General features: G+C 43.1%; 1 protein-coding gene and 1 long non-coding RNA gene across 2 annotated transcripts; both read right to left on the bottom strand.

Annotated features, from left to right (window-relative positions):
• Nucleotides 1-6,139: 6,139 nt before the first annotated feature.
• On the bottom strand, nucleotides 6,140-48,612 carry spmap2 (sperm microtubule associated protein 2). The gene is made up of 8 exons (XM_076293176.1): nucleotides 48,551-48,612; nucleotides 48,390-48,448; nucleotides 48,107-48,173; nucleotides 47,066-47,192; nucleotides 46,383-46,508; nucleotides 39,899-40,043; nucleotides 39,252-39,349; nucleotides 6,140-6,283 (listed from the first exon to the last, which is right to left on the bottom strand). The coding sequence occupies exons 1-8, from the start codon at nucleotides 48,610-48,612 to the stop codon at nucleotides 6,140-6,142; spliced, it is 828 nt and encodes a 275-aa protein (XP_076149291.1).
• Nucleotides 48,613-54,003: 5,391 nt separating this feature from the next.
• LOC143135132 (uncharacterized) lies at nucleotides 54,004-54,481 on the bottom strand. Its single transcript, XR_012988807.1, has 2 exons — nucleotides 54,289-54,481; nucleotides 54,004-54,091 (listed from the first exon to the last, which is right to left on the bottom strand). It is a non-coding gene; the product is annotated as an uncharacterized LOC143135132 (long non-coding RNA).
• Nucleotides 54,482-72,089: the final 17,608 nt, after the last annotated feature.

Raw genomic sequence — 72,089 nt, forward strand, 5'->3', positions numbered from 1 at the left:
ATGCGATGTGGTTGAAAATTTGGGTGCACCTAACTTTTATGCTGGTGCACCTAAGAAAAAAAGTTAGGCGCACCAGTGCAACCAGTGCAAAAAGTTAGTCTGGAGCCCTGCGTCCCTCGCGTCCACCAAGGTGAAAACCCTAGCTTTGGGGAGCTTGTAGAGTATGTCCTCGAGAGTGGACATTATGTAGTGTGACCGCAGCAGAGCCTGGTTGAGGTGCTTTGGATCAATGCATATTCGCAGCTTGTCTGGTTTCTTGATGATCACCATGTTGCTGATCCAGTCAGTCGGCTCTGTGACCGAAGTGATGTGGCCCTCCGCCTCGTATTTCTCCAGCTGAGCTTTCACTGCCGCCCTCATGGCGACTGGGACGTTGCGGGGGGCACTCTGAACTGGCTGAACCGCCGCATTTAGCTGAAAGTGCACCACCCCTGGGACGGATTCTACTGGAGCAGTGAAGACGTCCTGATACCTCTCAATGAGAGCCTCCCTTTTCAAAAACCCAGCATGGGTGCTACTGTCCACTGCGTTCAGGCTTGCTGGGATGGTGAACTGCATAAGTCCGAGGCACTCGCATGTAGACCCCTAAAGCAGGGGCTGCTGACTGGTTTCGACTATCTCAAACTGTAGGGCGTGTTTGCGGCCTCGCACAACACACTCCGTCACAAACAGACCCATGGAGGTCATCAACTGACCTGAGTAGAGCTTGAGCTTGGTGCTGCTTGGCATGAGTTTAACTTGTGGTGCGATTCGCATCTTGTCTCTCAGGCTCATGACGTCACAGGTGGCTCCCGAGTCTAGCTGATATTTTTGCTTAATGCCATTCAATAAAAGCGCAGCAAACCACTTTTTCCCTTTGGGCCCAACGGCCCCAATGCTTTCTGTTGAGAAGAGATCATCTCCACTACCGTCTGTTTCCTGGGATGCTATTGGATTCTCCATGGAGTGAACATGAGCAGGTGCCTCCAATCCCCTGGTTTTCATGCACACACGAGCAAAGTGGTTAGCTGTACCACAGGCTTTGCACACTTTCCCATTAGCAGGACAATGCTCTCGCCCTCTCTGATGATGCACACCACAGTATCTGCATGCAGAGACACTGCCTGTGGCTGTAGCTGCGCTGTATTTCTTCTGCTGCTTCCCGGTAGCATAGGGAATTTTCTTTGATGGCTGTCTGAAGGCTGCATTGACGCTATCTGTATGTGGCCTTTCTTGTTCCATGGACCTCAATGTCATGTCCGTCAACTCTGCAGCTCGGCATATTTCTATGGCTGTAGTCAGTGTCAGACCTTTCTCTCTCAACAACCGTCTACGCGTGCCCTCATTGGTAATGCCAAGTACTACTTTATCCCTAATCAACTCGTCCCTGAGAGCCCCATAGTCACAGGTTGCTGCCTTTTCCCTCAAACGGGTAACAAAATTGTCAATGGACTCACCATCCTCCTGTTTGCAACAGCCGAGAACATATCGCTCATATATTACGTTCTTGGCCTGTTTGATGTACTCCCCTAATTTATCGGGATCGGGTAGTTGTATGCCATCTCGTCCACAAATCTTCGTTATCCACGGAGCCGAAACTAGCTCGTTAGCCTGTAGCGCTAGCTAGTAATACTGTGCTAAACTAGTGAAAACAAAAAAACGAAATATGCGTGTGCACTCACGGCATAATTGTGCTGATGCACCATCCATTAGTTGTCAATTCGTCGCTTTTATTGAAAGTTATCCCACTTCTGACACCATGTTGCAGGAACGACGACACAAGAGTGCTGGTGTACTTGACTATTCATGTTAATCCTCCGGGGTAGTAGTGCATACACAACCACTAGGTGTAGTAAAACATAAACAACCACTAGGTGGCAGTACATCCTGTAACATGTGAGAGAGTATAGTAGTGTATGTGAGAGACCTTGGTAGTGTATGTGAGAGAGTATAGTAGTGTATGTGAGAGAGTGTATAGTAGTGTATGCGAGAGAGTATACTAGTGTATGCAAGAGAGTATAGTAGTGTATGCGAGAGAGTTTAGTAGTGTATGCGAGAGACTATAATAGTGTATGCGAGAGAGTTTAGTAGTGTATGCGAGAAGGTATAGTAGTGAATGCAAGAGAGTATAGTAGTGAATGCAAGAGAGTATAGTAGTGAATGTGAGAGAGTATAGTGGTGTATGTGAGAGAGTATAGTGGTGTGTGTGAGAGAGTTTGCATGAAACGGAAGGGAGTTTGCATGAAACGGAAGTAGTTTGATTTCTCAGTTCCTGATTGGTTTGTCAATGTCACTTCTCTCTAGCTAGCCAATTAAAATCAAGGAAGGGGCGGGACCTACACTGTCAACAATGTTCGTGTAGACCTAGTGGTCGAGGAAAACTACTACTGCAAACCGAATGCAAATTAGGCTACAAAGACATGAGGGGTGCCTATTCTATTGTAATTGCCTAGGCTACCAGCTCCTTTTGTCTGGCGAAGTCATATTTTAGTGAACTGAGATCTGAAAGATTGCTGCCATTGCAGTTAGCTAGTTAGCTAGCATTCCAGCAACATTCCAAAAAGGACGTGCATTACAGTTTGGCTGGCAGACGTTTTGGTAACCTTGTCTGCTGTTGTCAGTGACTCGTGAGCCTGTGTCCACATCGCTATTTTTGCACTGGCAGCCAAAAATTCTAGAACAGAGCTCCAGACAGCGCTCCTTTCATAGTGTTGCGGGTCAAGTGTTTATTGTTACTAGGTTACCAAACTATCTACCAGTCGTTGCTGCCTGGCTTAATGCTAACTAACTAGCTAACTGAAATAGCAATCTTTCAGGACTCAGTTCACTAAAATATGACTTCGCCAGACAAAAGGAGCTGGCATTACAATAGAATATGTCACCCCTTGTGTCTTTGTAATTTGCATTCGGTTTGCAGTAGTAGTTTAATATTTAGTCACATAGGACTTGGCTGATTTTTTCCTCCACCACTAACGTTATGCGAACTGTGTTGACAGTGCTAGGTCCCGCAGCAATTTTTCAGGACTCAGTTCACTAAAATATGACTTCGCCAGACAAAAGGAGCTGGTAGCCTAGGCAATTACAATAGAATAGGCACCCCTCATGTCTTTGTAGCCTAATTTGCATTTGGTTTGCAGTAGTAGTTTAATATTTAGTCACATAGGACTTGGCTGATTTTTTCCTCGACCACTAGGTCTACACGAACATTGTTGACAGTGTAGGTCCCGCCCCTTCCTTGATTTTAATAGAGTGGTGAAGTCCCGCCCCTTCCGTTTGCCTCCATGGGACCTATCTTTCAAAAAAATTTGAACGGCAGTCTATGGCGAAAAATAAATTATTATCTGGTCCCGGTTGACTTGTGCCTTGAATTACCCATATGATGTTTGTCAATTTTAAAGACAATTTTTCATGTAAAGACATTTGCAGTTTGTTTCGTAACTATTGAATTACAACATTGTGAAAGATCGTAATTCCAACGACTACAAACCCATAAGTCGCGCTAGTGACGTTAGCTCATTCACAGCCACACTAGATTGTACAAGCATACCAGCAACAGGTCTTAATTGGGCTTTCCTTGCCGAAGAAAATACCATGAGTCAGAGGATTAAACACATCAGGTAAGTTGTATTCGTCCATAGACTGTACATTACATACTGTTAAGTGACATAGCAGGCAGCAAGATGTAACCGTTAACTAGCATAACAGCTCTTATCGTTTCATTACGTTGGTGACGTACATCGTTCGAGACGAGAGATGTAGTCCACTGAGTGGATTCGCACAAAACCAACATAACTTTTGAAGTCTATCGAACAACAGTACTTTCTTGACGTGAAAAATTATCTTTTAAATTCACACACATCATATGTGAAATTTGTGGCACAATTCAAACTGGACCAAAAAATAATTGTTATCTCTCCATTAACTCCCATTCATAATTTTTTAAAGATAGGTCCCATGGACCGGAAGTAGAAGGGGCGGGACTTCACCACTCTATTGGCTAGCTAGAGAGAAGTGACATTGACAAACCAATCAGGAACTGATAAATCAAACTCCTTCCGTTTCATGCAAACTCCCTTCCGTTTCATGCAAACTCTTTCACACACACCACTATACTCTCTCACATATACTACTATACTCTCTCGCATACACCACTATACTCTCTCACATTCACTACTATACTCTCTTGCATTCACTACTATACCTTCTCGCATACGCTACTAAACTCTCTCGCATACACTACTAAACTCTCTTGCATACACTAGTATACTCTCTCGCATACACTACTAAAACTCTCTCTCGCATACACTACTATACTCTCTCGCATACACTACTAAACTCTCTCTCACATACACTACTATACTCTCTCACATACACTACCAAACTCTCTCACATACACTACTATACTCTCTCACATACACTACTATAGTCTCTCACATATACGACTATACTCTCTCACATACACTACTATACTCTCTTGCATTCACTACTATACCTTCTCGCATACACTACTAAACTCTCTCGCATACACTATTATACTCTCTCGCATACACTACTATACTCTCTCGCATACACTACTAAACTCTCTCTCACATATACTACTAAACTCTCTCACATACACTACTATACTCTTTACTCTCTCACATACACTACTATACTCTGTCACATTCACTACTATACTCCTTCACATACACTACTATACTCTCTCACATACACGACTATACCCTCTCATATATACATGTAAAATGACTATAATAGTGAGTTTGCATGAGTATAGTGGTGTATGTGCAAGATTATGATAGTGTGTGTAAGAATTAAGGCCTAGACGGCCCCTCATACAAAAGCACTATTACTCATCATTCAGTTCGGTTCTAAGTAAATCAGTCCCAAACTTGTGCGCATATGAGCATATTAGGCTACTCATGGGAGTAGTGGCAATATTCCTAAAGGAATACGAATATCCTGTTTGTTGAAACACAAAAGCAGAACATTCACATTCCTTTAGGATCATTGAGCATTTTCTATCTATTGCTGGTTCTGGTTGTGCAACATATCAATTCCTTGTTTAACAACATAACTCTTTCTGCCCCTACTTGCGTGCACGTGCTTTGTATAGACCTCTGAAGTTCGCCTACAAAAAAGCTGCCATCTTTGACATCCGGTATCTGGCGATTTTTCCTATGGGAAAATAACATGGGGATTTTGAATTATCGCCCCTATTAAACTCTTCCGGGGATGAAAAAGTCTGAAATGCAGACGTTTTCCTGAACACACTTTTGTCCTCTGCCTTCGAGTGAATACTGTGATCTCCGGTATGTGAAGGCGGCACACTTAGACTTTTGCTACCCCAGAGCTAACTTGCAATGCAACTTGCCATAGGGAGTTAGTTTCAATTAACAACCGGAACTCCTTATTTGGGCAAAGATGGCCGTTTTGGTTCTTTTTTGTAGGCGAACTTCAGAGATCTATTGTTGCCTGTGTCCTGAGTCTGGTCTTCGTGCGTTGGGTTGAATTGCACGGCGCGACCCTGCACACAGCCGGATCATATAGTCTAATACAAACTTTTTTCTCTCGTGGCATGGTATCAAGAAAGATAAATGTGCAAAAGGTTATGCAGATTAAATACATTTTGCTTTTAAAGCAATTTTTATAAAATGTGATTTCAGCAGCTTATAATTTAGGGCAAATTAACAGGATATGGCCAACTATCTTATCATAAAGGTCTGGTTATCTGTGTGTCTGTTTATTTCTAACTATCTTAGCATAAAGGTCTGGCTATTTATATGTTTCTAACTATCTTAGCATAAAGGTCTGGTTATTTGTATGTTTCTACTGTCTATTTCCACAGCATTTGTGTTTGTGTATGATATCTGAGTCACTATGTGTTCCAAGGTAGAGGAAGTAAAGATAATCTACAATCCTACTCACAAAGTTCCTTTGAAAGTCTTCAAAGGTGTTAGACAAAAGTCCTTCCTATGCATTCCTCTAACTTGCCCTTTTTCTTAAAAATGACAGCCCTCTATTCCAAGGATGCTTAAATCTGTAAAGGATGACAGACTGAGCAACACCTAAATGTTCTTCTTTTATTGCAACATAATTACTGCATATTAACAGCTGAAATAGTGCAGTAAGGGACAAGAGCTCTCTCTCTCTCTCTCTCTCTCTATGTTTTCCTGCATTTGCGGGCCAGTGGAAGGCTGAGTTCCTGGGTGCGAGGGGAGGCGGAAGCGGCTCTGGCGGCTGGGCTCACGGTGTAGGGGTTGTAGCCTTCGAACAGACCACGCCGGGGCTTAGGCTGGGACAGCTCCTGCACACACACACAGAAAAAGAGAGAGGGAGAGACATGCACGCATGACATGGTCGATTTAATGTCGATTTTAAATGCTCTTAGACACTTGATTACATTGCTGCTTAAATTCGGGCACCAATTTATGCATTGCTGTGCTTGTAATACAATGTAAAGTTTTGTTTACGAGCTGGTTTACTAAAGAGGCTAATGTAGCTAACAATAACAATAGCTACTCCCCCCCTCATGGCTCTAGAAAAATGCACAGCATTTGTTGAAATTAAAATTGTAAGTGTAATGAAGCTGGAATATGAATGCAAGTGTAAATCATCCCCAAGCTTGCTCTCGTGTTCTAGGCAAGCACCCAGCACTACCGAGACAGCTGCTGCCCTGGTGGCATCCATGTTTTTTCCCACAAAGACAAACGCTGGTTACGAATGTAACCGTGGTTCTATGAATAGTGGAAGACCGTCAGAGGCGGAAACAGAGTGGAAATATCATGCACTTGTGCATTGGCTATGAGAACTTATTGATTGGTTGTCATCTCGTGACCTCATGACGCCCTAATATATATATTGATACGTCATGATCTTTCTCAATGGTCATTCTCTCAATTCCGAGTGACCAAGAACTCTGGCGGTCTTCCACTATTCATAGAACCACGGTTACATTTGTAACCAGCGTTCTATTTCATACTTCCAGACCGCCAGACGCGGAAACAGAGTGGAAGACTTATACCACCAAGTCACGAGGAATAAAACACCTCAGTCCTGAAAACGTACATGACGATGACCAAATAGCCGCAGAACATACATCGGCAAGAGTTATCCCCCCAATGCAGCCCAAGAGGTTGCAATAGCACGCGTTGAGTGACACCTCACAGAAACAGGCGCTGGTCTATCAGCAGAACGGTAAGCACTGCTGATGGCCTCTGAAACCCAATGTGCCAGTCTCTGTTTTGACAGGGCAGTTCTGTCAGGCCCCAAAACGGACGCACAGTTGGGGAGACATACTGCTGTAAAGCATGCACTGAACAATGAGGCGACAACGACCTCAGTCAACAGCCATCAGACACACAGATCCCAGATGCACCCCTCCCCTCCCCTCCCCTTACACCCCCCATCATCAGAGGAAAACAAGTGAGCGCTAAACTAAAGAAACTGAACACAAGTAAGGCAGCGGGGCCTAACAGACTGTGTCCAAGGCTACTCAAGGCCTGTGCTGCTGAGCTGGGGGAGCCACTGAAGCACATCTTCAATCTAAGTCTACGCCTTGGACAAGTTCCAACACTGTGGAAGACATCATGGGCTGTATTTTGGGTCACCAGCGCATGGCGTAATACTCGTTATTCACCCGCGGAAAGTTGAATTAGGTATTTTGCACGTTTATTTTTTAAGCATTGCGCCCAGGGGTGTGGCAATTAACAACCTAGGGAGGGGACTCGCGCATTGTCTAAAAATCAATATCATACACCACCTAAACCTGGTCAGAAGTCAATGGCGAGTTGTTCATATGCTATTTTAAGAGCGCATGTCAACAGTCATATTGGCAGGTGCACGCACCATCCTTCTATCATTCATGAACGCACACCAGCGCACGTCCATGCAAAGCATTAAATTGCACGATTACAATGGGAAACATAATTAGAATAAAGATATTACGAAATACTGTACATCTCATGATGAGTAGTTATTCACCATCATTTGCAAATTGGTAATGACGGTTAAAAGTGATTAGGGGAGAGGCGAGAGACATGTATGGAGCACAGCTGAAGAGCACTGTCACGAGATATAAGCAACTCCTGCAGGATAAATGTTGTTTTATTCAGTCATTTGAGCAACATTAGGGTAAGTGTTGCTTTTTCCAGCCTATGTTTTCGATGGTAACCCATTGTCAGTCAATAGTGAAAGTAACTGCATATAACTGTCTTGTCGTTGACTGACTCCTTGGTGAAGTTAGTTTCACTTTGCCAATGAGTTCAAATAATAGACGAGTGCAAATGCGTGAAGGCTATGCTAGGTTTTAGTAAAGCATGGTTTAAGAATGACTATTCCATACGGTCTCGCAAGCAGCCTCCTTCAAATGCGCCGTTGAATGCCAAAATACCGATGCATTTATTTGACATATTGCGCGTTGCGCCGTTAAAGGGAATGACAGATGTCATTCTCATTGGTTTAAAATGATGTTACGCCCCAAACACACCCATATGACTGATTAAAAGACCTAGGAACACCTTGTTACGCCATGCGCTCCACTTTTGAGAACGAAACCCCTCCCAATGTGAACTGGACATCCTACTAAATTTGAATAGACTTTTGACGAGTGACGATGCACTTTAGAATGTCATGATAGGGCCCCATGTCTCACCCCTGTCCCTAAAAAGCCACATCCTAGTGAGCTTAATGACTACAGACCTGTCGCTCTAACATCACATGTGATGAAGACAATGGAGTGACTCATCTTAGGTATGCTCAGACCCCAGGTACGCCATGCACTAGAACCGTTACAGTTTGCATACCAGGAGAAAGTGGGCGTGGACGATGCCATCACTTATCTTCTACACAGGACACATTCTCACCTGGACAAGGGGAAAAGTGCTGTGAGAATCATGTTCTTTGATTTCTCAAGTGCTTTTAACACCATCCAACCCCTCAGACTGGGAGACAAGTTCTTGCAGATGGGTGTGGACGCTCACCTGGTAACCTGGATCACAGATTACCTGACGGAGCGACCACAGTTCGTCAGACTGAAGAACTGTCTCTCTGACACTGTGATCAGCAGCACCGGAGCGTCACAGGGAACTGTGCTCTCTCCAGTCCTGTTCACCTTGTACACATCTGACTTCTGCTACAACACTGAGTCATGCCACATGCAGAAGTTTTCTGACGATACTGCAATTGTAAGGTGTATCAGGAACGGGCAGGAGGAGGAGTATAGGAGCCTGGTGGAGGACTTTGTGCAATGGTGCTGTAGTGAGAAATTCCAGAGTGTATGTACTTTAACATTCATTTTAATTATCACCCCAGCCTTTGATCATGCCAAACCTTTTGTCAACCAAACTGCTCTTGTGACCTTTGTCAATCAAATGCTCACATGACCCATTGTAACCACATGAGGACACATAACGACAATTAATCATTTGATGATGAGTCCTTTCCTCTTGACACAATCAAAGAAGGTGGGCTACGCTTTAAATGCAGAGAGAAGACACTGCTCTGGAGGTTCAGTCGGCCACCGCCATAAGCGGTGAACTATGCTGGCCTCCGAGCTCATATGCTGGCCTCTGAGCTTGTAGTTCTAACACCATTGTTAACCAATAAATGTTTCACCATGTTTTCAGTATTCAAATCTGCCTCTGTCTGCTTGCACTCAATTTTTCTTACAACAGTGCAAACTCAATCATCTCCAACTCAACACTTTAAAGACCAAGGAGATGGTGGTGGATTTCCGCAGGTCTAAGCCCACTCTGCTACCAGTCTCCATTGATGGGGTCAATGTCGAGGTGGTAAGCACCTATAAGTACCTGGGTCTCCACCTGGACAATAAACTGGACTGGTCAGCCAACACTGACGCACTCTACAAGAAAGGGCAGAGCAGGCTGTACTTCCTGAGGAGGCTGCGCTCCTTCAATGTGTGCAGCAAGCTCCTCAGGATGTTCTACCAGTCTGTTGTTGCCAGCATCCTCTTCTATGCAGTGGTATGTTGGGGAGGAAGCACAAAGAAGAAGGATGCTGGGCGACTTGACAGGCTGGTAAGGAAAGCTGGCTCTGTAGTGGGAGCTGAACTGGAGTGCATCACTTCAATATCTGACAAAAGGACCCTGAACAAACTGATCAACATCTTGGACAATGAGTGTCATCCACTCCACAGCACTATTGTTAAGCAGAAGAGCCTGATCAGCTGGAGACTTCGCTCACTGCCTTGCACAACAGACAGACTGAGGAAGTCATTCATCTCCAGGGCCTTTGAACTGTTCAATGCATCACTTAAGGGAAGAGGAGAAATAGACTTCTATGCATTATCTGTCTGCCTCTTCACCACCTCCATGTCTTGAACTGTCTGTCCACTAGCCACTTTACCATTGCAGACCTGCCAACCTTGAAGAATTTTTTTGAGTAGCACCTCGAGCCGAGAAAACAAAAATTGCTCACGTCGGCCTTCATGCATGCAGCCAAAAACAGACATAGCCATACTCACAAGACACATTTTGGATAGCGACCCATCTTTAATGTTGAATATCTATCTAAACGGGATCCAATGTGTTCCTGAAAGTGCAAAATGAATCCTTTACAGTGGCTCTATAATGTTGACAATCTGTTTTAGAGCCTAACAATCCTGACCTATGAAAACCACTTGTGTTGATAGGCACTGATGTGGGTATTGTCCATTTTCTTTTATGTGGGGCCTATTCGATCATGCCTGGTATTATACCTCTTTTCAATCCATTAATATTAAAGATTTATTTTGTAAAGAAATACATCTATCCCATGAAACATCAGCCCATGTTATGCCAACATATCTAATTAACTTGGATGTAGGCTACAGTAGATAGAGGCTTATGGACATCTGCTGTTGTCAGTGTGTAGTCTATCCCTTTACTCACAATAACCTACATGTTTTGTTTATTTGTAAAAAAAAAAAAAATTCATTGTTCAAGTATTACATGCTGACTAATGCAAACTACTGATTGCTTTTAAAGAATTTTACTTGCACGTGCACTCAAGTTTCTTTCAGATTGCAGTGTCTTTCTGCCATCTGTGAGGCTGCAATGATTAGGCCTACATTATCCCAACTACAGTGATAGGTGCGCGATCTCCGTCTATAAGCCTATTATTTGTTCTCACTTGTTTTCACGCTAATGATCAAGAAGAAGGATCCATATGCCTCAAAGAAAAAAACAAATTGAACACTCATTAATGAGCAGCTCAAAATATTTTGCCTTGGTCCACTTTCAGACTCGTTGCTAATGGCTGCATTTTGCCTTGGAAAGGTTTGCGCTCCATTAGCGCCTTAGTTATGAAAACTTTAACCATCAGCGACACATTGAAAATATGCTAACTGAAACAACTTGTGAACAAGTAATAACTTTCCAAGACACAGTCAAACTATTAGGCCTAGGTAAATTTTCAATCGCACTCAGTGGAATATTTTTAGTTTCACAGCAAAACGGCAGCTAGGGGGACGTGAATTTGCGAGTGAACACTTGTTAAACTCACCTCATCAAGTCTTTCATTTAACCCACCGTTGGCGGAAGAAAAAATAACATAAAGAGAGGCCACTAAGCTTTGCCTGTCATTCTCACTTGTCACTTTCTCTCTGTATCTCATCCTCGCATGAATTAGCGGGAGATTCACATGCTCAAGGAGCTTTCCGGAGAAGTTGGATGTCTGCTCGTTTTGCATAGTTTTAAGTAAAATATCGTAGCGGCGTATTTTGATCTCAAAATGCGTGGTTGCTACACAAAATGCGTATAGGTTGGCAGGTCTGCCATTGTCTTCTGCCTCACTGTTTGCGTGCTTCATTAGCACATATGCACAACCCCTCCCTCCATGCCACAGCCGAACTGTGACCACACTTATACCTTTCTTAATATAGTTATTATGACCGCCGCGCAGCGAAGCGGCGGTCATATAGGTTTAGTCAGATGTTTTTTTTTTGTTTTTTTTTTCTTTTTCGCATGCCCAAATTTCTGTCAATGATTCCCGGGACACTGAAAGACCGGGGTACACGAAACTTGGTGGGCATGTAACCCCACATGGATAGCATGGAACCATCGTTTTTCTGTGAATATCTCGAAAACCGTAGGGTTTAGGAGGACCATTTTTTTTTGTATGTTGATCTCAAGGGGCCATGTCAACCCATTCCATAACCACTCATTTCATGTATAGCGCCACCTAGTTAAACACAAAAAAGTAAAAATGAGGTGTTGTAATTGAAGGTATCTGTGACCTAACATAGTCAAAACTGCACGAAATTGGAAGTGTAGGATCATTATGACACCATCTGTATGCACGCCAAGTTTTGTGGAATTCCGTTCATGGGGGGCCACACAATAAATTAATTTATGTTACTATACACCAACTGGCCTGTAGGTGGCCGGAGACAGTTTTCTGTGAATATCTCGAGAACCGTAGGGCCTAGGAGGTCCACCTTTTTTATGTATGTTGGTCTTAAGGGGGCATGTCAACCCATTCCATTACCACTTATTTCATGTATATGCCAGTAAATTAAAAAGCAAAAAATTAGGTGTTTTCATCACAATATCTTTGGCTGACAAGGTCAAAACTGCACGAAATTAAAAGTGTAGGATCATTATGACACCCTCCAAATGCATGCAAGTTTTGTGTACTTTCGTTCATGGGGGGCCTTACAATAAAATAATTTATGTGTACATTTAGTGACGTACACCAACAAGGATTCCCGGGACACTGAAAGACCGGGGTACACAAAACTTGGTGGGCATGTACCCCCACATGGATAGCATGGAACCGTCATTTTTCGTTTTGATCTGTAGCCCCCCCGCTGGACTGGACCCCCCGAAAGGAGGGTAGGGCAGACACAGTTCTCTGTGAATATCTTGAGAACTGTAGGGCCTAGGATGACCATTTTTTTCCGTATGTTTGCCTCCAGGGGTCATGTTAACCCATTTCATGTGCACACATGTGCACAAACAGATATACACACACACACACATACATTCACAGTAATCATACGTATGACACATACTCACACAGTAGACATATGTACGCTTGCATGCACAGGCACACACACAAGCACGCACACACACACACACACACACCCACACACATAACATAAACATAACACAAACAATCAAGAATTTCTCAGAATTATGAACAGGCAAGATGGGGGTGGGGTTGTATAAAATGAATTTTACATGTGAAATCTATGAACTAATCATGTTTTGGTACTTGTTGTCTAGCAGATACCAGTGAGAATTGAGTGTGGATAATGCAATTTAGTGAGACAGTTAGAATCATATAGGCCTTTCAGCGTGATTTCTTTTTGTGGAAAAAATGTGCTGGACTGGGCGGCGGTCATATTTTGTACCGCTCTGCGGTACATCTAGTTTATATATAGATATATAGACTTTATTCTTGCACTGTTGCACTGTTTGACTTACTCATTTGCACCATCACCATGACACTCATTCACAAAGAGCACCTTACCTTACCTTATGCACAGAGGACCACAGGCTCAGTCCCTGCTTCAGTCATTGCAAGCGCACCTGATCGATTAATCACCCACTATGTGGATACTGTTTTTTAGAATTGATTTAGATTAAGTTTTATTTAGTATAATTTGTATTTTAGTATATTTAGTATATTCTTTATCTTCTACAGTCCTTATTGCTTAGTTGTGTTTTTTATATTATATACTTTTAATTACTTTTTCTGCTGTTAGTGAATGTGTGTGTGTATGTTGTCTGTATGCTACTGTGACCTTGAATTTCCCCTAGGGATCAATAAAGTATCTATCTATCTATCTCTGGACACAGTGCTAAACGTGAATCGTCAACAGAATGAAATATAGCCAAGGTCAGAGGCTGATTAGCAAATTGTGACAGCACCTTGGGTAAAAAAGCAGGGTTAGGCCACAGAGTAACCTGGCTGTGATTAGGACCCCATCACATTGAGCACAGAGAGGGCATGAAGTTCACTAACTCTCCTGGCAGATGTGATTGCCAACAAGAATGCTGTTTTGATGGAGAGCCATTTAATATCTGCATGCTCCAATATTTCAAACGGTGGTGAACACAGGCCATCAAGAACGGTGTTTAAATCCCAAGAAGCAAAATCAACACGCGTGCGTGGGTGCAACCGCTGTGCACCTCTAAGGAAAGCCACTACTAACTTGTGAGTGCCTAAGGAAACGCCTTCTATAGGTGCCCTATAGGCCGCCAACGCAGCAACATAGTAAAGTAGCTGCAGAGCGTCCTTCATCCAGGAGCTTTTGTAGAAACTCAAGTATTGCCGTGACAGGACATTCAGAAGGGTTTAGCGTATGAGTAGCACACCAAGCAACGGAAAGCTTCCACCTGTTTGCATACAGTGCTCTAGTGGACAGAGCACGGGCATTCAGAACAGTGTGTTTGACCCCTTCCGAACAGTCCACGAGACTTTGGTTGCCCCTAGTAGAAGTTTCAGCCTCTCCGGGCAGGGGTGCCACAGCGAACCCTTCCATTTGGGACAGCAAGTCCTTCCTCAGGGGCAGCGGACTGGGTGGACCCATTGTAAGTGTCAGCAGCAAATGAAACCACGGCATGCTTGGCCACCTGGGGGCTATCAAAAGCACCCTGTGATCCATTTCCCGCACACGACTGAGCACTGCCCATATCAATGCTATCGGTGGAAAGGCGTACAGTAAGAGGCTCGGCCACTCGTGAGTCAGAGCATCTGTGCCCAGAGACTCCGTCTCCATCTGTTCTGCGTACCACAGGGGACAATGCATTGTTTCCCTTTAGGGAAATAAAAACACTACTGCTGTGCCGTAAGTGTACTAAATTCTCTGCACAACCTCTTTGTGTAACTGCCAGTCCGCTGGGTTCGGCCCCCCCTCCCCCGAGACAGGGTATCCACCGCAACATTGACGTGACCGGGAATGCGCGTTGCTCGTAGGGAGAGGAAGCGCGTCTCTGCCCAAGTCAGGAGTACCTGTGTCAGATGAAGAGATGGAAGGGACCTTGTACTGCCCTGATAATTTATGTGAAACACTGTAACAAGTTTTAATTATGCGAAAATGTAGAAAATATCATAGTTTACACATCAAATATCTTTAGTCATATAACTGTTCAAATCTAACTTGATCAAAAAGAATTAAAAATGTACAAATGTTGCAATGTAATGACAGATAACCAGTGTGAAACAACTTAGACTTATAGGGTTTTAAGATTTGGAAGCTTAGAATTAGAAGCAGGCATGGACTGGCCATCGGGCGTACCGGGCAATGCCCGGTGGGCCGACACACATTTTTGGGCCGGTGCTGTCATAATTTAATAATAATTAAAAAATATATATCCACCGCGACGGTATTTGAGACACGAAACGTGGCCCATTGGTTGATTTTCTTCACGGACATTGGGCTAGTCCAATGACATCTCTCAGCCCTCCCCCTCCCCTCCCAGGGTTATCAAATGTTGCCATTTGAGCTGTCTGACCGCGGAGAGAAGTGAGTTTCCGTCTGTGAAATTGTGAAAATGGATAGTAGGCCTAATAAACCACAAAAGCGCAAGGGGGCCGCACAGAAGCTGCGAGCCAAAAGGCTAAAAAGCCTACAAGTGGACGCAGCAAAATGTGTCAAAATCACAGAAATGTTCACTGATCGTTCTGATCGTCAAAATCACACCAGAGATGTTAGGCTTTAAATATAGGCTAATAATCAGGCTGCAATGATCTCGCAAATAATTTCTGAATAGCCTAAGGCAGGGGTCGGCAACCCGCGGCTCCGGAGCCGCATGCGGCTCTTTGATCCCTCTGATGCGGCTCAGCTCTTAATGAGTATTTAATTAAAATGTATTTTATTTTAGTTCGTTCATTTTCAAAATGTAATATTCTAGGTCTATCTGAGTAATTTAGCCTAGGCCTATATAACTTTCCACCTCACTTGACCGTAGCCTGCACAATATTGTTACATTCGCGGATTGTTGCCATGTCAATATCAAACAAAATCACCGATGTCCCTCCATTTCAGTCAACGAGAACACTTTAATTGTTATTGATGATGTGTGCGCTTGCTGTAGGCTAGATAAGGAAAATGTCAAAAAGGAAACGTCAGCGACCACAGCTTGCGAGCGACTGAATCTGAAAACGCGAAATGCTGCCCGTTATATATCGCACACTGCAACGAGTTAGTATTGCTGTGTTAACCCTGTTCGGTTCCACTTGCTTGTGAGAAATCTTTCTCACATATGAAAAATATAAAGACAAACCTGCGCTCACGTTTAAGGGCAATTCCGCGCAAAACTGTCACATCCATAACGCCAACACAATGCCATGGTATTTAGTTGGCGTTATGGATATGACAGTTTTGCGTGGAGTAGCCCTTAAATGGTGACAGCCTCAATTCTTGCATGAAACTTCATCTCACTGAATATGAGCCAGCCAGACTCCAAGGCCATCACCAAATCTAATCTCTGGTAGGCCTAATGTTCAATTTCGCCAATGACATGTCAACGAAAATTGAGTGTTGTGTTGTTAGCTATGATGTTACTTTGCATACCAAAGGACATTGGAAAAATAGGGGGTGGTGTTTAGCCTACATGGGAAGCCTATACTTCTGTCATTCCACTTTACATTTCAAGTTACTTGCACAACTAGTACAAAATGTATTTAAAAATCCTCTGTTGAATGAAAGTACTGTACGTTAAATATCCAAACTTTTTCTTGTAACTGTCTTTATGTGGCTCTTCTGAGATTAAAAAAATAATAAATTTGGTAAAAATGGCTCCAGGCAAAAAAGGTTGCCGACCCCTGGCCTAAGGTGTGTCGTCTCCACAGCAAGTATGGGTCCTAATAATTTCTATCTTAGCGACTAGGATAGTGAAATGATTTCACTAGCTATACGTAAAACACAATTTCTTTCAGCTTATCCATGCTTTTTTTGAACGTGTAAATCGCATAGAATATGTAGGCCTATATCAACCGTAGGCCTACACACTTGATCGCTATCACATAGCTGAAACAACGCTACGGTTCTTACAGTAACTGACTCACGTTCACGTTGATCTCTATAACTGTTAATTTTTAGTAGCCTATATTCGAACCTATCCATAACCCTTTTTTGCTTTTTGTTGACTCATCATTTCACATACAAAAATATAAATAATGTCAGACAGTGAATTAGTAATTATTTAAATATATATATAATATTTTTTTAAAATCTATCTCCTGCCAGCAGGGGGTGCTGCAGCACCCTCAGCACCCCCCTTCCCGCACCCTTGCCCCAAGGTCGACTGTAACAGCGGGTGCAGGGCCGTCAACATCGAGTGCACAGGCTGAAGGAGTGGAACATAGCTTTGATGTGCAGTGTAGTAACACAGAGGAAGGCTTAAGTACAGGTGGATTCGGAGGAGGAGAGAGACGTTACGGAGGAGGAGGAGGAGAGATATGTTACGTTTGATGTGCAGTGTAGTAACCTAGCGTTCATGGGCTTCGGAAAAACCTTTCTCCGAGTGAAAACATCATCATTCCGCGTCATTCACGTCACGTAATGTGTGAGTCAGAGGTCGGAAACTGGGGCTAGATTTTGCTAACAGAGTTGCCCAGTTAGGGGCTCGTCATCACTTTTGTCGTCACGTTGTAGTTCGTTTGTAGTCCATGTGGCCTTTCATGTCCAACAGTTTGAATGTGAACTTGGGAATTTGCCCTTTTTATCACTTGAAAAGCTGCATATCTTTCTTTCACGAGCATCTTACACTATATTTTAAGCAAATAGGCAGACATGACTGCAAGAGCAACCCCCGGTGATGGAGGTCGAGTGCCAGCGGCACCCGCAGCCCCACGATCACCAGCAGCGTTGTCAGCAGCCCCATGTGTGCCTACACCACCGCCAGCGACCTGGACCAGGACTGCCCAGGCTGGAGGAAGGCAAGGACTTGGGGCAGATATGTGCAGAGGCGTACTGGCTGAAGTTCAGCGAAGAAAAGCTGTTTGACTCTTTCCTGGCGGCCCATCGTGGACCGAAGGATTTCTGCTTCCAGCACTCCTACAGACCGATGGCAAATGACTTGTCTTCCCCAGCACTCAGTGCTGTATGTTCCCCAGCACTCGGTGCCTGTTATTGTGTCTCCCCTTTGCACTTAGTGCGTCAGCTTGATATGAGGCTGAATTTTACTGTATTTTTGGTGCTATAATGTTCCCCCAGCACTCGGTGCTGTTCTGTCCCGGTCTTCCCTGTTATATACCCCTGTCTTCCCTGGCACGTTGTGCGGCAGCTTGCTGTGAGGCTGCAAACTCCCTGGCACTTTGTGCTATATGTCCCCCTGCAACCTGCTGAGAGGTTGTGTGTTCCCAGCACTCGGTGCTGTAATGTCCCCCAGCACTCGGTGCTGTAATGTCCCCAGCACTCGGTGCTGTGAGTCTATGTTCCCTCAGCACTCGGTGCTGTGAGTCTATGTTCCCCCAGCACTCGGTGCTGTAATGTCCCCAGCACTCGGTGCTGTATGCCCCTTAGCACCCTTGGTGCTGTCTCTCCCCTGACCCTTGGTGCTGTCTCTCCCCTGACCCTTGGTGGTGTCACAGACCCCGGTGGCAGATTTTGTCTCGCCACCACAGTGACGAGCCTCCAGAGGTGGAGGGAAATGTGAAAATCCACGTTTGCTTGCTGTGTCTTCACCCAATCATCACTTCACCTCAGTGAGTCCTAGCCGCTCATCCTGCATGTGGGTACGGACCGCAAGGACCGTATTTTTCACAGACATGTTTGAGTAGCCTACTACAGTATGCCTTTTGGCAGCCATCCTGTCAAAAGGGGAGTCAAAGGGGATTCAAAACGAGTCAGAAAAGTTGAGACAGGACCAATCGTCAAAATGTCGGTGTCCACCACTCTAGTTCATCCAAAACAAACCAGAAAAGGGCCTTAAAGTGCTAAAAACCGGAATTTTCCTTTAACATAGGACCCTTTCATTGATATCACCTTCACAATTCTTGCATCCATTGAACTTCTCCAGAGTAGCACTGCCCCCAGACCTACTCCAGATGCATCAGTTTGTACCGTCCATGGCTGGGAAAAGTCTGGGCTCTGCAATGCTGGGGCGCTGCACATAGCCTCTTTTAAGTCCTGAAAGGCCTTCTCATGCTGCTCCTCCCACATGACCTTCACCAGACACTGCTCACAACGTTAGGCACAAACTGCCGGTACCATCCAGCAAACCCCAAAAAGGACTGGATATCCTTCTTGGTCTGGGGCCGCGGGCAGCCACGGATAGCCTCAATTTTGTCCTTCTGGGGTCTGATTACCCCACGTCCTAGGATATGTCCCAGGTACCGCACCTCCTGCTGCGCCAAAGCACATTTCTTGGTCCACTACATGGTCCATCAACCGCTGGAACATGGCTGGCGCCCCCTGCAGGCCAGACAGCATAACCTTGAACTGGAACAGGCCCTGGGGTGTTCTGAAGGCTGTGCAGGGCCTGGCCTCTTTAGCCATTAGGGCACCTGCCAGTAGTCCTTACACAGGTCCAGGGTGGAAATAAAGTGTGCCTTACCCAGGCGCTCAATGAGGTCTTCTAGCCTGGGCATAGGATAGGCATCAAAGTGTGACTGAGCATTTACCTGGCGGAAATCAATGCAGAAACACATGCTGCCGTCCTTCTTTGGAACCAGGACGACAGGGCTGCTCCAGACACTCTCTGACCACTCAATCACTCCCAGTCTTTGCATCACCTGCAGTTCCTCCTGAAGGGCAGGGCAACATTCGCTCGGGAACTCGATACATCTGCTGCCGGACTGGAGTGGAGTCCTTCAGCAGGACGTGTTGTGTTCAGCCATGGATGTGACTCCGAGCTGGTCGCTGAACAGGCTGTCAGGGATGACAGCACGCAACTCCTGCTGTTGTTGTGGGGTGAGATGGGTTAGGTCGATCTCTCCTGCTGGATGGTCTATAGGGAAGAACTGCTCCGGGGTGTCTTCCTCATCCTTCACTGCTTGTACCAGCAGCTGCTGGCTCAGTGTCACCTCTCTCTTGTGCCACTCTTTCAGCAGGTTAATGTGAAACACCTGCTGCTGCTTCTTCCTCTCTGGCATTTCCAGCCCGTAGGTGGTGGGCCCCAGCTTCCTGCTGATGCTGTAAGGTCCCTGAAACTTGGCCAGCAGCTTGTTCTCCTCCGTAGGCAGGAGTAGGAGAACTTTCTGACCTGGCTGGAATGTCCGCTGTCTTGCTTTCTGGTCATACCAGCTGGTCTGGGTCTGTTGCACTTGGTGAAGGTTGTCCTCATGGTGAGGATGTTGGTGGTGGTCTCCTTTGGTGACTCCCAGGCATCTCGAAGGAGATCAAGTGGGCCCCTCACCTGTCTGTCAAACAGGACCTTAAAATGGGGAGAACCCTGTCGAGGCCTGGGGAACCTCCCTGTAGGCAAACATGAGGTAGGGGAGCCAACGGTCCCAGTCCTTGCCATTGGAAGCCACAAACCTCCTCAGCATGCCCTTCAAGGTCTGGTTGTAACTTTTTACCAGTCCGTCCATCAGGGGGTGGTAAGGAGTGGTCTTAATACCCTTAATCCCCAACAACCTATACACCTGCTTCATCGTGTTTGAGAGAAAGGCTGTTCCCTGATCAGTCAATATCTCCTTAGGGATCCCTACCCTGGAGAATAGCTGAAGTAGTGCAGGGGCAATTGTCCTAGCAGTGACCTTGCATAAGGGGTAAGCTTCGGGGTAACGTGTAGCGTAATAGCAAATTACCAAAATGTATTGGTGGCTGGGCTGTGTGCGCTCTAAGGGTCCAACTATGTCCATCCCTATCCTGGTGAATGGCACATCAATAACTGGGAGAGGCTGTAGTGGAAATGGTTTGACCTTGTGCTTGCTTGTGATCTGACATATGGGACAGGTTTTACATGTGTATACCTCAGTATATATGCCTGGCCAAAAGAGTTTGCCAGTTATTCTCTGGAGTGTTTTTACACTACCCAAATTACCTGCCCAGGGAATGTCATGACCAAAACTCAGGATCTTGGGTCTTAGGCTATGGGGAACAACTGGCTGCTCAGTGCTGCCCCCTTCAGGCTGGTGATATAGCAGGCCCTGCTGCACAAGGTAAAACTCTCCTGAAAGAGCTTTTGCCTGGCCTGTGCTCACCCCTTCAACCTCTGTAGCCTTACTGAAGAGCTCTTTTAGGGACTCATCTTGCCTCTGTAGCTCTTTTAAATCATGGGGAACTTACCATACATCTTCCCTTTCAACAGGAAGTGAGTCAGCAATAACTCTTACAGTGCCCAACAGCTTTTCTCGTCTGCGCTGCTGACGGGCCTTTGCTGCTTTAAAGTTCTCTGGAGAACTGATCTCCACTTGGCTGTAAGGCATAATCTCTAACAGTCTCTGAGTATTTGTCTTTGTCTGAGACCTGGTAGCAACCATACTCATTGGCAGAGTAGACTGCACAAGTTCTGGCACATCCTGGCCCAAAACAACTGGGTGGCTCAACCCCTTAACAATGGCAGCTTTTAACCTATAGGTCTGTTCTTGAACTTCAAGACATATTTCCACTATAGGATACTCATGCTCATCCCCATTGACACAGCACACTCTGAGGCGTCCCCCTGTCATCGTTTCAGGCTGACCCACCAGGTGGGGTTGCATGAGAGTCTGGGTGCTGCCTGTGTCAAGAAGAGCCCTTGCTGGCCTGCCATTCACAGTGACCTCTATGGTCTGTATGTTGCCAACATACACAGGGTCTCTAATAGGCCCAGGGATGGAACACACAGAACTCTTGACTGGGCATTCTCTGATGAGGTGTTCTGGCTTACCACAATAGTGACATACATAGCTGTCCCTACTTATGGGGGGTGTGAATGTAGGTGGGCTAGTAGGTCTGGTGTGAGCATTATGCTGTGGTGGGTAATGTCTGGTGCTTGGACCCCTATTCTGCTCATCTAGGACCAACTCCACTCCTATACCCCACAGACTTACTTTTAGTCACTGGTCTGCTGGAGCCTTGTTAGCGGAAGTCCTTTCTTCCATGGCGAGCAGCCAGGTAAGAGTCAACAAGCTCTGCTACTTTGTGCCCTGTGTGTGGGTGGTGCTCCTTGACCCACACCCACACATCTGGAGACAGGGAGCGCAGGAACTGCTCCAAAATGATGATCTCCCCAATCTCCTCAACAGTCTTTTTGGCCGGCTTAATCCACTTGCCGTACAAGTCCTATAGCCGGTTATAAAATTATCTTGGGTTCTCCCCCGGATGCAGGTTTGGGTCTCTGAACCTCTGCCGGTACACTTCTGCACTTATTTCATATTTGGCCAAGATGGCATCTTTCACCTTGAGGTAATCCATCGCGTCGTACGGATCCATGGCTACATACGCAGCCCATGCCCTACCGGTCAGATACGACACCAGGAATATAGCCCAGTCGGCTTGGGACCACCTGTAGGCTGTAGCAAGTCTCTCGAAGGTGGTCAGGTACTGCTCCACGTCGTCACCTTCCTCCAGTCTTGGCACGGCTGCTCTGGACCAGGTTGCTGGAGATGGTGCCAATGGTGCAGCAGGCATCGGCGGATCTGCTGGTGGCACTGCTGGTGCTGGTGGAGCTGCTGGCAGAGGCACCTCTCTGCTCCAGCTCATAACGAAAGCTGTTGAGCTGCACCTGCACGCTTTGCCATCTCTGTTCCCGATTCAGCGACTCGCAGTCCTGGGTCTGCAGGGACTTCTGTATGAGGCTATACAGAGCTGCAAGATCTGGTGTCCCAGCAGAGTCAACCGCCGGCTCTCCTCCCCTGGCTCCTTCTTCCTCCTGCTCCTGCAGGTCCTCATTGGCCAGCAGTCTGTACGACATCGCCTGCCATAGCTGGACCCGTCTTCCTGGCCTCTTCCTCTGTGTCCCAGGGGGTGCCACTATCCCACTTCTGTGGATGTTTGCAGATGTTTGTATATAGTATATAAGTATATATACTCTTTTGATCCCGTGAGGGGAAATTTGTTCTCTGAATTTATCCCAATCCGTGAATTAGTGAAAACACTAATTAGTGAAACACACTCAGTACACAGTGTACACACAGTGAGGTGAAGCACACACTAATCCCGGCGCAGTGAGCTGCCTTGCTCAAGGGCACTTCAGCCGTGCCTACTGGTCGGGGTTCGAACCAGTAACCCTCCGGTTACAAGTCCGAAGCACTAACCAGTAGGCCACGGCTGCCCCTAAAGTTTGGTGAGTAACAGTAGCCTGACCTCCGCCTGCCTACGTACTTCCGCTCGATTTCTTTTTTTCCTACAGTACTCCATCTGGAATAGCTCTCATAGCTCTCCAATGATTTCAAACTTCAGACAAGCGTCCACCAACCAGGAAATAAACTTTTGCCAATGGATCTAGGCCAGACTCTCTGCGAAGTCAGAGAGTCTGGTATCCAGGCTAGAGTAACAGAAAGATGTGTAAATAATGATCACGCATGAATGAATTGCGTTGCGGTTGCTGGCACCGCGTGTAGTTACAAACATTTGAAACTAAGTGCGTGTGTGTGTGTAAGCGTGTTTGAGCGTGTAGGAGAAGGTAGTCAGTTTAAATGTTGCAGGGAATGTCAGGCGAGTTGGGGAAAAGGAGGGGCTACCATTTCACACATACCTTTTTTCAGAACACTGTCAAGAAACGAGAACCTATAAAACATGCCAGCTGGATATAATGTAGGCTCTATGGCCTACAAAAAAAATAATTTTATATTTAACATTCCCAGAGAGGTTTTTTTTTTGTTCATCAATATAAACAGAGAGGGAAAGATAAATTAGCCACCTTAGAGATACATATGCTACATGGTGTGATTAATCAAATATATTTGAATTTGAGTTTGGAAACCCTTTACCTACATGTTAGTGATTTAAAAAGTAATCCCTTATCCCTTCACTCAATGTAACTGTATTCTGAATACCACCTGTATTTTAAATACGTAATCCGGAATGCATGTATTCTGTTGCTTTCCAACACTGCATCTGCATGTAATTGTACCTGTGCTCAAAACCAAATACTGTCTTCAGATCATCTCACAAAGCAGAATGAAAACACTACTGAGCAGTCATTAGACACTACATCAAAACATGGAAAACACAGTGTTCAGGGCAGCTCATATAGCTGCAGGAGAAATGTTCATTGTTTACAATAGAGCAGGGGTCTCCAACCTTTTTGGGAATGAGGGCTACCTGAAGACCCGAAATCATATGGAGGGCTACTCATTTAAAACAAACATACCCTCACCCCTTTTTTGCGAGGGTAGTCCTCCTAAATAATAGGCCTATGTGATTTTTACTTTTAAATGATCATTATTTGTGCAGGCCTATACGTCTTTATATATTAAGCAACTGTATTTTCAAATTTAATATCAATAACCTATGCAACACTACCAACATTTTTGTTCAGTTTGTTCATTTCAAAGTTTGCATGGGGAATCTAATCTATTTTTTTTTTTTTTTTTTACAAAAAAACTTTCTTTTTGTGCAATTAATAATTTGGGTTACAATTTGTACCCAATTTATACCAACCCACCATTATGAATTCAGGGGATGTTTAAGTTCTGATTTCAGTGGACAATTCGGTTTTAACATTTCAATAGTAATCGCCCACACCACCCTAACATATGAAAACTCCTTTTAAAGTTATTGCACACCTGAAATGATCCATGATCTGACAAAAAAGGGTAATGCACAGTCCTGCTCAGTCATGCATGCTATAACATTTTTAGCGCTATTATACGGCAGTTGCCTACGGAGGAGAAAAGGCCTGTGAGCTAAAGCAATTGTTTTTCAGTCCTTGAACAATCATGCAAGAACCGTATTTGACGAACATGGAATGGCCACAGAACTTTTGCAAAGATATGCTTTCATTGGCTACACCAGACAAGCAAGTTTTTTCCCCTTTACTGTCTATGCGTGCGAGCAGCGTGTGCGCTCCGCTTCCGTTGTTGTTTAAAGATTGAATGGGAAACGGATTTGAAGCCAAAGGCTAAATTTTAACGCAGCTACAATTTATAAGGTATCACCAATATCAATTTATTGTTACAGATGTATGGCTACATACATTCTTAAAATGGTTCTGGTCTAGACTTAAATATCTATTGAAAACTTCACAATGGAGCGTGTTTTTAGAGCGTGATCTGCAGGTGACCTGTTGGCTATTTTTTAGAAAGTGCGCTGGGGGCGCCTCATAGCCGTCCCGCGGGCTACCTGGTGCCCGCGGGCACCGTGTTGGAGACCACTGCAATAGAGTGTGTTTTGCATCTAAAAAACAAAACAAAGCACAAAGATTGCATAACTCAATGGATTCAACATTTACTGTAAATCAAGTACAGTCTCATACTGTCACATACAGTATTGAGAATGGGGGTTGGTGTTTACAGTTTTAGAGAAGGGTGGAAGGTTTCAAAAAATGAACTAACCTATATTGGTTGTGGCACATCATTTGAAACTAGATGTACCGCAGAGCGGTACAAAATATGACCGCCGCCCAGTCCAGCACATTTTTTCCACAAAAATAAATCACGCTGAAAGGCCTATATGATTCTAACTGTCTCACTAAATTGCATTATCCACACTCAATTCTCACTGGTATCTGCTAGACAACAAGTCCCAAAACATGATTAGTTCATAGATTTCACATGTAAAATTCATTTTATACAACCCCACCTCCATCTTGCCTGTTCATAATTCTGAGAAATTCTTGATTGTTTGTGTTATGTTTATGTTATGTGTGTGGGTGTGTGTGTGTGTGAGTGTGTGTGTGTGTGTGTGTGTGTGTGTGTGTGTGCGTGCTTGTGTGTGTGCCTGCGTATGTGCCTGTGCATGGAAGCGTACATATGTCTACTGTGTGAGTATATGTCATACGTATGATTACTGTGAATGTGTGTGTGTGCTATGTATCTGTTTGTGCACATGTGTGCACATGAAATGGGTTAACATGACCCCTGGAGGCAAATATACGGAAAAAAAATTGTCATCCTAGGCCCTACAGTTCTCAAGATATTCACAGAGAACTGTGTCTGGCCTACCCTCCTTTCGGGGGGTCCAGTCCAGCGGGGGGGCTACAGATCAAAACGAAAAATGACGGTTCCATGCTATCCATGTGGGGGTACATGCCCACCAAGTTTTGTGTACCCCGGTCTTTCAGTGTCCCGGGAATCCTTGTTGGTGTACGTCACTAAATGTACACATAAATTATTTTATTGTAAGGCCCCCCATGAACGGAATTCCACGAAACTTGGCGTGCATTCGGAGGGGTGTCATAATGATCCTACACTTTCAATTTCGTGCAGTTTTGACCATGTCAGCCAGAGATATTGTGATGAAAACACCTACATTTTTGCTTTTTAATTTTTAACTAGGTGGCGCTATACATGAAATAAGTGGTAATGGGATGGGTTGACATGGCCCCTTGAGATCAACATACAAAAAAAAGGTGGACCTCCTAGGCCCTACGGTTCTCGAGATATTCACAGAAAACTGTCTCCGGCCACCTACAGGCCAGTTGGTGTATAGTAACATAAATTAATTTATTGTGTGGCCCCCCATGAACGGAATTCCACGAAACTTGGCGTGCATTCAGAGGGTGTCATAATGATCCTACACTTCCAATTTCGTGCAGTTTTGACTATGTTAGGTCACAGATACCTGCGATTACAACACCTCATTTTTACTTTTTTGTGTTTAACTAGGTGGCGCTATACATGAAATGAGTGGTTATGGAATGGGTTGACATGGCCCCTTGAAATCAACTTACAAAAAAAAAATGGTCCTCCTAAACCTTACGGTTCTCGAGATATTCACAGAAAACTGTGTCTCCCCTACCCTCCTTTCGGGGGGTGCAGTCCAGCGGGGGGGCTACAGATCAAAACGAAAAACGATGGTTCCATGCTATCCATATGGGGTTACATGCCCACCAAGTTTGTGAATAACTTTACATGCCCAAAAGGCTTTGTGAATAACTTCTTAAGAGAAACTCCTATAGCTAAAATCTTTTTTACTACTCCTAGTGGTAAGATAAAAGGCTTTGTGAATATGGCCCCTGGTGTCTAACCCAATGCATAGCCCATTTACACAAAATAATGGTAGAATATTAGGCTACTGATGATCATTGTTATTTAAGAACATGCAGAGCACCTTGCTCGTAAAATGTACCAAAATGTAGGCATGGGAACATGATGAAGTATCCAACTGTCGTGTGTTAAATTATTGTGATTACGAGCCAGTGGTTTTCAAACATTATTTGGGCAGCCGTGGCCCACTGGTTAGCACTCTGGACTTGTAACCGGAGGGTTGCCGGTTCGAGCCCCGACCAGTGGGCCGCAGCTGAAGTGCCCTTGAGCAAGGCACCTAACCCCTCACTGCTCCCTGAGCGTCACCGTTGTAGCAGGCAACTCACTGCGCCGGGATTAGTGTGTGCTTCACCTCACTGTGTGTTCACTGTGTGCTGTTTGTGTTTCACTAATTCACCGATTGGGTTAAATGCAGAGACCAAATTTTCCTCACAGGATCAAAAAAGTATATATACTGATACTATACTTATGCGTGACTCTGACATCTAACGAAATGCAACAGACTCATATTTTGAGAAATGCTGAATAGACCACAACCAATTTCAATTCTTCAACACGGTCACCGTTAGACTAGAGGGGAGAAAGAATGGGAAAAGATCTGGGCACAGTTCTTCCAGAGCTTCGTGCCAAGTAATAAGCATTGAGTCGAGATGTTTGTGTGAATGAAACAAAGCGTATAGGCCATAGTGTGACATGCGTAAACCAATGGTGTAGAGATGACGCCACAGGGTTTTATTTAAAGGAACACGCCACCCAATGTCAGTAGTAATATATGTTCTTACCTTAACTTTCACGAGTTGAGTCATACCTCTCCCGTGTCGGTACGTGCACTCCAACGCTCTGGTGCGCGGCTGGACTGTGTTAGCATGTTGCTATGCTAGCGGGCTTTGACGGTAACTAAGCGTAGAAGTAATCAGAAACATCCACGTTTTCCCGACTTAAATACAGTTGCACTAGTAGTTGATAGAAATGCTACGGCCACGCAACATGAAACGTGGCGATTTTCCAAGCGAATAAACCGGAGAACTACAATGTGTGGCGCAATAGCACTTGGGAGTACTTCGACCTAGCGTAGTAGTATTGTTAACACCTAATTGTAGATCCTATCCACCACAGAGTTTAGAATCCATGCTGGATCGACCCTCCCTCCCCTCTGAGCGAGAGAGAGGCACACACACTAGAGATGCGCTGATGGGCTATTATTTCAACCATAACTGCACAGCAGTTTGTTTTAATGTAGGCTATATGGGTGATGCAGCGCTGCTGACTAGAGGTGGATTTTGTCGTTCGTTCTCATGACACAGTTCGCGTCGTTCAGTTCGCCAAGATGATTCATTCTGAACCGTTCGTTCTTTCGTTCATTCGCATTTCCGCTAGCCTACGTAGTTCAGCAGTGAATCATGGAATGCAGGTTCTCAGCTCCTCGTTTGTGAAAACGGTCAACACAACACTGTAATCAAATATAGCTGCAACTTCATGATTATGTGTACTTTTAGACAAAACAGCAGTAGCTAATGTGTTCATTCACCTTGACATTACATTGACATATTGAAGGTAAATAGAGTAGACTACGGCTAGATCAGCTAAAAAATTTTTTTAAATGTGTTCATTCATAAAGGAACAAAGACCCAGTAGGCTATGCCGACAAACATGTTTAAAGGCTTGGCAGAAAGATTATATTGATGAAAAGGTTTCAAGTCCTCATTTTGCCTAAGCTAGAGCCATAATCACTCTGCTTCTTCTGCTTCACTCTGCCAAGAACAAGTGACTGAAGTAACGAGAACGTACAGACCGAAGTGAAACAGGTGGGGGTCTTGGCGTGAGAACGAACGAACGAACGAGACAGATTGAAGAGACATTTATTAACCTGGCATGACACAGAAAATACAAAGACGGCATGCATTTACCATTAGACAGATATTTAAATGTAAATGCCAATATTGAAATGCAAAATGGAGTTAATGTAAACCATTATCGTTATTTTTTATCGTATGCTCTCCCACTAGTCTCACTAGCCCATTTGTTTTTTTTCATGGAAACGGTTGCTATGCTTTCATGCCACTCATTGGCTAATTCGATGAGAACGTTTTAGAAACAATACAGACAACAGCATACGATTGGTTTGGCTCTCGCCTTAGGAAGCTGGGCCATTGACCTCTCCAGAATAAGTCCCGCCTCCGTAACTTCCGTATCCATCCAACTTCCGGGCGTGGATTGTCTATGAGAAATAACATGGCGTTTCGAAATATTATACCGGTAAAACATCTGTAGGTAGCGAAGTTGAAAAAGCTGGTGGGCAGATTGGCCTACACACTTCTGCCATATAGTTTCCACTGGATTTTTTGATTGTCGGTGCCGTTTAAGTAGTATACTATAGACTATACTACTTAAACGGCACCGAAAATCAAAAAATCCAGTGGAAACTAGATGGCAGAAGTGTGTAGGCCAATCTGCCCAGCAGCTTTTTCTACTTTGTCACCTACAGAGTTTGACAGGTACGATCTTTCAAAACGCCATGTTATTTCCCATAGACAATCCACGCCCGGAAGTTGGATGGATACGGAAGTTAGGAGGCGGGATATATTCTGGAGAGGTCTATAGGCATTCACAGCAGCACTAGGTCAGTGTGATTCAGCGACGAACGAAAGAACGAACAAGAACTGGAAAGGCGAACCAGTTCAGGTCGTTCATTTTAAAGACCCGTTCAAAGGAACTAGTTCGTTCGCAACCGACCCACCTCTGAGAGGGAGTTAAGTCATTTTCTGACGAATGACCGTCGCAGGAAGTTGCGTCATAACAAAGGGACGCCAGACCCTCTTGTAACAGTTGTACTCGGTGATACCGCAGAGAGAGGGAGTTAAGTCATTTTCCGACGAATGACCGTCGCAGGAAGTTGCGTCATAACAAAGGGACGCCAGACCCTCTTGTAACAGTTGTACTTGGTGATACCGCAGACTCGTAAAAGTAGTTAGAAAATAAGGCAGAAAAACGACAAGTTTCCTCATGCTGCTTCCTTATGTTGGAATATGCAAAAATGTACAAACAATCGAGGGGATGCTTTCTTGTATGTGATTTCTGCAACAGTGATACTGCAAACGTGTTGATAGCCTATTGTTGAGCCTATTTTTATGCTGTAGCCTAGTGTAAAGCATGTCACACAGTAGCCTAGCCTACAGAAAACACTTAATTGATGTGATATAATGATAACTTGTATGCCTACAATGGTTTATTAAACATCATAGTAATTTATTTAATCAGTCATCATGTTCATGTTAATGAATAGGAAGGACATTCAAACGATACCAACATTTAAATAAACCAACATTTCGCGCAAAATCTGCCGTGAGTCCCTATGCGTGAGTCAGTGTTGCGCGGTCTGCCCGAAATTAAGCGGTCGCCCGCGGATGACCGCGGTCACCCGCGGTTATGAGTCATAAACAAAATATTTTAATGATATTCGGGTCATTTGCGGGCGGGTCAGTTAAAATCAATTTAATATATATTTTCTACAAATAAGCCTACTTAAAATATCACGAGAAGGCTAGCATCAATACAGTAAAGGATCAATACAGTAAAGTCAACAGTAGCAACAAGCAAGACGCGAGTTAAAATAATAAAGACACCCCTTCAGGAAAAGCGATATAGGCTATGGGAAATATTGGGAAAAGTTGTTAAAGAAGATGACAGTAGTACAAGTTATGGTCTAGGCCTACTTCTTGTGAAGCCATTTAAAAGTATGACAGCCAAAACGGGCAGCCTGCAGGAACAAATGTTATGGCACAGACTACACAGCCATATCTACCGGTATGTATAGGTTCGCGCATGCATAAAAGTTACCTTAGTTCGTTGTGTTTGTGACTTTAAACAGTGGACGTAGTAAAGCTTTGTGCTTCATTCAGCATTATAAACCAGTTCTTACGCTAACGTTTTGACCAGCAATGTATCTTGCCTACCTTGCCTCACCATTTCTGTTTTCGAAAGAAAGATGTATGTCCATGGCCTTCAAATCTTATCCTGTTCTAATCCTTGGTGGTTGCGTGCGTGCTTGCGCTCTTATTCTCATTCTCTCTCCTGCGCAAACATTATGTCCTGCATGCCTACCACGTGTAGTTCTACTGCATAAAGTTTCGCAAATAAATTCGTTTGTTTTACAGAAATGGCCTACTGTAACACTGCATGCAGGCTATAACCAAAAGCACACATTTTGTAAATAAGCGGGTCGGATCGCGGGTCGGGTATAATTTTGTCCTAATTAATATTCGCGGTCCGAGTTGCTGTCGGGTTGATTAAAATATCGGGCGACCGCGGGCCGCTTGTGACCAAACCCGCGCAACACTGGCGTGAGTCACGAGCTCCTCCCAGCTGACTCTGGCAGATCACGTGGACAGTCAGTCGCGATCGATTATTTAATAAATACATGTGAATTACGAATAATAATAAAAAGATTCTACCTAATGTGACTATTTTTTCCATGAACTGTAAAAGAAAACACGTTTTTTTCCCACTGTATTCTCCATAAAGAGTAAAGTAAATTATGGACTTATTTCTGGAATTGACGTCACTTCCTGGACTCGTCTGAGGCTGGTCTAATGGGTCATTCGTCTCTAAAAGACTGAACTCCTACTGCCACCTCTACTGCTGACATGAGGCTAGAAAGCCCTTGCCTGTTCTAGAAAGACTGATCCAATGCAGCAAATATATTAAAAGGCTAAAGTCGTACATTGGCTATGTTGTAGCCTATCCCCAGAATATCAGCAGCAAACTCAGTCTCTGTCTCGCAAAACAGTCTCCAAATAAAACGCACATCGGCCTGTTGCCTATTCTGCCAGCTTGTGACAATATATCGTCCAAAATGCTTAATTGCATTGCATTCTCCACATTTTTAGCTAAATTTTCATGTACCACATCAGCATTTTTGTTCAGTAAATTGCTTTACAATTACCGTCGGGCCTATAGGCCTATTGCCAGGCTTGCCTCAGCTTCGGTCACGTCCTTTTACAATTTTATCATTGTAATAAGAAACGCAATTTGCCACATAATTTCAACATGCTCCTGGCCTACTAATTAATGCCTATTGTACTTTATTTTTTGCAAAAAGAAAGAAATCCTTGATCATTCACATTATAGGCTACTTTACACACTGTTATGTCAGGGTGACTGACAAGCCTGTTCTGAAGACTCCCATTCATTTTGACTGCACGAGCGCGTCTTTTTCAGACAGACAGCATTTTATAGCAGGCCATCGGACAAATATGACGCCTCGATAGCCTATTAAAGAAACTCCGACTCCATTCATTCTGAAAGTCCACCGCACAACGTGCATGTTCACATTTTTAGTAACAACCGCCAAACTTGCTTGCTTGCCTTATCTAAGTTTTCCGACTATTTTTCGTAGGCCCTATACCTTCTTTTTCCGCTGGATGTTATTGAGTTTGTAGAAGTTTTAGCTCTTACGTTCTGAACATCTCGCACTGCCATCGCCCGATGTCATTTCTGAGTCATATCACTCTCTGTCTCTCTTTTAAATGCCTATTCCCTGAATGGTAGGCTACAATGTGTTTTATATAGGCCTATAGGCTAATATCGAAACAAAATAACCCAGGCAGTCTCATCTAGGATATAACACAGGTTGAAGTCAACGTCAAGTTGGTTCTATTTAGGGAGGTGAATGTGTGTAAACATCTGTAGATGACTCAGAAATGACATCGGAAGACAAGGAGTGAATAGTGGCAGAGGCAAGCCGAAGGCTGCTGACAAGGGCCCGACGCTATTGTAAAGCAATTTACAAAAGATTCACTGAACAAAAATGCTGATGTGGTACATGAAAATGTAGCTAAAAATGTGGAGAATGCAATGCAATCAAGCATTTTGGACGATATATTGTCACAAGCTGGCAGAATAGGCAACAGGCCGATGTGCGTTTTATTTGGAGACTGTTTTGCGAGACAGAGACTGAGTTTGCTGCTGATATTCTGGGGACAGGCTACAACATAGCCAATGTACGACTTTAGCCTTTTAATATATTTGCTGCATTAGATCAGTCTTTCTAGAACAGGCAAGGGCTTTCTAGCCTCACGTCAGCAGCGCTGCATCACCCATAGCCTACATTAAAACAACCAGCGGATGGTGGGCGGGTGTGGTTTCGAAAATTGGTCAAAAAACTTTGGTGCTGATGGATGGCTGATGGATGATAAGTTTTGCTATGCAGTTATGGTTGAAATAATAGCCCATCAGCGCATCTCTAGTGTGTGTGCCTCTCTCTCGCTCAGAGGGGAGGGAGAGGCTGAGGGTCGATCCAGCATGGATTCTAAACTCTGTGGTGGATAGGATCTACAATTAGGTGTTAACAATACTACTACGCTAGGTCGAAGTACTCCCAAGTGCTATTGCGCCACACATTGTAGTTCTCCGGTTTATTCGCTTGGAAAATCGCCACGTTTCATGTTGCGTGGCCGTAGCATTTCTATCAACTACTAGTGCAACTGTATTTAAGTCGGGAAAACGTGGATGTTTCTGATTACTTCTACGCTTAGTTACCGTCAAAGCCCGCTAGCATAGCAACATGCTAACACAGTTCAGCCGCGCACCAGAGCGTTGGAGTGCACGTGCCGACACGGGAGAGGTATTACTCAACTCGTGAAAGTTAAGGTAAGAACATATATTACTACTGACATTGGGTGGCGTGTTCCTTTAAGAGAGCCTACGTTTGTATGTAGGCAATTTATATTCACAATACTTAGGCCTACTAAAATAAATAGTATTTTATTTGTATTGGTTGTTTAGAGTAACGCAAGTTTACAACCGGCAAGTCGGTCGGACTAAAAGGGGAAAAAAATAAATATTTGGGTCGGTTCTAAATTGACAGGGTCGGTCGGGTTATGGCAAACGAAAATATTTTTAATATTTAATTCTGCGGCATAAAGCAGATGTATTTGTTTATTGTACAGAAAAATAAAAATGACATGTCAAGCAGTCAATTGACTACATTGCAGTCAAGAAGTACGGCAAATTAATTTACGAAACCAAAACGTGGGTCATAGTTGTCTAAGCCTCTATTGCGTAGCCTTTTAAAAACGTCGCCAGATAGTATTAAATCGGCAACAACATTGTTTTCTGCAGAAGCCTACCCAAGGCTAAAGATTAATTCTGAACAGTTATTTCTCTACTGGCTCAATTATCACACCACTGTTTTGATTTGCGTAGTTGCGTTACCCCCAACACTGACAATAATGTAGACAGCAAATTTCGATTTCGATTTTCGTTACCACCGTGTAGTCAAGCCTTAATGCCATACCCAAGTAGCCTAAATCGAGGTAATGTTTAATTATGCATGATTTATTTTGTTATTGAATTCGTAGGCTGGGATTACTCTCGGCAAGTCTCCTGCTTTTTCAGAAGGGGTGGCAGGCAGAGCGATGTACAGTGGCAGAGCGACGCACAGTGGCTGAAAGTGGTACTAAAGCTTTCCGCAGCTTCACGCCTCGTAATGCGCGACTGAAGTGGTCATTTGAAAGCGATGCCCACTGTCAGTGACGGACTGGGATTAAAGAACGGCCCTGGCATTTTCACCAACCAGCGGCACGCGCGTGCATGTGCCCGCAACACACAGATATAACTTCACATGCACGGACATAACACGTTTGTAGCCCCATTGGTGATGAACTCTAACTTTAATATGCATAAAGACTGAACCAAGAACATGGATATATCAATGCACAACTCCAAAATGAATGCAATATGAAATATGAAAATGAAAAAAGAATAGCCTAGAATACATGGATTTCTATGCAACGTCACGAAAACATGCGTGCGCAAGAGGCAGAAAGCACCATAGAACAGCATAGAGCAGTGCTCTCCATGAAAAGAACAAAATGAGTTTTTGTGCTGAACTGCACCAATTCGAAATCACGATGGTTAGAGAATGTTCAATATGTTCAATATCCCTAAAGGAATGCATGTCTTCGCCAAAAATGACAAAATACGATGTTAATGCAAATGAACGGCAAACTCTGAAATAATAGCCTGAAATGAGATGTTATTATCATTGAGACAACAGGGGACCAGGGGTATATAAAAAATTCCGATTGTAGCTTACAGCAGGCGACTATTTAAGTCAAGTTTATAACGTTGTGGCACCAAGCGTCTTCTGCCCCACGGCTGCGCGCGACTGTAGTTTTGTTGGTAAATGGGAAACCCATCAGAGCAGCCGCTCCACAAACGTGTCTTAATTAACGTCATGCAGTGAAAAAGGTGTGAAGGAGCTTGCTCTTCTCCGCAACCCTGTCTATCACGTCATCAGCATCCAAGTTCATTATAGGACCTCTTTCTCTGTCGCCATCAGCATAAAGGCCTCCAAATTATCCTGTGACAATCGTGTCCTTAGGCGATTCTTGATGAATTTAAGAGTGGAAAAACTCCGTTTGCATGCCACTTGAGTACATGACAGTGTTAGTAGGAATTCATTTGCTAACCATATATAGTTGTAGGCACAGGTAAAGAGGTTTAACTGCTGGAGAAGGAAATAGCAACAGATTGCACAGTTCTTGCAGGTAGCACATTTCTTGCTCACCAGTCACCAGGTTTATTTCTGTATCTTCCTATATCTCCGCGGCATCATCAAAGTCCAACGCTTTGACTGTAGGCCTATACTCGTTTAGAGGAGACTTTTTCAGGCTGTCCCAGTGCGTGGCAAGATGTGTCAATTCCGACTGTAGATTTTCAACCATAGCACCTTCACTGAATTTAAGCAGACATTCTCTTATGTTTCGAAGTGCATTTGGGGGCAGTTTATTAGCTTTTATAAGGGGAAAATTCCGAGGATCAAGGCATGCTAGATCGGCAATTCCCCGTGCTGAAGGAAGTAGACGCATTCGGTTTTGAAATTCCCAGAAGTCATTGCTTCATGTAGCCTAACTTTTGTAAACCAATAATAAAATAAAAGATACAGGCAACATATTTATTGTATTCCAATTTCAAACAATGCACTTTTAAATCATTTGATTGAATAAGGTTACAAAAGAATGTAGACTGATGTAAATATTGAGGGTCACCATGACTGTAGTGTAGAGACTCATGTCATACTGATCAGGTTCCTACTATGAAGGAGGAAAAGGGAGTTAGAGATAAATGGCTTATTCGAAGCCATGTAACACTTGATGCTTGATAGTGGGCCGAGAGATATTGTTAAATCGTCTTTACGATAAATGGGCCGCGCAAACCCGACAAGCATGCCGCTCCGTGATTGGCCGCCCCAAACGGCCCACGAGGGGCCGCGGCCCTTCTGGCATCTGCCCAAATGCCAGACCGTCCAGTCCGTCACTGCCCACTGTATGACCTCTTTGCTCTATTTGTGTTTACCTTTTGCCACTTGCGGTTACCATTATGCATCACAAGTGCATCATAACGCAAAATGTGTCTTATTGCATGAGAATGTTTAGAGTTTTGCAAAAAAAAAAGAGTCTATGAGATCTGCAAATTTGTTTCATATGTGAAAACTGTTAAAGGTTTTGCCAAAAGGGGGATCGCATTCAAGAAATGTGTTCAGGAAACTGATCATTTGGTTCATAGAATGGAGTTTAGTCAGAGACTTTCTAATCAGGAGACACAGCACTCAAAAATCCCTCCATAGAAATGCAGCATGCGGTTAGTTTGTAACGCCAATATGGCAGTTCTGCGGCAAAAGTTGACTAGATGTGAATACATCGTGCCAATCATGTGGTGTGTTGTGAATACACTGTGCCAGTCATGTGTTGTGATCTCGCCGCTGAAGCAAGGTTGGTGTTGTGATGTCTGCCCGAAATAGATGCCCAATATGTGTCCAAAGTGCGTTGCAATATTGCCACAGAGTGGAGGGATTTGCCTAAAAGGACTTGGTTTAATATTTTAGCAATTGTGAAAAACTGTAACAGTATGAATGTGAATGTGTTCTGGGTCACATTAAAGGCCGTGTTGCAGGGTTCATTTTCCAACGAATTTGCACAATTTGCTTGTTGGTAATAAACATTTTAACTGTTATCCATTGTATTTGATGTTGTTGGGTATCACAAAACGGAATATAATACGAAAAAGCAGGTACTATTTCACAGCGTTTGAAGTGATTCTCCTTTCCCCCACAATGCATTGCATTACGTCACCTTGGGGAGGCTACAGACCAAAGCCCACCTTGAGACCCTTGAGAGTAACGAGAGAGGAGTAAAGAGAGACGAGTAAGGGATTGTTCAGCAGTAGATAGCGCAGATTATAGATAAATAGATAGGCTATAGATAGCCTAGATATGTATATAGACAGGTAGATAGATAGCTAGATAGATCATGTCTCGACCAGCGGCCAAAATGCACTCGCTTCCCTAGTTACTGCAGCTCTTCACCACAGTTTCCATCGCGACGACACAGCCCACACAAGCACCTGCAAAACTGCGACTTGCCCATATTATCTCCCTCTTTGGTAAGCCGTACCCTGACGATGTCAATGGCAATCAATCACGAGCAGTAGTTATCGAAAATATTCATGCTGAAGACACGACCAGCCTAATCGGCGGCGGCTAGAAGCTAAGTTTGCAACAACAGGGGTGGCTCACAGTTGGGACTGGAAAGTTAGCCCATAGCTAGCTTTCATGATGCTTTATATTCTGATCTTCTGACTAAGTTTGCCCGGTAGCCTACTTATCTGAACTAACGACATGATCACTATCACTAGATATAAAGAAAATGTTGACTTTCACTCGGTGCTGTTCACCGACAGTAACAAAAAAAGTGTTGTAACATTATAAGCATAATGCATTGAACTGAATAGGTGCATTATGTAGCCTCATAACGAGGCCTCTCAAATTCAAAAGATTGCATTAAACTAAAATCGGAAGACATTGTTATCTTTGTTAGACCATAGGGTCGTTGTCATATAAATGCTGTAACAAAATTCGAAGTGTAAATTTACAAACTTTATGTTGAAAGTGTAACCGCGACCGTTTCCCATAGGAATGAATGTAAAACATACCCTCCAAAACAAGACCTCCCGAAATTCAGAAAAAATTACTAAATTGATATCAGGCACCGTTATTACCATTGGTAGATCATAGGGTAGCTGTGATATAAATGCTGTGACGAAATTCGAAGTGTAAATATACAAACTTTATGTTGAAAGTGTAACCGCGATGTCCATTGAAATGCATTGAAATGAATGAAGCGCAGATCATGTAGTCCCCAAAGTGACGTCATCACCGAATTGCGTAAAAAAAACCCCGCTAATGCTAAAAGCAACAAAAACTGGCATTTAACACCATTTGGAGACATTTTTAAAAATGATATACATATATTGAGTGCTTTATGTACCCATTAATCAACAGTGGTGGTTAAGCTGCAACACAGGCTTTAAAGGACTGCCTATATTAATGTAATCATTGTAATGTCATTGTATGTTGCTTTGGACAAAAGTGTCTGCTAATAACCATAAACATCCTCTGCATAATTATGTACCGGTACTCATTTCCATGCCAAGCGCTTCAGAAAAGGTTGTTCATTTGTCATTTTTGTTCTATTTGTGGCACTGCCATGCAAAATAATCTGAATTAATAATATATTAATAAAATAAGCTGCATTCTACGAAACAGAATGCTCAAGTACCCTGGATATGTCTAAAACTAATGCATGCTGGTTAGAAATAACAACACATTTGGTTGTTGCAATCAGATATAATGTGCATGTTTCTTTGTCTATAGATTGGGGAATTTGATGATTTGTGTGTGACAAATCAATGATCCCCTTATAATGCCAAGTGTAAATTCATGTTCTTAGAGGTGTCATCTCGTGATCGGATGGAAAATATCCAATGTTTACTCAAGGTCAAATCTCAAGGTCAAATCTTCCCAATGTATACTCAAGGTCAAATCTTCCCAATGTTTACTCAAGGTCAAATCTTCCCAATGTTCACTCATGGTCAAATCTTCCCAATGTTCACCAGTAGCACACGGTAGCAACAGGGGTGTTTCAGATGCTACAGAACTTAATCACTGCAGTTAATAAACTCATCTCTAAACAAGTCTAAATTATTTATCAAAGGTATTTACAGTATATAATATGTAAAACCTGCATTAACTGCAATTTACCCATTATTTGCACTTTAGATTAGCTCATATGTACCTGCAGGTGATCAGTGTGTGTGTGCCTGTGTGTGTGCGTGTGCTTGAGCGTGTTTGTGATTGAATGTGTATGTTTGTGTGTGTTGTTAAGTGTGTGATTGTGAGTGTGTACCTGCAGACGCTCTGAAGCCACAGCCTCACATGCAGTTGCTGACGGAGGCCAGCTGACCTGGCGATCCGGCAGGTACTGCGGGTGGTCATTCTTTGGGGCTGGGGGGGGGGTTAGAGAGAGAGAGGGAAACAGAGACCATTTAAACAGGAGTGCAGCATTACGAGGGGTCCTCTCATGATTATTATGGATTATCTGGCTAAATGAAAACCATTGGGGGGGGGGGGGCGCAAGCGTGTCCTGAATCTTCCACAATACCTTATTTGCCATTTGAATGGTCATTTGAATTTCTTTTTTGAATAAAACTTCTTTGTTTGGTCTCCTCTGTTTGAGAGGAATCTGGATGATCCCACAGAATGATAGAATATCAATATATGTGTGTTTGTGTTTTTTTGTCAGTGACTCTATGAAAGTGAAGGTGTATTTATTTATCATTTGTTTAACCAGGGTTGAAACATTGAGACAGAAGTCTCTTTTCCAAGTGAGCCCTGGCCAAGAAAGGCTTGGTGTATGTGAAAGGCATGGTGTGTGTTGGCTGTGTGTATGTCTGTGCCTGTGTACACGTTTGTGTGTGTGTGTGTGTGTGTGTGTGTGTGTGTGTGTGTGTGTGTGTGTGTGTGTGTGTGTGTGTATATGTATGGCTGTCTTACCAGCAAGAAGGTGGATTCGTGAGGAGGCAGAGGTAAGCGGAATGCCATTTCCAGGGTGGTCTAATGGGGGCGGTAGAGAGCCCAGTTTCGGCTGTGCCAACTCACAGATCCTGGGGCTGGCAACTGCCATCTTTGCCACACTCAACTGGAACAGCAAGCAATCAATTTTTTTAAAATTATTATTAGATCAATATGATCTGAATGTCAAAAAACAGGCAAGGACCTAATAGACACTAATCTAAATGATGGGCAAAGTTGCAAACAAGCAAAGTTGTCGTCCATGAACTACAGCGACTGCATGGCATGTGAAAACACTGAGCTCACTCACCAATGTTTGTGGATAGGGTCTTGCCCATGGTGTTAAATTAACAAACTCATATTTGTCTAGATATTAAATCAGCTTCAGTTAGACTTGAGACCCCATATCATGTCCCGACTTGCTACCCGTTATGAACATGGGAGCCAAAAGAGCTGTACAAATGTATGGCCATCATTCGGCACTGGTACACCACATACATACTGTGCCTTTCACAGCTTTTGAAAAACTTGAGGTGTGCCTCAGCATTTGGGGAAGAATCAGACAGAGAGCCTGCACAATCACACAGCTGACCAGAAGATAGGCTAGTAGGTGATTTGTAGCCAATCACCACCCCAAGGATGATCACCGGAAGGCGTGGGTGTGTACCAACTGTATTGTGTCATGTCACTGAGGCATTGACATTCTGTAGAAAATATTACAGATTCACGCCCCCCAGGTATTGATTTGAATGGCATTATACATGTGGATGGGTCTGAAAATGTTTTCTGCGGGGTAACATACAATACTACTACCATAGATCAAGCTGCTTCATGCAATAGCATGACTTATGCTTATAGTTCTATTCCAACGTTGATTTCTACCCAACGTATAGTAAAAAGAAAAGACAAATTTAAAACTAGAAACCTAACAAATATTCTTTCCATACCTCAGCATATTCCTCAAAAGCCAGAGGCATTTTCAGCTAACATTGGCTTACTAAATATAGGTGCACTTACTACCAAAACCTTTGCAATCAATGATTTTATCAGTGAAAAAAATTGGATTTTCTGTTTCTTGTTGAAACCTGGCTGACTTCAGACAGCGAAGCTGTTCTTGTTGAAACCTGTCCCCCTAAATTATAATTTCTTCCACTCAATTAGACAGGGCAAACAAGGTGGTGGAATTGCCTCCATTCTCTCAAACAAATATAGCTGCACTAGAGTCAACTTTGGCGAATTCGCTTCCTTTGAGTATATTGCCCTCACTCTGAAGGCTGACCAAGCTGTACTTCTATTAACCTTATACCGCCCTCCTAAACTATGGACTGGCTTTCTCGACCAGTTTTCTGAACTTATGTCGCTCATCATCACTAGCTATGATCAGATAATTGTAAATGGCGACTTTAATATTCATGTCAATAAGACAACTGATGCTAAAGCCAGTAAGTTCCTTAATGTTTTGGACAGTTTAGAGCTAAAGCAGCATGTTACAGGGCCCACCCACAACCTTGGCAACACCCTCGATCTAGTAATTTCTAGAGGGATAGAAGTCACGGACTTATCAGTAAATGATATAAATATGTCTGATCATTATTGTGTATCTTTTAATATAGTACTACATACTTCAAAAATTCATCCCGAAATTGCAATCAAATCGTGACTCTTGGACATTAGAGCAGAACAGCAGTTCATAGCTCTTATAGACTCCATAAATTTAGATATTTTACATCATCCCATTGATCAAATGGTAGAGGCTCTCAATCGTGAACTAGGCACTTTGCTTGACAGAGTGGCACCCTTAAAGACTAAAAAAAGGCCCTGTAGCAAACTGACACCTTGGATGAACGAAAATATCCATGATCTAAAAAGATCATGTAGAAAAGCTGAGCGAACATGGAGAAAAACTAAGTTACAGGTTCACCGTGCCATTCTAAAAGAAAAAATAGCAAATTATAATAGAGCTATTCGAATGAGAGAAGGAACCACTTCTCTAAGGTAATTGCTGAAAACAGTGGAAACTCTAGGGTGTTGTTCTCCACCATTGATAGGCTATTGCATCAAACACCTTTTGATACACTCAGTCAGGCACCCTCTCTAAGATGCGAAGAATTTGCAGACTCAAAAACAAAGTCATTTCTATAAGGGAGGCTATTGGTAACACAAGTAATATGTTTGATAGTACACCCAAAAACAGCCCCCCAAAATTAAAGTTCTTTAGCACTATTACTCAATCTGAGCTTAGTAAAATTATAACTCAAACCAGCTCCTCAACATGTGTTTTGGATCCAATCCCTACTAGATTCCTAAAAAATGTATATGATAGCTTAGCTCCCTTTATTCTCAAGGTAATAAATACCTCATTAGAAACAGGTATATTTCCAACTGCTTTTAAAACCGCTGTTGTGAAACCTTTACTTAAAAAGTCGAATCTTGACCATACTAATCTGAGCAACTACATGCCTATATCAAACCTACCGTTCCTGAGCAAAGTACTTGAAAAAGTCGTTTGTAATCAGTTAAATACCTTCCTCAACGAAAACAGTATCCTTGAAAAATTCCAATCAGGTTTTAGATCAAATCACAGCACAGAAATGGCTCTAGTAAAAATAGTCAATGATCTTAGACTGGCTACTGACTCAAACAAAGTCTCAATCCTTACTGTATTCTTCTGGATTTGAGTGCGGCATTTGACACCATTGATCATAGCATAACCTCCACTAATCAGTGGATGAGCAAACATTTTTTGAAACTAAATGATGACAAAACAGAGGTACTTTTGGTTGGACCAAAACCAAAGCGAGACATTGTTCTTAGTAATCTGGGGAACTTGGCGCACCAGGTCAAACCAAAAGTAACAAGCCTCGGTGTCATCTTAGATGCAGAGTTAAGTTTTAAGCCCCATATCAGTAAAGTTACTCAGACAACCTATTTCCACCTGAGAAACATTGCCAAAGTGTGGCCCTTTTTAACTCAACAAGATGCAGAAAAACTAATTCATGCCTTTATCACTAGCAGGTTAGACTACTGCAATGCACTTTTCACTGGTCTTCCCAAAAAACATCTAAAGAAATTGGGACTCATACAGAACTCTGCGGCTAGACTTTTAACTATGACCAAGAAGAGAGAACACATCACCCCTGTGTTGGCTGAACTGCACTGGCTCCCTGTTTCCTATATAATTGATTTTAAGGTTATGTTAATTACTTACAAAGCTCTGAATGGCATAGCACCTTCATATATCTCTGAGCTTTTAATATCTTATCAACCACAAAGGAAACTTAGATCATCCAATTCTAATCTTTTAATTGTACCCAAAGTGCTCCACAAGTGTAACGGATGCCAGCTAGCTTAGCTGTGCTTGTAGAACGTTGGTAAAACTCACTCCCCGACGCCTCAAGAGGGCTGCTGGCATGCGAGCCAGTAGCCTGGGCTATTGGCTCAATTGTTAGCGCGCTCGCCTCCCGATCCGAGGTGCTGTTGTTTGCGGGTTCGAGTCTGGGCATGTGCAGGGCTGAATTGCGCAGGTTCAACACAACGCAGGTTACATTGGTGCCGTGACCCGGATCGGGAGTGAGGTTTAGGGGGGTGAGTGTAACGGATGCCAGCTAGCTTAGCTGTGCTTGTAGAACGTTGGTAAAACTCACTCCCCGACGCCTCAAGATCCGAGGTGCTGTTGTTTGCGGGTTCGAGTCTGGGCGTGTGCAGGGCTGAATCGCGCAGGTTCAACACAACGCAGGTTACACAAGCAAAGTGGAGAAGCTGCTTTTATCCATTATGCCCCAAAACTATGGAACACCCTGCCTCTGTACATCAAGCAGGCGAGTTCAGTAAATATTTTTAAAAAAGATCTGAAAACATACCTGTATAGGAAAGCTTTTAGTTAACTCATCTTATCCTGTAGACTACTTTTTCAGATTATTCTACATCTGCTGCCATTGGAGGGCGCAGCCAGCCAGAAGCAGATGGGCTCCCCCTATTAAGTCAGGTTCTGTTCAAGGTTTCTTCCTGGAATATGGGAGTTTTTACTTGCTACAGTTGCCATATGGCGTGCTTGTGGGGGGTAAAGGGTTAAGGCTGCCAGTCTTATGCCATGTTATTTTCTATATTTCTGATATGTTGCTGATTGGATCATAAACGGCCACAGCAATGAAGAAAAGTGAAAGTGATTGATAATGACTGAATGACTCTATTATTGTGTTACATGCTTCAAATGTAAAGCACTTTGAGCTGCATTCTGTGTATGAAAGGTGCTATTCAAATAAAGCTTATTATTATTATTATTATTATTATTATTATTATTATTATGTCACCTGTATGCTGGAAAGTAGAGGTCTGCGCGGGACTGATTCTTCAGTCCCACTCCCGCCCGCTCCCGCAATATTCTGTCCCGCTCCCGCCCGCTCCCGCAGTAATGTGTCATTTTTAGTCCCGCTCCCGCCCACATCTGTAACATGATGTCCCACTCCCGCCCGCTAAAGCCCGCATGCAGGAGGGATAGCCTATTCAGTTTTTCTTTCTGTCTCACGAAAGGAGCACAAACACCTGAGAAAGACTCCAGATGTCAGTTTCTTGGTTCTGAATGTAGGCTAACAACTGAAGGCCTAGTCTGGTGCCCTCTTCCTCTGTCATGCTTTCGATTTTTGAGTTTTGACAATGAGCAGCAGGAACAAATTGAACCCACGTAAACGGCAATATAGGCTATAGGCCTGCTATCCGTCAGTTATGCTTAAACCCCGTTTTTTAATGCTGCCTAACAGAACGTCCAGCTGATCTATAGTTATGAACAGTACTTTAATCATTTCCATATTTAATTTTACGCACATATTTAATTTGCGGGAGTGCAGTGAATCATCGGTTTGTCCCGCACCCGCGAACGCACCTCTCTCATCCCGCCCGCTCCCGCAAAGAGCTTTCAAAAGTTGTCCCGCGCCGCACTCTTTTGCGTCGGGACCCGCGGGTCCCGCGGGTCTACCGCGGGAGTGCAGACCTCTACTGGAAAGGCCATTGCCTGTTTGAATGCCCATTTCAACATTTTAAATTAGATGAATTTGAGCCAAATAAAAAGTGTTTTCAGATGGAGGGTACGCCAACTAAGCTATAATAAAGGCAAGATACAGAAATACCACTGCAATAGCACTTTATAATGACTCCCCCCTGAGCAGATAAAAGGAATAATATTCTTAGAATGCATGTGAGCGCTGTGTTTGTATGGCTGCTGGAACACTGTAATTTCCCTTTGAAAATTAATAAAGTATACTATATCTATCTTTTATCTGTCAAACTTTTGCATAACTGAACAATGATGCTGCATAGCCCTGAAGGGAGGACATACTGTATGTTGCTGAGTTACACAGTAGCCTCTCAGGAAATAAACCTGAATGTATTGGCTCCTACACAGAGTTTTTTAACAGCAGAAAACTGCTATTAAGCTGATGCCTTCTGATGTTTCCCAAGGGATAGGACAGATACCCTCCACAATAGGGTCATAGGTAGAGTTTCTTTCAGGATTAATAAAGTACCAACCAAGTTGTGCTTTGGATAAACACGTCAGCCAAGTATATAAGTACACTGCTCAAAATAAATAAGGGAACACTTTTTTATAGGAGTATAGCATCAAGTCTATCAAACTTGTAAGCTATTGGTCTAGCCAGTTACAGTACGTAACAGGTGGTTGTGAATCAGTTTCACCTGCTTTGGTGTCATCAAAGTTAACAACAGGTGCACTAGAGGGGCAACGATGAGACGACCCCCAAAATAGGAATGGTTTTACAGGTGGTGGCAACTGATAATTTTTCACAAGTTTCGCATTTGGGTAGGGTCAGTGTCACTACTGGTAGCATAAGCCAGTACCTGGAGCCTACAAAGGTTGCACAGGTAGTCCAACTCCTCCAGAATGGCACACCAATACGTTCCATTGCCAGGACTTCTGTGTCTCCCAGCGCAGTCTCAAAAGGAGATTCCTGGAGACAGGCAGTTGCTCTAAGAGAGCTGGGCAGTGTGGTAGAAGATCCTGTACCCAGCAGCAGGACCAGTATCTGCTCCTTTGTGCAAGGAGGAACAGTAGGAGCCCTGCCAAAGCCCTACAAAATGACCTCCAGCAGGCCGCTGGTGTGAATATCTCTGACCACACTGTCAGAAACAGACTTCATGAGGGTGGCCTGAGGGCCCGATGGCCTCTAGAAGGACCTGTGCTCACTGCCCAGCACTATGGACCTCAATTGCCATTTGCCATAGAATACAAAATTAAAAGGTCTGCCATTGGCGCCCTGTGCTTTTCACAGATGAGAGCAGGTTCACCCTGAGCACATGTGACAGACGTGAAAGGGTCTGGACATGTTGTGGAGAACGTTATGCTGCCTGCAACATCATTCAGCATGACCAATTTGGTGGTGTCAGTGATGGTCTGGGGAGGCATACCCTTGGAGGGACGCACAGACCTCTATGGGCAAGACAACGGCACCCTCACTGCTCTTAGGTATCGGGATAAATCTTCAGACACATTGTCGGACCCTGTACTGGTGCAGAGGCCCCTGGGTTCCACCTGGTGCACAACAATGGCCGGCCACATGTGGCGAGAGTGTGCAGGCAGTTCCTGGAGTATGAAGGAATTGATACCATTCACTGTCCCCCACACTCCCCTGACTTAAATCCAGTAGAACACATCTTGGACATTGTGTTTTGGTCCATCCAACACCGGCAGGTTGCACCACAGACTGTCAAGGAGCTCAATGATGGCCGTGTCCACATCTGGGAGCAGACCCCCAGGACACCATCCGCCGTCTCATTGTCAAGCATGTGGGGTCCATACGAACTACTGAGTACCATTTTGAGTTGCTGCAATGAAATTTAGGCAAAATGGACTAGCTTGTTGCATCATTTTTTCACTTTTTTCATTGATTTTCGTGGGGGTCTTTGAATTCAGCCCTCTGTAGGTTGATAATTTTCATTACCAAAAAATAATGTGGCATCCTTTACCCAGTACACATTACCCAGTGCATATCAGTAAGATATCCAGCAAGAGTTTTCTTCCCCATTGAGATCTGATGTGTTTTCAAAGTGTTCCTTTATTTTTTTTGAGCAGTGTACAGTATATACTTAACTATCTATCTACAATATGGGAAAAATGAGAGAGAATGCAGCAGTTCTCACTTTGGCCAGCAGAGGGCGGTCTGGTTGCCAGCCAACTGCAGGGAGGCGTGGCAGAGCCAAGGAGCAGACCCTGTCTGACGGGAGAGCTTTCAGTGCAGCTGCACTCACACACCACTCCGCTGAACGCCTGCACAGAGAGAGTGAGGGAGAGAGAGAAATGGAGGGAGATAGGAGGTCTGATGGATGATACACATCAGAGAAATGCCCAACAATTGGTATTTATGGGTATACAAGTTTGGCAGTCTTGCACTGTAGGTGGAAACAATGAATAGTAGTCCTTGGATAACTAAAGTTGTGTGAGTGTGTCTCTCATACTTTTTCTCTCACACACAGACACACACACACCGACACAGACACAGACACATTTTCCTTCAGTTATTCAAGGACTACTATTGCTATCAGTAAAAGTATTACTATGTGTCTGGGTCATTCTATGAAACGGGTGCCATTTGCCTCCAGAATATTTCATGAGGCACATACTAGAGCCTACCATGAATAATTCAAGGGTTCATGTTAACATGATGAACAAGAAAATACTATTCTCGAAGAGTATCATACTATTTTTAACCATTTTTCACAAGGGCGTGGCCATTACCATATGTCCGTATTGACCTGACATTTACATCTATATTATATATATATATATATATATATATATATATATATATATATATATATATATATATATACTGTTCTGATGGCATTAGACATATTTATTCAGAATAAAATCATGTTTTTTTTGGTAAATATGTGTAAAAATTAGCTTCCTGCGTCCCCTGGTTTGACTTATTACCACCCGTCACATTAACTTGTTTTGTCTGTACATAGCATACTGTTACTTGAAAACACTACCCTGGGAATCCAGAGTTCTCGCTGGAGCACAATATCAATTTGCTCAGCGAGAGACTCTGGCAATGAGTAATGATCTTGTTACTTTTTCCCCTTGCATCATGGTGAACCAATCACATCTGTGTATCTGAAAAGGCGCCCGTTTCATAGAATGACCCGTCTACTATTTTTCTGTCTATGGTGTGAAAATACCTGCTTTGCTCAAACTTAGAGTGGATTTGCTTGCCTTCTGTTAACTTTGACCATCGTTTGGACAGCTCTGTATATCACAATTAAAAAACAATCAACATTTTAAAAGTCATCATAAACTTACTACATGCTTTTCAAAAATAGTACCTGCCACTCTTAACAGTACAATAACTTCCTTAGACATCAGTGGTGCAAGTCCATCTCGTTGCAAGGTTACATTATAACTTGACACAGCAAGGGAATAGAAAAGAATATAACACAAAGATAGTCAAGCCTGGTTTCTCACCGAAGTTGGTCGGGCCACTTCGTTGTGGTGGCAGTTTATCTAACCAGTACACAGAACGTCTGGAGGACAGTATAAATAAACGAGTCTGCCTGAGTGTGCATGATTTACAACACAGCAGAATTTAATCCGTAAAGATGTTTGTGTGTTCTCCATGCACCTACCTGTCAGGGAATCTGAGAAGGTTGGGTTTTGGTTCAGCAAGTCGATCTATCCGGGTCGCCATGGATGATGTCACCCCGCTGCCGGTTACCTGGGAGTGTGCTAAAACGTGATCAAAATCATGTAGATCAGTAGCCTGGAAAATCCAGTCCCTGGTAATCTAGAAAGATTAAGGGTCAAGCATGCATTTGAAAATCTCACTGCACGCAATTGGATAACACTACGACCAATGTTTACTCTGACTGATTCCGGACTTCGATGCAATTGGATAACAATACGACCAATGTTTACTGACTGATTCCGGACTTCCAACTGCAGCACTGTCGTCATCTGTTATCCTTGCCTATATCAGATACACCGATGTGATTGGTTCCCTGCGATGCAAGGGGCAAAAGTAACATCTATCTATCTATCTATCTATCTATCTATCTATCTATCTTTGGCCTAGGTGCCCTGACATATGGCCTTTGTGCTCCCCACCAAATATGCCCAACTGAAGGCCAGTTGCCCCTAAAATTGCCAAGTGGCCTTGCCCCTACGACCCTAAGCCTGCACCAGTGAGGTAACTAGTGTTGCACGGTGTATCGATACTAAAAAGGTATCGCGATGCCTTCACGCAAAAAACGATACGATTTCAGACGTTTTTAGAATCGATACTTTATTAAAATAATAATGTTCTGTGTCTGTGTCAACTGCTGCTCCCACTGCTCCTTGCACGCATCTAGGCAAGTGGGCGTGTCAAGCAGGCAGCTCTGAGTGAGTGAGTGCGCAGCCAACGTCAACATAGTTCTTTGCCGACAGTTCTAGGCCTTGTGGATAAAACAAAAGGTGTGCTATTTCTATTTCGGATACATCGCGTGAAGGCAAGCCATCAGGTACACAAAGTCATTTAAAAGCAGTAGGCTACGCATGGAACTTGGCTAAACACCTCGCAGATATATCCCAACATTTTTAAAGAGTTCAAAGAACGACAGGTTAACGAATATGCTATAGAAAACACGACTACATGGTTAGTGCCAAGTTCTTCTCTTATGTTTTAGTCTAGCCTAAGTGAAACGAGTATGGTTCTCTGGGATAAAGCGAACCTTCCTTCATCAATGAATTTTGACGAGACAGAGCTGTAATCATTTTGACGAGACATAACGAGCTGTAATCAAGGGTGCTAACGCGATGAAAGCGCTATGTTCACGCCAGAATAACATTAACATAACTTGTAAACGATCTATTTCATGTTCGGTCAGTAGCAGCCTACTACTGGTAATATTTGTCATGGCATGTAGACTGCAATTTGTTCAATAATTATTGCCCAGATGTAGGATAGGCTACCCGAAATGCGCTAATTAAAGCCCACAGCATAACACCACCAAAGCGTGTTGAGTCCTAATAATAATAGCGGCTTATTGTTACAGTACGTGGTAGCAAATCATGTTATCAAAGAAATAGACGTAATGTAGGAATGCACACAGATATATTGCAACAGGTAATGGTGTAGGCCTATCTGACGAAGACCTGAGTGGTTGGAACGTCGTACTTGTACACTGGGCACAAAGAAGACTATCCTCACATTTTCCCCTTTGCAACTGTCAAAGAAATCCCATGAACACGGGAAGGCCTAGGGTAGCCTATACTGTACATCAGATGGCCTAAAGATTAGGCCCCTCTGCATAGCATTCAGTGATTTGCATGCAGTAATTTTAACACTGACCTTGATCTAGCCTAGTTTGGCTATTTAAAGCTACTTTATTGCCACAACACAATGTAAATGAACTATAACAAACAATAAAGGACTTAATCACACAAAGTAGGCCTACTATTTTACTGACTATAAAAAAATAATAATTATGTAGGAAGTTTAGAACCCAGAATTGACCTACACACTACAAAAGTGCACCAAATTCAACACAAATGACTCAATACACTTGGAGGAGGTATGAGTCCTTTCTTCTCCAGATATCTTAGGATTTCGCCGTAGTATCGTTTTAGTATCGAGCATCGTGATATTTATGGCAGGTATCGTATCGAAGTCATAATTTTGGTATCGTGACAACACTAGAGGTAACTAACCCAGAGTTTTTTTTTATTATTATTTTATTTATTTATTTATTTATATTTAATGTTTTTTTGGGGGGGGGGGTCAGGAGGGCTAGTAGCTGTGGGGCATTAGCAGGAGTGCTAGTAGCTGTGGGGCATTAACAGGAGTGCTAGTAGCTGTGGGGCATTAGCAGGAGTGCTAGTAGCTGTGGGGCATTAGCAGGAGTGCTAGTAGCTGTGGGGCATTAACAGGAGTGCTAGTAGCTGTGGGGCATTAGCAGGAGCGCTAGTAGCTGTGGGGTACGGCACTGTACGGCACTAAAGTGCAGATGCGGTTTTTGGTTGTTAAAATTAGAGCTTTCAGCTTATGACATCCTTCCCTTCCATGCTCCTGAAGCACGCAATCTATTTGAATGTTTGTTTCCCATTTCCAGATCCAGGACTTGTTTATGTTTATACAAACACCAGAGGGTATTTTTAGCCAACATTATAAGTACTAGCCTGGTATTGCCACACTCGCTCACTTCGTTTCACTTTGTGAAAGAGAGTCTGGGTACTTTCCATTGGGAAATGTCTCCAACCCTTCCATCATAATTGGCGTAGTCTTTGAAATAACTGGTCCAGCGTTAATGCAATCACATCAATCCTAACTTGTAAACTGATAATAAACCGTATCAGCAGTCAGGAAACAACATATTGACCTTTGCTGTGTAAATTCACACATTCTTCCAACTGCAATTTGTTTATGTTTGCACTGCAAGCATTGCTACTATCGTTTGCCAATTTTGTTTTTGAAACCAACGTAACACCCTCTCAACTCTGACGGGACCACCGTCCGGATGGCTGAGGAAAACGTAAATGCATTGAGAGGAGAAAATGAGCTGAGATACAGGCGGGTGGAGCCAGGCTACACAAGAACATTAATTTAAAGGTGCTATAAGCGATGTTGGGCAACATCACTTCTGGGGGGTATTCCAAGTACGTGGTTTAGTGTCAAACCTGAGTAAGTTAACTCAGAGTAAGTGGTAAACCTCCTAATAGAAGAGCTGTATCGCTTCATTCTCCTAACAAAACAATAGCATAGGGCTCTTGTTGTAGGAGGTTTACCACTTACTCTGAGTTAACTTTGCCAGGTTTGTCACTAAACCACATACTTGGAATACCCCCCTGATGACGTTCAAACAAAACAGAGAGCTAGCTCGCTACTCCCTCCCCCTCCCTCCGTGCAATTAAAACCCTCCTAAACGCACATCTCATCGGTTATTGGCTGTAACACTTATGCTTCGTGGTGCAGGTTGCACGAGTTTGTTTTTGTTGCCAGTTGTGGAGCCTGGACTGTTTGCCGTGACAAAAAATGTTTTAGCCTAAAAAACCTGTGATGTCGTTTTTGTGTACCCTCTACATCGATCCACACACAGTGGTGTGCATACTCCAATTTTATATTTGTGGTGCCATCTAGTGGATTAAAAAAGTGGGCAAAAATGTGTCACTTAACTAAGCAATGTGTTGTGCCCCCTAAAGAGTTTTTTACCTTAAAATAATGTTTCCAAAACCATTTTGATGGCACATAAACTCTTAATAGGATTAACAGCACAGCACTTCTGCCGCACTCTGAGCAGGTCTTATCGCTTGTAAAACAGCTACAGGAATCCACCCCCCCACCCACAAAAAAAAAAAGAAATCAAAGAGCTGCTATGCGACTGCAATTCCGAGCTCTTTTTCTACTAACTGCTGTCGATGCTATATTGTATCGGAGTTGTGTTTATACTTTGTGGCAAGACGCATAATAGTTCATTTATTATTGCGCTTCTCAACTGTAGAGGAGCCCCTAGAGCAAATCTTCTTTAGTGCTGTTTGCAATTATTGGCAGATTTGCTCACAGCTCCAAAATAAACATTCCAATTGACTCACTAAATAAAAATAACCATCTTCAGCAAACAGTTCAGCAGGCTATATATATATATATGTGTGTGTGTGTGTGAAATATATAGGCCTATATATATATATATATATATATATATGTATAATTTAAGAAAAGTTAATAAAATGATATATGTAGTATAACAGAAGAAATGAAAAAGATCTTACTTAGACCAATAGTGGCAAAATATTGGGCAATTTGTCTGCAACCCCCGCCAGCGGACCACCAGAGAACCGATGAGCAAAATGTCAGCAGTATGCCGGCAATGGACCGACAGTGGTCCGCCAGCTTGCTATCTGGGTAGTATATTGACAAATACAAAAATATTGAAACTCCAGATGCAGTTTTAACTGCCAGTGACAGCATCTCATGTGTATTTATCCATGAACAAGCAATGCATTGTCCTCGACTCGGAACTCAAAGAACTAGCAGGGTATAATTGTAGGCCTAACTTTAAGATGTAGTGTAGCCTAGGACAATTTATGCTAGCATTCTTGTAAAACGGTATGACAAGTGATCCTTTTCTCTCTCGCAATAGTACAGTAGTAGCCTAATGCAGATCATATTCGTAAGTTATGTATCATTCTAACCACTACCATCTCTGCTATCCCCAAAGACAGTAAAAGGCTATCCCACACTATTGTCTGTAGGACAGAAATGGTTAGCCTACTTTAAATTGCTGATATTAGTCTACCTACCTAGCCTACCTCAACCAGCCTGTGCCAAATGCTGTCGTCTTTGGGTCAGGTGACAGGTCAGTGATCCATCAGTTGCTATAGCAACACTTGACGCGATAACAAAGTTAGCCGCATTCCGAAGGGCATACGGAAGGACATAGTAGCCTAGCCTATTTGGCTACGCTTGTAGCCTCGTAAACTTGGACCCAGTTTCCCGATAACGACGGAGACACGCTCTTAAGAGGGTTTTCTACGATTCATCTTACGATCGTTCGTTTGGTTTTTCTGACTGTTTACCGATAATGCTCGTAGCGTGAACGCGCTTGCAAGAGCATCTTAAGGGGAGCTGTCCACGTTAATAGTTCTGAAATAGGCCTATCCTCTGATTTGATGGTGATGTCAGGTGACTGCACTTCACAGCTATAGGCCTACCGTTTAAGCTTCGGATCTACACATTAATTCACATCAATACGAAAATAGAAACACTTTGACATCTGCATGTAAGCATGCCAAGTAGGTTATATACCACACACAGACATAAATAATTGTAATTATTTAAGATTAGATTGTTGCACCATGCAATAGGCTACTTTTTCGCTGTGTCACTTAAGAACACGTTTGAAGAGAAGAAAGAAGTCGAGTAAGAAAGTGAGGAAATGTGTAGGCTTAAGTAGGCTACAGTACACCCAGGCTAAAGTTCGTAACGTTTTCCCAACAGCTCAACTGATAAACATAAGCTAGGCTACAAACAAGATCGAGGGGGGTAAAAAAAACTTTACACATAAGTGTCTAATTATTTTTTTATTCAACAACCTGGCTGTAGAAATGCAATCCCAGACAAAGTTTAAGTCGTGTTAATTCCACTGTTCCCATCGATATTCAGGCTGTCTTCCTCAGTCATCTCCATGGTCAATCTGAAACAACACAAAATAAACATTAGCCATTTATTCCTTTTTGAAAAAAAGGAATTCCTTTTTTCCAAAATAGTTATTGTGATGGCTAAGGTGACCTTTAGCCCATATTGCTGGAAAGTATAACCTTAAAGTTATCAATTGCTCGGTTGCTTGTTGTTGTCTCTGAATAAAACAGAGATAAAAAGCAGATAACCAACCTTGAAAAGTTGGGCTGTCCTAGTCCAACCCCAGGCTGGCAAATCATGTCAAAAGATTGATAGTGAGCAAACCAAAGATCCTTGATTAACGTTACTGCTTGGACTTCTGCATGCGTGGAAAGAATATGGGGTTGTCTCATAGCACTGTTAGATCTGACACAAACAACAATTGACTACTTTTACCACTGCTAGGTAATAATAAAAATAATGAAATGGACATATGATCAATATTGAGCCAACTATATCTTCTTTTCCAGCCTTACTGTAGAAATGAAGTGGCCATGGGAACATAGTGCACCCCCATGGTTTCTAAATTTGTGCCATTCCAAAAGACCTTTTTTTTTCTTTAGCAGCCAGTTGACAATGAAGTAGGGAAAGGACAGTCAATTTAGCAGAATCAGCACCTTAATTAATATCATTACCACCTGGGTCTGCTGTGAAAAAATGGTCCTTCGGTTCATATCCGTATCACAGGTTTGGGCCAAATCAGTGTTTTGTATTTTAAAAGCATCTCCTGACTTCCAGTTCAGTTGCGGAAATTGGACCTGGGACAAATCTGTTAACCGGTGATAAAACAGCACTGCTAGCAGAGCTGAAACCTGTATCAGGAGCAGACCTGGCCCACAGTCAGATACCGTATGTCCGCTACAGGCGGATCTAAAGGCTTTTATGCGGATCGATCCGGCCCAAAGGAAATTGCTATCTGGGTAGTGACCTCTCTCCAACACCAAATAGGAAGGGGCAAAGTAGGCGACAGCTGTAGCCTATGATTATTTGTTATTCTTATAATATTTGTGATTTCTTATACATATTTAGTCGGCTCTTCCACGTGACAAAACGACTCTATATTGATGTCACACATGAAACAATGCTGCAGAAACACGAAAATACGACTTTAAGTTTAGTATGCTATAATTTCGGTTCCTGTTTATCTATTGCACGATGGGTAATAATTTAAAGGAATCTAGTTGCAGTCTTGTAAATAGTGACCCTGCAAGATCCCTAGTCATTGCAAAATCATAGTCTGTGACTTTACTCTACTACTTGTCTCTATTACTCTCTCTAACTCTACTACTTGTCTTTATGTGAGAGGGTCTGAAACTGTGGTCTTTCAAAAATCTTTTCCAAATCCTTGCAAATCTTTCCAAAGTCTGTGAGTGTAAGGAGGGCTTTAGTTAAGTGACCTTGGGTGACATGAAAGGCGCTCTAAATAAAATGTATTATTATTATTATCATTATTAAATACTACTAGGTTCTGGCCAAGGACCCCCTTGATGTGTTATTAAACACATCGACAATACTGCGGCAAATGTAAAAATACATTAAGCTAAACCTAATAATTATTTTAGCCACAAGCACTTTGCGATGGAGCATACAGTGTGTAAAAATTGCATTTGGGACTTTCTGCTATATGAGAGCTATCACTCTACTATTCCCAGTCATTATCATGGAAAATATAATGTTCAGATATGCGACACATTATTATAATGGCATTGTATAACAACCCTCATAGTATATTTAACATTTTTCAAATGTATTTATTTGTTGCTTTTATTTTTCCTTCCAACAAGCTGAGGCCCCCTTGGCACCCCCTCGCGACCCTCCAGGGGGCCCCGGCCCCCACTTTGAAAACCACTGGGCTAGGCTATTAACAAAATTAAGACCATAGGCTACCCAAATGTACGTAAGAACTAGACCTAGTGCATTACCGGTATTTTAAGCCCTGTAACTCATAAAATGACATTTAAAAATAATTTTAAACACCCCACGGAAACCCTGCACATCATTCGAGACACTGGGATTCTACTCTACCGCGGGGGGACAGTGTGCGTGTTCCCACCTAGTTATTTAGGTGTTCCAATTGTTACTGTTGCAGATGCACTCGGTCGGTCGGTCTACCGACCCCATATAACAGCTCTTGTGCTACGGCGATACCAATGCTGTGCAGTTGCTTTGTTAGGTATTTTGCAACTGCGATATAAAATAACAAAGAATAATCAGGAAAAGTACTTACTTACATCACATCAGTCACTATGTTGAACAGCAGCGGCAGTGGTGAAAATGCAGCATCCTCTTGTTACTCAGCCTATTGTATAACATGGGAGACTAGTTATGCAAGGGTAGCCTAACCTACTGCTAAGGAAAATGTGTTTTTACGAAATAGGCCTGTAATGACCTTGTCAGCAGATTACTCTGCACAAGCCATGCTTAACTGCAAAAACAAGGAAATAGGCTAACATGCAAGAGCTTGTGACACATTGTAGCGTGCTGTGTGTGTATGCAACAGCGAAGAAAGATATAAGCACATGGTGGTGAAGTGCCTTACGATAAATGACTGAGGCCTACGTTTACGAATTGGCCAAAAATCAGCTCTTGCCGTAGATTAGTGAATAGTGGTTGATATGATTTTTCATAAATGGAAATGTCCCAAAATATATTTTAGTGGGCAACTACTACCATCTACTGGTTAAATAAAAGCAGTTCAGCTTTGAAACTACATTCACGATACACCTAATGTGATAAGTCTGGACTGCAGACAGGGCATTTTAGTAGGCCTACCTGGGCTCTTCTACTATGAAGCCATACAGTTGTATGTGCAGGATGCAATTTCGCATTTTGGCCGTTGACATTATCTGGATGGCATAATGGTTGCTCATAACATTTATATAATTCAGCATTAATACTAATGCACCCCAGCACCATTAAAAATGCTATCTTTTGAACTGTGGGCTAAAACAAGTTGGATGGTTCTCTTCAACCAGGAGGATGCAGAATCTATCATTTTAAAAAAGTGTAACCACAGGAGAGCTTTCTACTTTGCCTCAGTCCATCTTATGTACTAACACTAACTAACCCTAACCCTAATCCTAACTTGTCGTGGCAAAAACCGAATGACACTTGACAGAAGCGAATGACAGAAGCGTTATGTCATAAGCGTTTATGACTTGTTTATAATGTTTAGGACATTCATGACCATGTCATGTCACTCTTATGTAGATACCTTCAAGTAAAGTGTAACCAAACTTTGTCAGTTTCAACATTTGACATGTTGTCTATGTCCTTTTTGCAAGTAAATATGGGTTTGCGAGATTTGCAGATTTATTAATTTACATTAAATACGGCATCCCAACTTCTTGGAAACAGGGTTAAATGGCAGACAAAGTGCCAAGTCTATCAACAAGCAAAGTCCTCCTGCTCCTATATGCTATACTGTGGCATGTGGGAGCATTGTGCTGACTCATCAATGTTTGAGGTTCAGGTCTTGTCCATGGTGTTAGGTTGGTGAATTGGTTTTGCCTATTTATTATTCAAATCATTCAAAGTATGGCCTATAATGTCAGATAGTGGACCTCCAGAGTCCTGAGAGGAGTCAGCCCCACTCTCTTTTCTGTCATGCATGTTCTCTCTCTCTCTCTCTCTCTCTCTCTCTCTCTGCTTTCCTCTGTGTTCTTTCTTCTTCATCTGTACAAATGTGCTGGCCACTGGGTCCTTCCATTGTCTCCATTTCTCCCATGCTTAGCCACATCAGTTGGTGTGAGTCGCCTCTCTCCTTCCGTCTGACTATCTGACGATCTCAATTTCCCTCCCCACTCTTCTCCTCTCCTCTTCACTCCCATGTGCCCAATTTGCTCCTGAGTGGTGCAATCTCTCTTTTCTCTTGGGCCATCTTTTCCCTCTTCAGCTCCAGCTGGGTCTCCCTCTCTCTCTCTCTCTCTCTCTCTCTCTCTCTCATTCCCTGTAGCTGCCATCTCTCCCAGGTGCCTTTGCCAGCCCACAGGGTCTTTCATCTCGCTCCTGTCGTCACTGCCCTGCTGGCACTGTTTCTCACATTACTGTCTCTCTCCTTTTCCCACTCCTCCTCCTCCTCTTCCTCTTCCTCTGTGGAGAGTATCTTATCTGTGGCTGTGTGTGAAGGAATGAAGGCCCTATGCTCCCTCATCTTGTGCTTCAGGTTCTCACCTTTACCCTCCTTTTCACTTCATCTCCTAGTTCTGTTTGCCATATTATATCACCATTCCCACAGGCATCTCAGGCAACTAGTAGGCCTACCACCATATGACCGGCATTAAAATACAGTAGCGTAGGCCAATTTAACCACATATTTTACATTGTACATACTGCATATTTTTTTTTAATTTAAATTTAAATTCAGTGATCACATGGTTAAGGATTTTTTATTATAAATATTTTGATAATAAGTGATTATTTAGTCTTTATGAAAAAAGCATCTCGGAGACTCCAGGAGTACCACTAGAGAGAGTCTGTGTACCACCACTGGTACCCGTACCATACACTACGAAATGGTATATTCTCAAATTTACCTTAAATTACCCCTGAAAACATACGAAAACTATTTAATTTATTGTTACAATCCTGTTGACTGTTTGTGGTGCTCTGCCCCTTTGTTCTATGTACTGCCTGTCTGTCTCCTGCAGGGTGCTGAGTGCAGGGGTGGCGCTAGGAGTTGTATAAGAAGGCTGGGTTTCCCATGTACGCGCTCTCTGCCTTTTCACTCATTCTGTGGCTTGCTCCGATGGGAAGCCTTTTGCTGGGAGCTCCCTCCATTGCATTTTGTTTTTGTTTTCCCTAGACACACTTTAGATTATAGATTAGATTAGATTAGATTAGATTCAACTTTATTGTTATTGTGCAGAGTACAAGTACAAAGCCAATGAATTGCAGTTTGCGTCTAACCAGAAGAGCAAAAAAGCAGAAAAATGCAATGTGATATACAAAGTATAGACAGGTGGTGCATAGGCAGGACAAGAAATATAGTGCAGTGTAGACAGTAGTATGCAGTTTGTTAACAGAAGGTGGTTTAGACTAGAGTAATATAAATTAGATATAAATATGTGCAGTGTATTAGCAGTTACTTGCAATGCAGTAGCAGTAACAATGTAGCCTAATAGTAGTAAGAACTAGATGTACCGCAGAGCGGTACAAAATATGACCGCCGCCCAGTCCAGCACATTTTTTCCACAAAAAGAAATCACGCTGAAAGGCCTATATGATTCTAACTGTCTCACTAAATTGCATTATCCACACTCAATTCTCACTGGTATCTGCTAGACAACAAGTACCAAAACATGATTAGTTCATAGATTTCACATGTAAAATTCATTTTATACAACCCCACCCCCATCTTGCCTGTTCATAATTCTGAGAAATTCTTGTGTGCATGTATGCGTGTACATGTTTATGTTTATGTGTGTGGGTGTGTGTGTGTGTATGTGTGTGTGTGTGTGTGTGCGTGCTTGTGTGTGTGCCTACGTATGTGCCTGTGTTTGTGCATGTGCATGCATGCGTACATATGTCTACTGTGTGAGTATGTGTCATACGTATGATTAGTGTGAATGTATGTGTGTGCGTGTGTATCTGTTTATGCACATGTGTGCACATGGAATGGGTTAAGATGACCCCTGGAGGCAAACATACGGAAAAAAATGGTCATCCTAGGCCCTACGGTTCTCAAGATATTCACAGAAAACTGTGTCTGCCCTACCCTCCTTTCGGGGGGTCCAGTCCAGCGGGGGGGCTACAGATCAAAACGAAAAATTATGGTTCCATGCTATCCATGTGGGGTTACATGCCCACCAAGTTTCGTGTACCCCGGTCTTTCAGTGTCCCGGGAATCCTTGTTGGTGTATGGCAGTGTTTCTCAAACTTTTTTTCTGGGGACCCACTTTTTAAAAATGACAGACTATCTCGACCCAACTCGTGACTGTGGTAGTTAACAAACTAGATCAGTGGTTCTCAAACTTTTTCTTTCATTCCCCACTTTGATCAAGGGGGCATTCTCAAGCCCCACCTGTCCCTCATCGCTCTAAGAAAGAGGTAGGTCAAGCTTAAAATTGTCAAATTTATTGAAATAATGACAAGTTCTAAATATATTCTCTTCAACAGAGTTAAAATCAGCTGGTGCTGCAGATAGAATAATAAATAAATACATAACACACATATTTGTTTTCCAGCAACATATTAGGAAGCATAGGCCATTTTACAGCATTGTACAATATATTCAATGAAATACCAACATGCTGCATTAAATGGATCCATAATCCAGTCGTACTGAGCACTGCTGGTAATATTTTTGAAATAAACTTTGCAGGGATGTGATGTAGGCCTACTGTTTAATATATGGGATCACAAGAGTGCCTCCCAATCAGACGTTTCAGCGATTTCGCTCAGGATTCTCAAAGGCATAATACTGTCGCGATCGAGGCGAAGTTTTTTGGTGAATGCAGTAATCTTATTTGCTAGGTGAGGTAGGTGCTTGTCTTTGTCTTGTAACTGGACATTTAACTCAAATGTATCGCTAAGATATATCAAATATATCGCTAAGATAGGCCAGCTTCGTCAAGAAATGTTCATTAGTGAACGTGCTTGCAGATTCAAACATGCGCTCTTCCTCCAAGAAGAGGCGACTCGGAGCTCAAACACGCGCGACAGCACTTTACCTCGGGAAAGCCACCTGCCTCGCTGTGAAACAGTTCAGCCTTTTGGTCAGCTACCATCTCTTCGCAAAGTGCGGAGAATAGACGCGCTTTTAAGGGCCGGGTTTTGATGAAATTCACTACTCTCACAACAACGTTCAAAATCTCATGTAGGTCGGGACTAACTAAGCTGCCTTGACACGAGCGCTTCACTGTGAATAACACAGTGCGTCCATTGCGCATCGGGTGCTACCTGGGCCCAGGCTACATATAAAAAAATTAATAAAAAAAACCCGCCTGTTTTTCACGTCTGTTCGCGCCCCACCTGGCATGTATCCGCGACCCACAGTTTGAGAAACGCTGGTGTATGGTTACTAAATGTACAAATAAATTATTTTATTGTAAGGCCCCCATGAACGAAAGTTCACAAAACTTGGCATGCATTCGGAGGGTGTCATAATGATCCTACACTTTCAATTTCGTGCAGTTTTGACCATGTCAGCCAGAGATATTGTGATGAAAACACCTAATTGTTTGCTTTTTAATTTTTAACTAGGTGGCGCTATACATGAAATAAGTGGTAATGGGATGGGTTGACATGTCCCCTTAAGACCAACATACAAAAAAAAGGTGGACCTCCTAGGCCCTACGGTTCTCGAGATATTCATAGAAAACTGTCTCCGGCCACCTACAGGCCAGTTGGTGTATAGTAACATAAATTAATTTATTGTGTGCCCCCCATGAGCGGAATTCCACAAAACTTGGCATGCATTCAGAGGGTGTCATAATGATCCTACACTTCCAATTTCGTGCAGTTTTGACTATGTTAGGTCACAGATACCTGCAATTACAACACCTAATTTTTACTTTTTTGTGTTTAACTAGGTGGCGCTATACATGGTGAAGAGGGAGTAGAGGAGAGGGCTCAGCACACATCCCTGTGGTATGCCGGTGTTTAGGTTGATGAATCCAGTTACAGAGGGAGGTAATGATGCCCAGTTCCCTGAGTTTGGTGATCAGTTTGGAGGGGATGATTGTATTGAATGCTGAACTAAAGTCAATGAACAGCATTCTTACAGGTGTTGCTATTTTCAAGGTGGGACAGGGCAGAGTGAAGTGCCATAGAGATGGCATCCTCTGTGCTCCTGTTCTGCACCTGTTCTCCTGTTGTGGTTGTGGATCCATAGCAGTAGTACCAGTCTTATTGTCATGGAATCTGTACCTATAACCACATCATAAAAGACTGAAACCCCCAAAAATACTGGAAACAAACAAACATCAAGAAAAAACACCTTCCTCTGATCTGGCAAAGAAGACTCTTAGTTGCTTACTGTTATAAGCATGTTGGTTATGCTTCATAGAAAGTATTACTCATAGCATACTAAGCCATTCATGTCATCACACTTATTTTATTTTAAGGGTTTGGGCTGTAGAATAATTTCCATGTCATTTGAAAATATGTTTTGCACGATGATGTAACAGTTTGACACATTTACTTGAACGGTAATGGCTTAACAAATAATTTATTTATTTTGTTTAAAAAGATGTCTAATATAACCAATATAGACATTAAACAGTCAATTAGTTAAAGTAATTAGATTAGCGTATTCAACTATTTTGCTCATTGTAATGCTGCATTAGAGAAAATACTAATTTCATTCAAAAAACCTTGAAATCTCTGTCTGTTTGACAATTTTTGAGTGAGAAGACTTGCTCAGATTGTATTTCTGGAATGGCATGGGGTATAGCCGAGAGGGTACAAGTTTTGGCTTCAGAGGACGTCTGAGTCAGACAACTGGTGCCCATCAAATCTGCCCTGCTGGCATTAAGCCTTCCCTATAATGGCAAACTACATTGCTCGCTTTTTTGTAATCGCACAGGTACCATTTGTTCTCCTCTGGGAGTGGGCCTCCAGGGACCAAAACAATTTATTCTGTTTGTGTGTGTTTACTTAAAAAGTAAACACACACATGAAAGCAGCAGTCATGAAAACACCAGCATCATTCCCCCATCTTTTGTCATTCCTTCTGCAAACTAACCTTGTCTCCATCGCTCGCCACGTGACATTGCACTATTCTTCAATGCGCCCGCATCGACCCCCCCCCCCCCCCCCCCAACAAATCATATTCCAGAAGTGGATTAGCCCTGACCCTTTGCCCAGTCTCCCCTGTGCCCCTGAGGCGGTGTTCTTGATAATGTGCCGCTGGCACCTCCTCCTGGCGTCCGTGGCACTAATTAAAGTCTCTCCGTCTGCCCGCCCCGGGCACCCGTGCTCTCTTGGCAGCACCTGGCTTCTTTAATGTGCGTGGGCCCCTAATGCTTCTTCTCCTGTGTTATCTCTAATCCCTCTCCCTGACTCTTCCCTGAGGTGGGGCTTTAGGCTGCTGCTCCGTGCCAGGGCTGCTGCAGTCATCTGTGAGTGACAGCGTGCCGACAGGGGGATCATTCTGGTCTTGGCATGGCAGTGCGTTTCTTAAATGTGTGCCTTTCTCTGTTTCGCATGGATGCTCTCTCTCTCTCTCTCTCTCAATCCATCCCTCTCTCTCACTCACTCATACACAGAAACACACACACACACACACACACACACACACACAGACCCCCAGCCCCCACACACACACAGACAGACTGACAGACCAGAGAATGTTTGACTAAATGAGTGACAAGTGCTTGAGGTTCAGAAATGACTAGGGAATCTTAGCTCGACAGGCTTTGGCCTATTTTCCCTGTGAGATGCTTGTTTGTTCTGGTTGGGTCTAACCCCGCATTGACATCTTCCTCCAGTCCCAACACAGGCTTCTCTTATCTCTATGTCTCTTACTCCAGCATCACATCACATCTTCTCTTGTCTTGTCAAAGCCGACATGTTTCTCCCAAACACACCTCCCATCAGCCTTCCCATGGAATCGATATGAGGTGCCATGTCTGATGCCAGTGTATATTTTGCTGGTAAATAACGTGTGTGTTTGTGTGTGTGTGTGTGTCTCGGGTGACTCTCTCTCTCTCCCTCTCTCTCTCTCTCTCTCTCACACACACGCACACACACACACACATCTTAACTGTATAACCCCCCCCCCACCCCACCCTCTGGCCCCAGTTTTAAATTGGCTGTCTAATTTGGCTGGCGATGCAGAGGAGCATATATGCGCGGTATTTCTTGTACTTAGAGAAGATTTGTCCCTGTTGTCACAGTCAGGTGCCCCCCTCCACAGCCCACTCCATCACTCCGCTCCTCCTTTCTTCTCTCCATCATTAATGGCAGCAGGACCATGTCCACCATTCTCTTTCATCCTCCACAGCCCCTCTCATTCTCTCTCTCTGTCTTTCTTTATTCTTTCTTTCTTTCTTTTTCTCTTCTTTTGCATTGGCCTCTCTCTCTCATTCTTGTTCTGGTTCATTCATCTCATTCCACTCACTCCAGACCTGCATTCAGCTTCTTTCCCTGTCACTCACCATCTCTCTCTCTCTCTCTCTCTCTCTCTCTTATCCTCTCTCTCTCGCTCTCTCTCTCTTATCCTCTCTCTCTCTCTCTCTCTCTCTCTCTTTCTTATCCTCTCTCTCTTGCTCAAAGTCATCCAAGGCTTTGTCATTAAAACTTTACTGTGTCTTCCCTGACCTCAGTGTCAATCCCGCCTCTAACTTTCAAAGTGGATTCCTCCCTGATCACTCTCTCTTTCTTTTGCTATCTTATTCTCTCATTCTCTAGAACTCCTCTCTGCCTTGTCCTCCTGTCAGTCTCCCCACCGACAGGCTTTTATGTTCTTGTTTTTTTTCTGCCTGCTGTCTAATACCTCTGTTTGAACAGAAAAGAACAAACAAAGCCATGATATTAAGCATTGATAAGAACGAGACACTGGAAGATGGGCTGGATTTAGAGACTATCCACCACATGTAAAATGTAAATGTAAATCAGGTTTCTAGGCCAAGTATACTTGCGTACACAAGGAATTTGGTCTTTGCATTTATCCCATCCGTGAATTAGTGAACACACAGAGCGCATGGTTAACATACAGTATAAAGCCCGCCCCATGGCGGATACGTGGTTGTGATTGGCTCCTATAGGTTTTTGGTGACTGGGAAATTGGCTTCAAAAGGAAGATCTCCAGATGGACCTGCAGACCAGATTTAAATTTGCTAACAGGTTTGTCTGGGTTCACCCAGGCTGAATAATATTGAAGTACCTCTTATGAATAAACACCTCCACTTTCCACCAGTGGGGGCTGCCCTTGTGCCAGTATTGTGCTGTTTAGCTTTCATTTGTCAGAGGGGAGTGGAGGTGAAGACATTGTTTCCTTTCCATTGCTGATTTGGGGAAAAAAAGTTCAAAATGGTTGCAATTAGAGCAGAAGAGGTGTGTTATCACAGCAATTGCAATGTATTTTGCCAGCGGGGGTGATGCCGCTGTCATGTGCACACATAAAAACACTCACACACAGGTGTCTGTTGTGGTGAAACAACTACCGAGAGGACTAAGTACATTGGGACAGCTGTGTGTATGTGTGTGTGTGTTTGTGTTTGTTTTCTGTCACTGATGGAGACATTGCAGGTGGTAGGGCTGATTACGTTTTAATCTCTTTTTTTTCCTCAGGTGTGTTGGCTGCACTGTTGTTGGTGCATTTGTATGTGTGTGTGTGTGTGTGTGTGTGAGAGAGAGAGAGAGAGAGAGAGAGAGAGAGAAAGAGTATGTGTGTGTGTGAGAGAGAGATAGAGAAAGAGAGAGAGAAAGAGTATGTGTGTGTGTGTGTGTTTGTATTTGTGTGTGTGATTCAGAGTGGTGGACTATCAGATAGACAGGATGTAGGGGAAAAGATAAGGGGGGAGAGAGGGGGTCTGGAGTCCTCACAGCTTGATACCCATTCCCTCTCTTTTCTATCTTTGGTAAAGTTAGTGACTTGCCGGGAGAGAGGAGAAAGAGACAGTGTGAGAGATGATGGCGGTAGAGAGAGTGAGACTGAGAGATTGGTGAAGCTGGAAAACAGAAGCCTGTGGTCACATGTTTGTATCTCTTTTTTCTCCGCTCTGTAGTTTTTTCTTGTGTTTTGTACAAACCTTCCAAAATATTCCCTAAATCCTTGTGTTACTTCACTGCATCACTGAGCTTTAGTACGTTGCTTTAGTATATTGCTAGTACATTGCTTTAGTACATTGCTTTAGTACATTGCGTTATCATGTCAGCTCCAACAACTCAGTAGAAGTCCACTTACTCTCTCTCTGACTTTATCTCTCTTTTGTCTGTCATAGTGACTCTCTCTCTCTCTCACACACACACACACACACACACACACACACACACACACTGGCCATTTACTGCTTTGGCTGTCTGCTTAGCTGCCTGTGCCAAGAGGACTCTGGCTACTTTGGGTCTGGTCCCACGGCAGACGGCTGTTTCAGCTGCATGCCCTCTCAATTCGTCAGTCAGCAGAGCAGTCAACCCTTTGGGCTCCACCGCCGCCGACCTAACCTTTTGTCCAGTATATCAAGCACACTGGCTACGTCCACCTTGCCCAAGCAGGTGTGGACTGATTCCACGAGGTGTATTCCAGCAGTGCGAATCATGTCATCCATGTTCAGATAGCTACTACCCCTGAGAGCTGCCATTTTGATGGTGGGGTGTAAACGGGAATTAGATGGAATTAGCCACTCAGGCGTTGATCTGTTTCCGTTTTCGGTCCAGATGGTTGGGCATTAAAAGGGGGGCTCTCTCGCGCGCCGCTCCATGGCCCCACGGATCGGTCTGTTTGCTCACTCTGTTCAGCGCCAGTCTCTGTCCAGACAGCTCGCCCGGCTCTCTGTCCGCTTCTCAAACAGGCACAGACTCGGTGACTCATCTGCAGACTAAATGGTCACCTTCCTGCCTCCCAAATGGCATCGGATGGCTCTCAGCCTATTGCTTGTTGTTCTTGAGGCAGCTTTCCCACAATCCCTTAATGCAATTCTGTTCCATTTAGCCAGCAGACTGTCCATAGCAGAGCAATCATTTCACCATTTTGAAGCAATTACAAATGAGGCAGATCAGGAGATTGTCAGACATCGCACCCTCTGTACAGAAAAGACTCAACCTAATGAATACAGGTAGCTTGTGTGGAACACCCTAACGATTTGTATTCAGCATCACCATTCAGCTTTATTGCAGTAGGTCCTGGGGACAGAATGGGTGTGGAGGTAAGATGGTGGACTTCTGTAATTCACCATTTACATGTTCATCAGATGAAAAGACTCCATTGTCCCAGAACAAATAGCTTGTCCTTAAAGCAGCACCAAAGCACTTTTCCTCTGTTGCACGCATGCTATTTGTTTATCCAGCACCGGCTTTGCAAATAACAATGTCCACAGACAAGATAGAGTATGTTGCATGATTTTATGAAAGTATGATGTATTGCGACATCAGAAGCACGTCACATTTGTGGTTTCTTATGTCTCATTCCATCAAACTACAGATCCGCTACCCAATCTGGCAAACTTACATAGTGTGGTTATAGCCGATAGAGGGCCGCGAAGCGAATGCAGAAGTGCCGTTCACCCTGTTACGAGTTGATGAACCACTGAAACTATTTTGGAAACATGTAAGGTACAAAAATCTCTTTGGTGTTGCTTTAAGTCCACCGATCTCAATCCAAAAGATGACTTTAATTTAAGGTGTTAGTGTTTGTCAGGTTTGTGTGTGAGGGTCAGGGTTAGAATCAGGTTGGATGATAGGAATGTGTGCATTAGGCATTAGGTACGTTTTGAGGTATTTCATAGTATGGTAATATTTTAGTAGCTGTTTGTAGGGTTTCACAAGGCCAGCCATGTACTGTTCAACATGAGTCAATTTTTTAACCCAATTTGTCCGTATCTGATCAAATTTCAGAACTAGGCTGTGTGTCAGCCTTATTGGCTGCCGTTTGATCAGCTCTGGGAAGGGGTCTGCAATGCCGATTAACTGCCCAAAGGATGCCCAATGGGGCTGCTACATGTTTGGACTCATTTGTGACAATATTTGGTTGATATATAGATTGAGCAGTCTCACATAGTCATAGTCAATCACATAGCCAATCGAAGCCATTGGTGCACACAAGCATAGACACACACACACACACACACACACACACACACACACACACACACCCTTCTTCAAACTAGGAATACAATAAAATTGCAAAAGCTTGCCTGTAGTTGATGTTCCAGTTCAGAAAATGGAATGTAGAAGAACTGGTCCAAATTGGATATTTGATAATCATATTTGATATTTGATAATCTAAATGTGATATGTGATAATCATATATTTGATAATCTAAATTTGACATTTGATACAGTGTTACAGAGCCAAATTGTCAAATTGGATATTTGATAATCATATTTGATATTTGATAATCTAAATGTGATATGTGATAATCATATATTTGATAATCTAAATTTGACATTTGATACAGTGTTACAGAGCCAAATTGTCAAAGCAATGTAGTGCACCCCACAGGAAGTTGTCTGTATTTCTCATCTGTACTGTATTGCCAGGGTGAAGAGAGATGTATCAGGACAGAATAAAAAAAGCAACTTCTTCACCTCAAGTTGCCCCACAAGTTTGGTTAAAACATAGATATCCATATTGCAGACACCAGGGTACAGTCCTCAAGTTCACAACATATTTACCCAAATGACATAAGTGTATTACATGTATGTGCTTCACGACTTTAAACAGGGTATGATGCAATTTATTATGTTTTTTGAGTCACCCATCATTATCAGTCATTGTCTCCTGACTGTGGCCTCTGTGAGTGTTTTTTTTTTCATTATTCCCTGAAGTGGTTATTCCCTGAAATGGTTTCTTTAGTTTTTGACCAATAATCTACAGTATGTAAATATCAATTTTGATTATGGTAACTGTTATTCATTCCATCTATGTAACTCTGGAAAATCCTGTTCTGTGCTTGGTCTGTCCATTTAGATAATTCAGTGTGACTAGAATGCATTCATCACCAGGGGTGTAGTGGTAAAATAAGAGGTGGGTAAACTATGAATTCTGTGATCACGGTAAGGTGGACTGCGCCATGCGGTATCGGATTTTTAAAAACATTCATGACAAGGTTTGGTATGAATGTTGAGTCATGTCTCATGAAACAGTCATGAATGCTTTATGTGCAGTTTATGACAGCTGCTATGAATGTGTTATGAACTAACCGTCAAATAAAGTGTTACCGAATTTACTATCAATTTAATGCTTTTATCAAGGTAAAAGTTTTCATGTTGGAATGTATTGCCAGGCATTTCGACCACATGCCTGTACCCAATGTCACAAAGTCTTCTTAAGACAGCATGTACAGGGGTCAACACACTCTTGTCATACCCTCAACCTTGTTATCACAAAGGGTCTCAATGTGTCTACAATTGTTAAAGACCTGGCTTTATCCAATCATTTCTGCGTGTTCTTTGATGTGTCTATGTCCCCACACACTCAGAATAGGTCTATGGTGGTAAAAAGGAGAATAATAAATGATTACACAAGTGCTCTCTTTGAGCAAGCACTTTCACAGACGTCAAGTCAACTGTCAGATTTGTTAGAAGACTTATTGGGTCATTTTAATTAAAAAAACATATTATGGATGACATTGCTCTATTAAAATTCAAGAAAGTTAAGGACAAACAGAAAGCACCATGGAAGCAAAATCCAGAGGTTAACATCCTAAAAAGAGAGTGCAGGAAGACCGAAGAAAATGGTGCAAATACAAACTTCAGATCTACTATGAAATCCACATGCTCCTCACATATGACTCTGAAATACGCAAAGCAAGACAGTCTGTCTTCTCTAACATCATCAGTAGAAGTACAAATAATACTTGTGTACTATTTTCAACCGTTGAGAATTTAACAAATGCCCCCTCACAATTAGCACCTGAACTTCTCTCAAGTAGCCTAATAAATGCCAATTCTTTTCAAAATTTTTAAAAGCTAAAATTAACAAAACTAGATGTACCGCAGAGCGGTACAAAATATGACCGCCGCCCAGTCCAGCACATTTTTTCCACAAAAAGAAATCACGCTGAAAGGCCTATATGATTCTAACTGTCTCACTAAATTGCATTATCCACACTCAATTCTCACTGGTATCTGCTAGACAACAAGTACCAAAACATGATTAGTTCATAGATTTCACATGTAAAATTCATTTTATTCAACCCCACCTCCATCTTGCCTGTTCATAATTCTGAGAAATTCTTGATTGTTTGTGTTATGTTTATGTTATGTGTGTGGGTGTGTGTGTGTGTGAGTGTGTATGTGCGTGCTTGTGTGTGTGCCTGCGTATGTGCCTGTGCATGCAAGCGTACATATGTCTACTGTGTGAGTATGTGTCATACGTATGATTACTGTGAATGTATGTGTGTGTGTGTGTATCTGTTTGTGCACATGTGTGCACATGAAATGGGTTAACATGACCCCTGGAGGCAAACATACGGAAAAAAAATGGTCATCCTAGGCCCTACAGTTCTCAAGATATTCACAGAGAACTGTGTCTGCCCTACCCTCCTTTTGGGGGTCCAGTCCAGCGGGGGGGCTACAGATCAAAACGAAAAATGACGGTTCCATGCTATCCATGTGGGGGTACATGCCCACCAAGTTTTGTGTACCCCGGTCTTTCAGTGTCCCGGGAATCCTTGTTGGTGTACGTCATTAAATGTACACATAAATTATTTTATTGTAAGGCCCCCCATGAACGAAAGTACACAAAACTTGGCATGCATTCGGAGGGTGTCATAATGATCCTACACTTTTAATTTTGTGCAGTTTTGACCTTGTCAGCCAGAGATATTGTGATGAAAACAACAAATTTTTTGCTTTTTAATTTTTAACTAGGTGGCGCTATACATGAAATAAGTGGTAATGGGATGGGTTGACATGCCCCCTTAAGACCAACATACATAAAAAAGGTGGACCTCCTAGGCCCTACGGTTCTCGAGATATTCACAGAAAACTGTCTCCGGCCACCTACAGGCCAGTTGGTGTATAGTAACATAAATTAATTTATTGTGTGGCCCCCCATGAACGGAATTCCACAAAATTTGGCGTGCATACAGAGGGTGTCATAATGATCCTACACTTCCAATTTCGTGCAGTTTTGACTATGTTAGGTCACAGATACCTTCAATTACAACACCTCATTTTTACTTTTTTGTGTTTAACTAGGTGGCGCTATACATGAAATGAGTGGTTATGGAATGGGTTGACATGGCCCCTTGAGATCAACATACAAAAAAAAATGGTCCTCCTAAACCCTACGGTTTTCGAGATATTCACAGAAAACTGTGTCTGCCCTACCCTCCTTTCGGGGGGTCCAGTCAAGCGGGGGGGCTACAGATCAAAACGAAAAACGATGGTTCCATGCTATCCATGTGGGGTTACATGTCCACCAAGTTTCGTGTACCCCGGTCTTTCAGTGTCCCGGGACTCATTGACGGAAATTTGGGCATGCGAAAAAGAAAAAACATTTTTTTACAAATCTGACTTCGCTGCGCGGCGGTCATAATAAGACTCAACATAATCTGCTCAATTACTAACTCAACATCCAGAACTTCAAGCTACAAAAGAAGGGAAACTTAACAGAGTTCAGCTTGATAGACTACAAAACTCCAGCTGGTACAGAATCTCAGCTCTTCCATATGTGGCTTAGACATTCTGCCTGCCAATTTCTTCAAAACTGTTTTTCACCTTATAGCGGCAGATTGCTTCACATTTCTTCACAATGCTTCACATTGTAAATGTGCTGTCCAAAGATCAAAGTGACATTTGATGTAGACTTCATAAGATATTCATGAAATATTTAGCCCAGTGTTTTTCAACCTTTTTTGTGCCACGGCACACTTTTGACACTTAAAATGTCCCACGGCACACTAACATCCTGTGTGAAGAAAAAATAAACATACCATAGCCTTAAACTTCAAGTAATACACAGATATGGCCTTATTATGGCTTATATGCAAGACCTGCTCAATAAAACAAGCGCCCTCTGTTTCATTTGTAGGTGACTATATCTAATTTAATTGTTGTTATGAACTGGATATGTGATGATTCTGTGAATACTGGATATGGGGCCCCCGTTGTACAATGCCTGCATACCACAAATAGTGCAATCATACAATCAATGAGAGCATGTGGTTATACATTCTTCTGCGATTGTTGGACTTGTATTTTGACAAGTTGTCGTCGTTCTGTCTTCCACATTCATGAATGGTTTGTTATGAATGTTGAGTCATGTCTCATGAAACAGTCATGAATGCTTTATGTGCAGTTTATGACAGCTGCTATCAGGGGCGGAGTGGGGCACTGGGGTATGTCAATTTAATACTAATAGTACCCTACACTACATTTGGAGAAAGGAACTATGGATAGTGCTAA

Source organism: Alosa pseudoharengus, unplaced genomic scaffold, assembly GCF_046254945.1.
Source record: "Alosa pseudoharengus isolate Yale_2024_CS ecotype anadromous, Long Island Sound unplaced genomic scaffold, YU_APseudo_1.1 YU_APseudo_1.1_scf_2, whole genome shotgun sequence".
Classification (NCBI taxonomy): domain Eukaryota; kingdom Metazoa; phylum Chordata; class Actinopteri; order Clupeiformes; family Clupeidae; genus Alosa; species Alosa pseudoharengus.

What these genes read in the sequence shown, in the direction of transcription:
- spmap2 (XM_076293176.1), bottom strand. Translation starts at nt 48,612, where the DNA reads ATGGCGACCCGGATAGATCGACTTGCTGAACCAAAACCCAACCTTCTC. An exon ending in TCTAAGTTTGAGCAAAGCAG is followed by an intron (nt 47,193 to 48,106) that starts GTATTTTCACAC and finishes CTCTCTGTGCAG; the next exon opens with GCGTTCAGCGGAGTGGTGTG. An exon ending in TGGCTTCAGAGCGTCTGCAG is followed by an intron (nt 6,284 to 39,251) that starts GTACACACTCAC and finishes GTGTGTGTGCAG; the next exon opens with GAGCTGTCCCAGCCTAAGCC.